Genomic DNA, 71510 nt, shown 5'->3' with positions numbered 1-71510 from the left:
CCTGTATCCATCAACATTGGCACCGTATTTGTCAACAAATTGGTAAACACCTTTCCCCTGTATTCAATTTGAAAAGCTGAAGAGTTAACAGAATATAGATTATACAAAAACACGACAAAGGAAAGATATAAATAAATATTGAAATACATTATAATTTTCATGTCCTTCCCTTTAGAAGCCCCTTTTAATATCATATCAATCTATCAACGATTTGCTCAACCTCGCCTTATCAGTGTAAGCGTATACGAACGTATCTTTTCTTTTTTTTCAATATTTTTGGAATTTGCCTTTTGACTGTGATGGAAGAACTCTTATGCTCTTGGTTCGATGATGAAATATTATTAATTCCTTGATGAGTGCTTGATTTGCATAAAGGTGCAAAACAGTTAGCATTGAATATAACTGTTCACAAAGAAACAGTTAATTACCAAATATATATACAAATAATTCGCCTGAATTCAAAGGTTGTTGATTAAGGAATTTATACTACAATGAAACAAGATGAAATTTGCATTAGTTTCAAAGACAACAAAGAAATTGATACTCAAGTAGAGAACATATGAAAAAATTATAAATATTTTAGCAAAACAATAAACTTAGAGAAATTGAAGTAATGGACTCGAGAGAGAAGCAGCTAGAAGAATTTATCTAAAATGAGTATATAAATAAAATGACAAAATTGCTGGACACAAACCTTAGCCTTCCTGCCGGATGCATCAAGACCTTCCCTCAAATCCATACCACCATTTATTCCTGTAGAATCATGTATGATCATATGATATTAATTCTCAAATCTTATTGACATTGAATTGATAACAATAAATATTAATCAAGCTATAAAATAGCATGCAAGCCTATCTGATAACATTGAATATCAATTAAACTCATAACACAAGCATGCAGTAACATGTATAGGGTGCATTGTATTATGTTGTATTGTAATAACACTGTATTATAATAATGTTGTACAGTATTTGATGTTACGATGAACTGTAGTAATTTTATATTAATATTAAATCAATATTATTTAATTTTATTGTTATTTTATTATTAATTATATTAAATTAATTATTAAATAATTATTTTTATATTATTAATTAATATATAAATATAATATCATATAATAATATAATGAAATATAGCATTATGAAATAAAATAATACTATCATATAATTTATTTTTATATTTCATTTATTATATTATTATTTAATAATAAAATAACTTATTTAAATAAAATAACTTATTTTTGTATTATTAAAATTAAAAAAAAAAATATTGAAATGCTATGTAATACAAGCTGCCAAATTTTGGCACCTTTGCAGCATAAAACCTGAAAGAATATGAAGTCATAGATCACAACTATGGTATTGATGACATTGGGATGAACTGTCATCCACTTCACAATTTTCCCTTTTTCATTCAAAATATTAGATAACTTTAAACCCTATAATTAGTGAGAATTAACTATCACAGAAATGAACACTTGTGAATGTGTGCTAGGTATATCCATCACTAGTAGCTCAGCATACTTATATATGTAGTAAAATCACACGAACATGTTTGTATCAGTATGGGATTTAAATACTGCTGCAATATTACCTACAGTGATCATCGTTACAATCAATCTTGTTAACTTAGCTCCGTTCAGTACTGTTGTTAACTTAATATATATACACATATATTTACCTTTGCTAATTTTATTAAAAATATTATCTAAAAGTTACATGCATTTATTAACCACAATTTATAATAGTCGCGGCTTAAATCCACGCCACCTAAATACTAAACAAACCCTAAATCATAACTCACTGCATGTGTATTCATTTGATATATGCAAGCATGCATATGCACTGCGATATAAGAAGAATATACCATAGGGTTTGTCGGTTTTGATCTTGCCGCCTTTAGCCACAATTTTGAATGAAGTTTTAGCAAGAGAGGGAAGGCCTCTCGCTGCTGATTTCCCCACAGTGAAAGGAGCTGGTTTCAGGCTCAACGAAGAAGCCATCACTGAGGCTGCCATTTGCTTTGCTGTGCTCTCCTGTTTTGTTTTTGTTAATTTTCTGGGTTTCTTCTTGCTTTGAACTTGTGTGGTCGGAGTCCCAAAAATGCTAGATAATAATTCTGAGTAGAGAATAGTGATTGTCGAGTTGACACGTGGCAATTAATATGTGGCTCATATCTGGATATGATATTACAAAAGTACAAAACATTATCAGAAATTCAGAATTGCATGCGGCTACCAAGTTTAACCACTTCTGTTTTGAGATGACACAAATTGATCCATCACACATCCATTACCTACCACGTGGACGGATGCCATGGGTTTTCAGGAGATTTCATTGGTTGATCTCTCAATGGACACAACAGTACAAGCTTGTCTATTTCTCTAGTTTTAAAAATATCCATAAGTTTGATACAATTTGTGAACTACTAGAATCATAAATTAAACTATTTGAAATGCTTCAAGCAATAGCGTTGCTCTTTACAGGCCTAAACAAGATTGGGACTCAGACGCACTGGAATTTTGATGTAGTATACTTCTGAACATAATCAATTTTGTGAATGTTACAATTCGATAAGAAATTGAAAACATGTACAGAAAACACTCTCGCTCTCGGCTTGATCTTTATGGAACAAAAGCAAAACAGCAGAAGCTACCTATGCCCAGCTAGGTGTTTGTCCTCGAAAAATTAAGTCTGCAAATCAGGAACATGAAGCAGCAGCCTTGGCCGTAGGCTTGTAACCAAGGGAGAGATCTCCCTGAAGGCAAGGTTTGAACGCTCAGCCTGTGTCATCAGTTAGAATTCAAAATGCAGAAAAGCAAGGAAACATTTTAATAGGACAGTCGCAATAGGACTATCAAATAAAAATCATGTTTGAGTTTTTCAAAACTTCTATCGATATCTCAATTACTAACATACCTGGTAAATTTCAAAATAAAGAACGTAAGTAGCAAAATTTATCGAATGGATGAATGATGTGGCACAGCTGTTCCATCTAAGACTTTAAAAAAGAACTGCATAAGAATGCAGAAAATCTTACAGGAGGAACATATACCATGCCTAAAAGTCCAAACATTTCAAACAGAGTAACCAAATCTACCAAGTTTCATTTGATCATCATGAATCACTCACAAAACTTCATTTTTGGACAACACATCAACTAGCACTGATTCAAAGCGGATGATGCCTTGACAGCTCCGAGGCAAGTGTATTTTTCGTTTTCTTCTATCTTAATAAATGTTAGATTACAATGAAGATTTCTTCGAGGTTTAAACTGATACCATAAGGAGAGTGACTCATGCAACACTTTCTTAACCTTTTTTTCTTTTTTTCATTTTCGTTGAGGTTTACACTGAGACTTACAGATTTGTGAAGACTTCCTCCACTTTATTGACATTTTAATAACAAGTGTTTGGATGACCATAGCTGATTTTGTCATCCATCACTCATGCAAAACTTGCATCAATGAGGAGAGAAACCAGAGTTAACCGGAATCCAATAAAAAGGTGCAAGGACCAATAAGATTTCACCTGTGCCTGAAGGTGTTTAGTTGATATTGCTCCAGCAAATGCTGCTTCAAATGATGAGACAAACAAAGGGAAGATTCAACAGCTTTTCTTAACCTGTGATTGAAAATAATTATTCAGACCCTGTAAGAAAAAGACAGTTGTTGGGTATAGTTGATGACCTTCCGAAGAACTGCTGCTGCTGGAATCAGGGCATCTGACACTGTGTGATAGCCATATTTCCTGACTGTAGAAGTCGAAGTTTCAAAAAATGCTTTAGCTCCTGAATCGAGAGTCATTAGTATAGGTAGGCTAGTCCAAAACACTTAACTTCACGAGAAAATCATCTACTTTACTTCACAAGAAAATTATCTCACATTGTGTCAATGTGATAACTGACCAAATATAATTCTTTTGTGCAAGTGCTGTCTCGCAGAATATACTGTAAAACAATTTTAAAAGATGGAGCTGTGTCGTCTAAGCATCTATCATATGATTTTGGAGGTAACATGTTTGACCCATGTGAACAGACATGTTAGAGCTGAATACTATTTTTGGACTCTTACCTGTAAGCCTAGGCTTTTGGATTTATGGTAAAATAACACTCGCACTTTTGTTAATCGTGATAGGTGTCACCAGCATCCACATGGATCATACTTAATAACAACAAGCATGATTGCCAGTACTAGTACCACAAGACTTCCCAGATTACATGAATCACTGCCAACTATATTCTGAATCAGCTTTGATGAACATGAAGCCTCTTCATAACAAATAGTTAGATCCATGTTAAAGGGAGACATTAGTCTGCCTAACTGGGACATTGTTTCTTCCTTGATACTTCTCCACCAATTCAGATTTCCTACTAAAGGATTCATGCAATTGGCCAAAATCTATACGCACTAAATAGAGTTGAGTCCATCTCCTAGAGATCTTTTTTGGGTTGTGAGCAAAATTCTCAGACCAAAATCATTTCCTCTATTTCCATGTAACTTATCAAGAATCCTCCAAGTTACAGCATCTGGGTTCAGCCCATTCTTTCTCATTTCTCTCAGAATTTGATAAGCTTCTCTCTTCATGCTTAACTTGCAAGCACCATCAATTACAACATTATAGCACACAATATTTGGAGTGACCCCAGAATCAACCAGTTCATATAAGAAATGAACAGCCTCATGTATTTTTCCAGAGCGACAAAGCCCTTTGATCATGGCCGCATAAACATAATTATCATGAATATTTGAAGGCCAGACAATGTCATCCCAAAACCTCTTAGCTTCATCTAATTGGTTAGACTCACATAAACCATCTATTACTATAGCATAAGTTGTACTGTCGGAAACTACACCAATGCCTAACATGCAATTGAAAACTTCTTTTGCTTCTTCCACACGACGAAGTCTCAACAGACCACGAAGAACTGCATTGTATGTCACAATGCCAGGGCTATATCCTCTTTGTGGCATTACCTGATACAACAAATTGAGAGCTTCTTGGATTCTTCCAACATTTAGTAAACCAAAAATAATAGTAGTGAAGGTCACAGCATCTGGGGTACAAAATTTTCCAGCCACCATATCATTTAGCACCTTTAGAGCTTCTTCAATCCTTCCCATCTTGCAAAATCCATTAATAACTGTATTGAGAGTTATCACATCTGGCTGACATTGTGTCTGAAGCATAAAAACAAGAACATTTAGAAGCTCAGTAGGGTTCTTTATAAGACAAAGTGCTCTTAAATATATATTGAAAATTCTGGTCCTATCCACATCTTTCTTACTCAACATGAATTGGAGAACCTTCCTTGCTTTCTCAAGGTCAGATTCTCCACAAAGACCCTCAACTAGAACCTTGTAAGTATGCTCAGATGGCAAGTATCCAAATTGAATTCCTTCCTCTAACAGCTGGTATGCCCTCATACAACCACCATGTTTGCAGAGCCCATGTACAATAGAATTGTACGATACTAAGCTTGGTGTTAAACCTCGTTTTCTCATTACATAAACAACCCTTGAAGCCCCATGGTTCCTTCCACTTCTACAAAGCGAATCAATCATATGTCCACAAGCAAACTCCTCATTCACACTCTTCCCTTGCGGCATATCCTCCGCAATCCTAAAAACCTCATTGACATATCCTTCTCTACACAAAGAATCAACAAGATTAGCAAATGCCGCATTATTCACAGACAAGTCCTCCTCCTCCTTCATCCTCTCCCAAAGCTTGAACATCAGCACGTTAGCACGCTCTACGTCACGTGTCCTCAGAACACCACGAACCAAGACACTATAAGTAAGAGAATTCGGCAAGACACCGCAGTGACGCATTTCATCAAACACCTTATACGCAACATCCATTTCACCAGTTCTGCAATACCCATGGATCAAAGTAGTGTAAGAAACAACATTAGGCACATGGCCTCTACTCTTCATATCAAAAAACAACTTATGAGCTTCACCAACACGCGACAAACCACACAATTGATCCATCAAACAGTTATAGTTAACCAAAGAAGGCACAAACTCCGGCTTAACATTATACAAACAGCCTATAACACGCAAAGTATCAAGTGGGTTTTTCGAGCCAAGCAAGCAAGCGATAATTACATTGCAAGTGCGCTCGTCAGGGACGCAACGGGAGGAAATGGAGAGTAGAAACCGGTGGTGGGCTTCGGCGAACCGGTTGGCATCGCAGAGAGCGTGGATGATGCTGCTGATGTTGAGGGAATTGGGACGGTAGCCAAAAATGCGAAGGTGATCGAGAAAGCGAAGGGCCTCGTCGACGTTGCGGTGTTTGGTGCAGAGTCTGTGAATCTTTTTGGTTATGTCTTGTTCTGATTCGCGGGTGTTTATGTTTAGAGGTTCTTGTGCTTTTTGTGGGAATGTTGTGAAGAAGAAGAGTGCAAATGTGATGTTTGGTTTTGTAAGAGAGTTGAGTTTTTTTGGGTGATGGAAGAGTTGCGAGAAGCATTTGGAATGCATGTCTCCTGGGCTTTTGTGTTAAGTTTATTTGAGTGCTGAAACTCCGGTCATTAAATATGGGATGCGTATGGATTTAAAAATTGGTCCGGTTCGGGTTTAAATTCTGTTTGATCGGTTCAGATTTAAATTTAGATCGGATTTGAATTATACTTCTAGATCAAAAATTCGATTTGGGTTAAAATTTGAGGAAAATTGGAATTTTTTTTAGATTTAGGTTTTTTATTTTTTTATTTGCATGTAACTTGATTGGGTATGATGTTCGGTTTGATTTTAATTCAAATTGAATCCAAATATAATCGGTTTTTAGAATTAAATAAAAAAAATTTGAAATAAATTTCACATTTAGTTTAGTTTGATTTTATCTAAACTAAACACCCACCCCTGACCCCTACCATTAATATCTAAACTAAAGTATGACAAAAAACTGACAAAAATATATTAAAATAATGTTGTTTACAATTTTTTTTTAAGGAAACAAACTCAAAATTACATCATTTTGAATATATTTTTATCAGATTTTGATTCCCAAATCATTTTTCACCTTATAATGTTGGTGTTAGAATAATGTATAACCCGGCCAAATTATTTAATCTTAAATTAAGTCAATAAACTGGAGCAAATTTAAAGTTAATTTTATTGTTATTTTGCCTAATTTTTTTCCAATATTTGCAATTCAATTAAAATTTTGAAAAAAAAATTGTTTTATCTATAACGGCCCAATAAAACATTGGCCTAGTAGTGGGTTTGGGTTTCTCTTAAAATAAATTATGGAGGTGTGATATTTGACCTCCTCACTATATCTCACCAATCTCACTAATCACTTTTATGCTAATATCTATTTTATCTTTATATGGAATGATTTAAAAAAATAAATGACTTTTAAGTGTACCCATATGATAATTTGTATTAATATTTATTTAATTAATCAAATTTCTTAAACTCTAATTTCTTTTAACTTTTTAAATTAGCATCTCTTCTCAAATATTGTATATTCTACTTTTATAATCATGGAAAAATTTAATTTATAGTACTCAAAAGAGGATGATGAGGAAGTATCAAATCTTTTTTCATGGCTATGACAACAATGGATAAAACCTTTAAAAAGAAAGAGATTATAGTAATTATGAGAGTTTTTCTTTCCTTTTTTAAAATAAATTTTATAAGTTTTATAAGATAGGTGATTGAAAGAAATATAAAAATTAAAATAAGACTACATTCGGAATTTGGTGAGATATGTTAAGAGATAATGATCAGCTAAAAATTTTTAATACAGTTAACAGAAAAATAGAAGCTGGTGAAATATAATAAGGAGATCACGTACCACTCTAAAATATGTTCTCTTCTTCTTCCGTAGATACGTGGATCGACCGGTAAAGAAAGATATCTTCCCACTGCGGGGATTAGATTTCTGAAGTTATTTCAATAGACTTCTCTGCTCTGATCGGCATTTCTCATCTGTACTAAGAAAAAGGTAAAGTGCGGCAGCGAAAAGCAACAATGCCCATGAAGTTTAAAAAGAACAAGGGAAAAGTAACAGACAGGTCTATATTTGTACAAAGATGATTAACGATGAAAAGAATGATTTCCATTACATATCCCATTAATCGAAACGAACAACTCGCTAAAATTAAACAAGAGTATTAAGTGATTATAATTTTCAAAATGGCAAGCAAGCCAAACCGAATTACATCAACAAACAATTACTTAAATGAGGCATGATGGAAGCGTTTTTCACTTGAACAACTGTTGATACCATCGCTATAAGCAACTAAGAATCTCTGTAAGTTTTGAAGCTGCATCCAGGCCACTAAGTATTGCACCTTCAACATTTGGACTAACACAAAAATCTCCACAGATGGCTAGTCTCCTTTTTACATCCCAGAGGCATCTCTCCTCTTTTGCTATGCTTGCAGCTGGAAAGGCGCTTCCCCTGGAAACAAACCATTTGATAGATATATTTAGCTCTAAGAGCGGGAAAGAAGAATCAATTTGCTCAACAACGAATGCATTTTATGCTATATCATGCACGATGTCGATGTCATGATATATCTGCATTACATCAACAATTCAGTGTATAATGCACTGGAATTCCTGACCTTTGAGTGGGGTGATGAGCCATTACTATGTCAAGCTAAATTGTATAGGTGTAAATAAACTTATATTGTAAATGTTTTCCTATAAATTTTTTTGGTATGTGTGCATGTAAAAAGAACAATAATTGACACCCATTTGAAGCATAATTTGAAAAAAAAAAGTTGGAAAACATAATGTAAAACCTATAAGTAATTGATAATTCACACCTTTGAATGAATGTAACTTATGATAAGGAAGCTTGCATGACCAGCTAGCTCCAGTTGTGGGCATATAGTTATGGGCAATTTTATATGCTAACCACCCAACCTACATGTTATATTTGACCTTCTATACCTGAACAATTTCAACAAGAGCCACATCACTCACAGTTGTAAATGAACTTAGTTGCCCACTGTCAAAACCATCATGCACAAATTTCTGTCTCTGTATGTCCTCAAACTTCAAAGTCATGTATCTATTTCTAAGCCAAGGTTGATGTTTAAGTGGATTTTCAGCTGCCCATTTCAATGTTTTTGGTTTCCATGTCAGTTCCAGGGAAAAACCCATCCCCCTAATTAAAAAATTGCATAAAGAAAATTAAGCAATCACCGCAAGATGATAATAAGTTGAAAATGAAAAACATATTTTTCATGCAACCCTCAAGTGTGGTTTTGTACGTGCAACAAATAGTTGACTTCATAGTGCTCATAGTCTTAGCCATGCTGCCAAGAACAAGCCAATATAGGACTTGACAAGCGAGCATTATCACTTTTATGCCAGTTAGGATGTAAAACCAGATGGTGAATTTGAAAAATAGAGCAAACTTCCAGGACAAATTAACCTTGCTCTAAATTAGTGCAGAATGAGATGCACCTGAAATTTTTACATGTCTCTAGCAAGCGAACTTCCAGGTCAAATGAACCTGGTGTAATGTCATGCAGAGTGGGATGAGCCTGAAATTTTTAACATGTCCCTGGCTGATCTAATGATTGGCAGTTATAGTATTTACTTCAGATACTGACCATCTATGAGCTTTTCTGAAAATTGGCAGAGGAATGCTGAGACCCGTGCCTTGAAATTCTTGGAACATTTCTTCAGCCACCTTTTTTAATGTTGCTTCTGAAGGCTTTTGAAGTCCATTTTGTGCAATTACAGTCCTTGCATAGTCTGCAGTTGAATGCAATACCCATCGTTCGCTAACCATAAGGAAGTAAACAGTGAGACAAGATAAAACAAGAAAATGGAATGAAATCTAGATGGAGCAGAAACTAGATCATTTGCTCAATTAAGTCACTAACAATGGAAAATAAAACTACACACCTGTTGGCCGATCGCCCAGGCTTGCTGCTGTCACAGTGAGCCCAACTCAGAACTTCAGAATCTTGAAAAGAGAAACCTTTTACAGGAATCTGAATAGAGATATTAAAGTAGAATCAGAAACCAAAAACTACCATATATAGACCTTTCAAAACATTTAAGTAGCTAATTTGATAGGAAGGGTCCTGCAGCAAAGAAAAGAAAAGGAAAGGTTAATGGAACAAGAAGTTTGAATCATTAAACCATAATAAGAATTGAGAAAACCATTGATTTAAAAATTTATACAGTATCTAATTGATCGATGCATAGTTATTTTCTTACCGAAGATAAAGGCTCCGAAAATGCCAGCATTAGAGCAAAACAAGGGTTGACAGGAATTTCTTCCAACTTCACAGCCAAATCTGGGGCAAAAGTCAAATCTGTACCAAAACAAATAACCACAAAATTATAACTGTTTCTAACAAAATTGATTTGTGTCACAAATTAATTCATACCATTTTTGCAACTTGCAAAAAAGAAGAAAAAGGAAGTCATGGCACTTTTCGGAAGAAATCCAGCCGAAAGATGAGATCAACAAAGAATGGTCGGAACCATCCTTGTGAATGATCACATAGTATTATTGTTAACAAAGTGATGAGGATAAGCAAAATGTAACACTACATTAAGCCAGAGTAAAACCAAAAGAAACAAAGCCATTCCATTTTCTTAATTTCAGGTTGTATAATAGTTTATTTCAGACAATAACAAATTGAACTAATGGTGCAAAATGGAAAAGAAACTCTGTGTGCATTATTTTATGGATTTCAACTCTGTAATAGAGTGATAAAACAAAGAAACAATCTTCACCAACAGTTCTGTTTAAGGAAAGATTGGAATGTGTCGATATACCAAGAGGAGGTGGTCTCCCTGTTACGTCTCTAAATCTTGGAGAAACCACATTTTTGTCTGAAGCTACCGCACCATTAAATTGACCAAGACTTTGTCCATCCAACCCTGACACTGACCACAAATTCTTATCCTCTAACCATTCAAACCTCCCTACACCCACTCCAAACTTACTTTCCACTCCTGAAGAATATTAAAGTGAAATATTAGACACTATTTAGGTTTCTATTTACTTTGCATTAAATATAATTAAAGAAAAACTATAGCATTGCTACATACCAGGCTGACGGCATAATGCTTTACAAATAGAGTTCATACCCGGCACACCCACATACTTTTTGTTCATTCCATCCTAGATTAAATTAATATCTTAGAGAAATTGTTATCTGAAAAAGGAAAGATGAATACATGCACATGTACAATTTTTCTTTTGTGTTACAAAGTTAAAAGTACAGAAAACGTGCCCATGCTACAATAATAACATTTTGGTGAACCAACTAATGATACCAAGCCTATCAAGCTAATTTATCCTTAGTAACTAAAAGAGTTGCTACGAACAGCTGAGGAATTGCAACCCTCAGTTCCAATGAATAAAAATTAATTAAAAAAAACATCTTAAAATTCAAGCACAATGCTGAGGTGCCTGCATTAAAAAGTACAATGATGCACATATATATTTTCACACAGAATTGTTATAAACCTGTTGTATATTAACGAATTTTTTGGAGACACAATCGAAGGAACCGAGGCTCACTTTCCACTCAGCAACAAGACCTCCTGATTCCCACTCGCGAACAAGAGCCAACACATCATTGTTGGTAACAGTAAAAAATGGAGCACCATGATCAAACAACATCTCCTTCCCGTCTTCAGAAGTTTCTCTACAAAGTTTGCACATTTAGAACCTCAAATTAACAATAGCACGTATAACCACAATAGCATTTATAATCGCACACATGTGCAATTCTGCAACATCTCGTGACAGAATCGCTCACCGTAACATTAGCATTTCAGCGTACACTAGATTTAAAAATAAAAATAGTAAAACAAAGGAACCTTCTTTGAGACATGCGGCCACCAGGTCCTCTAGCGGAGTCGAAGAGAGTCACTGAGATACCATTTCTAGCTAGAGTGCAAGCACACACAGCTCCTGATACTGTCCATTATTAACAATTTGATAATTTAATTTCATCAAACTTTAGTTATCCAATCCATTAACTAATTTACCCGCAAAAAAAATTATATAAAAAAAATTAAAACTCACTTCCACTTCCGACGACGGCAACCTTAGAAGCAGCGTTGTTCATGGTGTCCCCGCTCTCTGCTTTTTGTTGATTTGTGAATTTGCAGGTGGCCAACGCGACAGAGCGCCTGGGCAGTTAAAAGTACCGTAGTGTTATTAATTATTTTATTTATTGAGCTGACGTTAAGTAACGATTTTTTCAGGGGAATTTTCATGGATAGGCCTAATCTGTATTTAAATTCGCCTTAAGGTAACATATTTTCATATATTAACATCCTTAAGGGACCGTTGATGACTATTTTCCTGATGTTACAATCACAACATTTTTTTTTTTGGGTGGCCAAAGACCTTCGCAATTTTGCACCAAGCATGACAATAAACCTAAAAATTAGGCTGATCAAGATCAATGGCTATTGGCTATTGTTTAGCAGTGGATGTAGAGATTGATTAATGGTTATTTTTTAGCCGTCCATATAAAGGTTAACAATCTAAATATTATCTTTCTCAAAGTATTAGTTGACGCTATTATTTATGTATGAGAATTTTTTCAAAGAATGCAAGCTAAAAGTAATAATCTATTAAATCATGTGTGAGATGCAAATTTATATTTTTATTTTTTCATGGTTTTCTTCAACTTTACAAATAAACTACCTCGGCTTTTGTTATCATAGAAAGATATAAGAAAAGAGTTGAAAGGAAAGGGGTCCAAAGTCAATAAAGTTACGGTAAAATGAAAAAAAAAAATTAAATTGATAATTTACCTATTTCATGTGAATTTTAAAATTTAACTTCTTAACTTCTACAAAATTCTGTTATAGCTTAATAAAATTATCAGAACCCCACTGCTAATGACTCTTCAAGTTGTACATGTTTTAAGGAATAACCTAAGATGGAACTACATGGTAAAATAAAATTACAAGGAAAGAACAGAAATTTATTTGTGTGATAAAGTGGCGTGCAAAATTAAAGGTGTTCAGAATCTAATTCAATCCACTCAATCCATCTGATCCGTAGAAATTCAATCCGTAAAAATTTAATCTGTGGATTAGTAAATTAGGTTGGATTGAAATTTTGAAAATCCACAGTTAGTGGATTGGATATAGATTTACTTATGTAAATCCGTAAAAATCCGTAAATCCGCAAAAAAAAAAAAAATTATTTAATAAAAAATTAAACTTGTAAATATGGCATTATACTTACTAATAAATAAATAAGTTAAAATATAGTTACATTAACAGTATATTATATCTTATCCAATAATAATATAAATAAAAATAATTAAATAAAAAATAACTTCCTAACCAATTAATTTTCATGTATTAATCTAAACAAATGAGATTTTTTTTCTTTTTAGTGTGTTATATTTTGAAACTTTAGATGTATTTTCTAGCTATATTTAAACAATTAATTTATTTAAATCTTATTTAATTTTAAATTTGATCGGTATTATAATCATTTTTATATTAATTATTTATTTAGTTAGTTCATTGATAAAATATAATTAAAAATTTTTAGCCTGTAAACCAATCCTCAAAAGTCAAAATGGTGGATTGGTTATGAATTAGGTTAAATTCGCATCCGATCCTCAGACGTATAGATTGAATTTGAATTAAATTTTATCAATTCATTGATTAAATTGAATTTAAAATTTATAAACTGTAAAATTATGTATCAGATATGAATTAGTATTCAATCCGCAAAATTTTATCGGTGAACACCCTGTGCAAAACAAAAGTGGAAGTGTGTCCACTACTCAAAACATGGCAAGCATGTGATAACCTTCCATAACACGTGTTAAACGCTCGAGTAAAAAACATGCTTCCTCTGTGGCCACATGTTATTATACAATTTGGCTACATGTGATTGGCGGCAAATAGGGGTGTTTGTTTTCTATTTTAATACACAATTGCAAAAACATAAGGGCGGTGTTGTTTTTCAAATATTGTTTTTATGAAATAACAATGAGAATGGAAATGTTATAATTTATTTTTAAAATTTAAAAATATATTTAGTATTATTTTTAAAAATAATCTTGAAAATGAAAAAAAAGTAAAATATGTTTAGTGGAAATATTTTAAAAAATTATTATTGGAATAATTTTCACCTAATTAATAAATTAGGTGATCCTGTTAATTTTTTTATTTAAATAAAAATGATAAACTCTACATATTTGATTTAATTAATATATAAAAACATAAATATTATAATGTATATAAAAAGAAAAGACTATTGTGAGGGAAATTGAATTTTTGGGTATAATAATAATAATGATGTTGTTGTTGTTGATATTATTATTATTTGTGAAATGGCGGAAGAAAATTGTTCAATTTGAAACTTAATACAGTATTGGAAAACAAGAAAAATAAGAAAAAAACTATTTTCTTAATTTTTTTGTTCAAAAGTGTAGAATGAATTTTACATTTTTAAATATATTTTTAAAAACGATCTACTAAACACGTGTTTATTATTTTTTGAATTCAGAAAATAAAAAAAAATTGAAAATAATACCAAACGCACCCATAACTCTCTGGTGTGTTATCATTTAGCCTATTACGCTTTATATAATCTCTATTACTTACATAACTTAATAGATACTTCCTACATAGACCTATCAATAATATCATAAATTAAAATTTACCTATTTTTCGTACATTTTAAATTTAAATTCCTTAATTTTCAAACAATTTTGTTTTAACCTAATAAATATATGGTTTATTTATTATAGCCCCACTGTGGTTGGCTCTTCAATTTTTACATATTGTATTTGTATGGAATTTAATGGAGTTTAAAATCTCCAATATGCCCCCATTAAATCAAAATCATAGTTCCAACATTAAAGACACGTCCGAGATTCGTTCTAAAAAATAATGGAGAGATCTACTTGCAAATTAGAAGAAAATTATACTACTATAATCATATGCAAAGATTTAAACTTTTGGTCTTAAAAATTAAGATCCACTAGACTAATAATTAATTGATAGAGACCGTTAATGACTTGATAAATAATAAAATGATTATTCGAGGTTTGTAAAATCTCAATTATGATTATATTGTTAAAAATATCTCAATGATGTTTCCTAAAACAGAAGGTGGATAATTTAATGATTTAATTTTTTAATTTTAGTATCTATTCAGATTCTTATACGAAAAATATCTTTACTTTAGAGCAATTGAGTTTCCATTTTCGTAACAGCGTTAGGTATTAGTTTTTAAATGCCAACAAAATATAACACTGAGGGTGTGTTTTGTTCAAGTATAAAATGATGGGATTGGATAAATTTATCTTAAAATTATCCTAATGTAGTGTTTGGTATCCAAAAATAATAATGGAATAAAAATAGTGGATCACTCCATTTAATCCAACACAGTGTCAAAATTTTATCATAAGGGACGGTGTGTGATAAACTAAAACTTAGCCATAAGATAACAAAAAAAAAACCAAAATTTTATCCAACACAGTGACTTTTTTTTATATTTTTGGGCATGTCATCATCCAATGATAGTATATATGTCAAAACACTCTTTTGATGTTAATGATATGTAATATTTTCATATATACAACTAGTGACATTGTTATGTAATTTTTTTTTCATTTATGGATTGATATTCTTATTATATTTGTTGATGATATTCTTGTTATGTTTATGATGATATTATTTAGTAATTTATAAGTTAAAAAACAGGTAAAAACTCAATTAGTCCCTGTATTTTAAGATTAGTGTTCATTTAGTCTCTGTATTTTTAAAAATACCTCGAAACATCCCTGCCGTTAAAGTATTGATACCCCTACCGTTATTTTTTTTTTTGGCTTACTTTTACAATATTACCATTTTATAATAATTTTTTTGTTTGGACATTAATAAAAAGAAAATAATTAAATTACCAATTTAACCCTAAAAATAAAAAAATAAAAATTATATTAATTTTTAATTGTCAAAAATTGTATGCAAACTACCAAGTGTGTAAATGGTGCTTGCAAAAAAATTAATATTTTTTTTATTTTTTTTTATTTTTTAGGGTTAAATTAGTAATTTAATTATTTTCTTTTTATTAATGTCCGAAAAAAATTTATTATAAAAGGGTAGTATTGTAAAAGTAAACCAAAAGAAATAAAAAGTAACGGTAGGGGTATCAATACTTTAACGGCAGGGATATTTCGAGGCATTTTTAAAAATACAAGGACTAAATGGACACATATCTTAAAATATGGGAATTAAATAAGCTTTTACCCGTTAAAAAACTATAACATGTTAAATATAAAAAAAAAAATTGAAGGGAAGATTTTGTATCTTTTAACAAATTTACCAATAATTATTTATTTAAGTTAGATTATATTTCATGTTATTTTAAAATAAATCTAAAATAATTTTGATAAATTAATATATAAGACATTATTAGTTACCAACCAATCCTATGGCGCACCAAACATGAGATATGATTATTTATAGTCCAATCCAACATTACACCAAACGTAATATATTATTATTAGCCCGTTTGGGAGTGTGGTGAGGTAGCTTGGCTGCCAAACCCCAGCTACTAAGGTGTTTGGTAACACTTGTAGTTGGACTTTGATAACTTAGCAAATTTTTTTTCCAACTTCTACTCTACAGTGGCTGCAGTTTAAAAGTTACAGCACCTCACTCCCAAATACATCCTATATAATCTAATGTTATCTAATCCAATCATATCTTATCTAATCTGATCTGATCCAGTTCAATCCAATCCAACATGCCAAACGAACCATGATGGTTTTTTTTTTTTTAAAAAAAAGCGTCGATTTCTTTTAGAAAGTAATTTAATTACCTTTTTTTTTTAAACTCAAAAAGCATTTTTTTAGAATTAGGTAGATGTATTGATTGTTTATTGCTGCTTCCACGTAGGAGTGGGCAATACGAGTGGGCAAAAGAAATTATTGCTCTGGAAAAACCATACCAATACTTATGTTCGGCTTTTACAATTAAAAAGAAAAAAAGAATTGGCATATATAAGAAAAATAAAAAATTGAACAAATTAAAAAATACAAAAGAAATTACAATTTAAAATAAAAAAAATTAAACTAAATTACAAATTGAGCATATTTAGTTCGATTTATTATTTTTTAAAAATGAGACGGTTTAAATTCGATTTAGAACCGAACTAAACTCTTACCCACTCATACTTTCGCGTTCCAACAAATATTATATTTTGCGTGTTCCATAACTTTCAAAAGTTTCTTTTAAATATTATTGTTGTGAGTTGGGACGCTAATAATTAATTATCATGCATGCTAATTGCTAAACGAGGATTGATAATGTTTCTTGTTGTGGGAAAAGGGGATCTTCAAACTCCAATCCAAATCGTTGTTTTTATTTTTTTGTTTTCCCTTTTTGGTATGAGGATATGCATGCCGCTTCAACGACCAAACATATGGTTAAAAGAGTTAATAAAATAATATAAAATTTTTGACTCTGTTTACCCACTTTAAAAAAAAATTCAAAGAAGAAGTTCTTCAACATCGTGTTTCAAAGGCAGCCTTTCTTGGACTCCAAACATCATAGCGAACACAATTCAGTCTCTAAATCACGAGGTAATTGAATAAACCCTAAGCCGACCAAGACGTGGTGGCTGCGTGTGGCTTTTAACCTTCCCTTCTAGTTATGTCAACTTGTCAAATAGATTAAAAAATATAATTAAAAAAAAGAATTTATCAGCTTGCATGAAATCTAGATTTATTGCGAGTCGATTTCCAAATTTAGAGATTTATTTTTTAAAATATTAAAAAGATTATATTTTATTAATATTAAAAGTCGTTTCTTTTTCTACAAAAAGTGACGGCAAACTTATTTTTTAGATGAGAAAGGTTCACACGTAAATTGATAGGATTTTTGTCATTTCAATTTAAGGGTCAGTTTAGTAATCATACTTAAATAAACATAATAATACTGTGGGCGGGCGGGGCTGTTTGTAAATCTTAACTTTCTCTCTTCATCTATTTTAAAAAATAAATTCATTATTAAAATTTAAAATTTCAAGATTACCTTCACTACTCATTTTCTCTCTCTACTTTACAATTGCATATTCTCTCTCCTCTCACATTTTACAAACTAAACACTCAATTTCACCTTTTTAAATTTATTTTTTTTTATCATTTCTTAGTATATCATGATCTATATTTCATACTTTCTATATATAAGATTTCGTTTTTATATATTCATTAACTTTTGCATTTGGTAAAAGTTAATTTCTTTACATTTATTAACTTTTCTTATTGATAAAAATTTGTTGATATTCATTTTTAAATAGTGGATTTTGTTCCTCTTAGTTAGTGATACCAATTATTTGTAGCTGAAATAAACTATTTGAATGAATTGATGAGAATTTATAGAATTGAGAAGAGAAAAAGAAAAAAAAAGTTAATTAAGTAATTTTTTTAAATTATTTAGATTATAAAATTTTTAATTAAAAAGATGGTGTAAAGAGTAAATTAGTGGGTTTAAATAGCCCCACATTAATGTTGAAGTTTAAATCCAAGACCTACACTCCATAAAGAACGCACCATACAGTGGAGCTAGATCCTAACTTCATAATTAAATTTTTTAAGAAATATATAACCATATTTTTTGTTCAAAACAATAATGTTAAGAATCTCAATAGTTAAGTTCTAATTGTTATGTATTGCTCATTTATTAGCTTCTGAATTTTATAAATGGTAAAATTAATATTTTGTCCTTCAATAACTGAATGTCAAATCAATTGAGACACAAATTAAACCTAATAGTTAGGATTGCCAGGATGAGATGATCTTGTTTGAAATAATTTCAAAAAATTACAAAACATCCAAATTTTCTTTTTAATATTTTTTTCTAAGAATACTACAATGATTTTTAAGTCATTTGATTTTCTTTTACTGGCTAGAGTAGTTCAAATCTCAAGAAAATATAGAATAAAAATAAGAGATATTATTATTTTCTCACCTAAGTTTTTCTAACACATCAAATTAGTAATAAATTTTGGTGTTAACTATTTGACTATAACTGTATTTTACCACCAAATATTTATGTTGTTATCACTCTACCACCATTTTGTCAAAAATAATTAATAACCAATAGAATATGAGTTAAAAGTCAATTTTGTCCCTAGAGCATAAAATATGATATTTTCCTTTGAAAAGAAAGAAATTACAAAAGAAAAATTTGTCATTTATCCACTAGAAGTTTTCTAATATATCAATTCAGTATCAGGACTTCTTGTAAACGATATTTTATCATTCAATATTTAAACAATTATCACTTTACCTCTATAAAGTTAAAAATAACTAAATAGCTAACTTAGAGTGTAAAATATGATTTTGTCATTTGAAAAGAAGGAAATTACAAAAGAGAAATTATCCTATAAAAGTAATCGTTGTATTAAAAAAAAGACTACTTTTTTATTATATCATTTAACGTCAGTAATCCTAAGCTATTTTAAACACTACAATAGCAAGCCGAATACCCCACCACACACTCCAAATTTAACACTTCATCATTAAAAAATTATATTAATGTTTAGGTTTCAGCATGAAATTCCTTAAATGTGATTATGACATCAGTAAATTTTTTATTATAAACAGTAGACAAATATCTCTTTCACAGAGGTATTTTGATTTTAACATAAAATTTTTAACATTGTGAATGGAATGATGGTAAAATATTGTCAAATCTTAATATTGACTTAATGTCTTAAGAAAAATTTAGATGCAAGAATGGTAATATCCCTAAAAATTACGCCAACTAATCTTTGCCATTACGGCAGTCGCGCAAGACCACTCCATTGTGGAAGCCGTACAATTTTCCCATATTGAGTAGACTGTCCGTCCCCCGTCCCATCTATGAAGCAGATTTGCTTTGGGTCTCGGCATCCATGTAATTGTTAAAGATCAAGAGAATTAATTAAATGGTAACCAACTCCCATGAAAAGGGCAATAGGCTGCTGATGGTGCCATGGTGGCGCTGCAACAGTACACGTTGCGTATGCCGTGGGCCCACGGCGAATGAAAGACTCGGTCATGTTGTCTGACCAGTTGACATTTTAGTTATTTACGCGCCAGCCTCGACCTTTTTTACACTGATGAAAATTCAAAAAGAGCGTATGCGTTCCTTCGTGGACTTTTGTCAAGTCTCTCTCTCTCTCTCTCTCTCCCCCCTCCCTCTCTCTAGTCATCTTTACCATTACCTTAACATAATTATTATTTATTTGTTTATGTGCTTTCACTAATAAAAAAAAACCCATCTTCTCTCTCTCTCTCTCTCCTCTCCCTCTCTCTCTTAAATAACCTGCGCATCCTTCTCACTCCCTCCGCCGATCTTGGGCTTCTCCTCTTTCTCAGCTTCTCAGGTGAGTTCTGTTCTGCTTCTTGCTTCTTGCTTTCTTTTATTTTTAGTAAAATTGGTAAAAGCTTATGATCCAATAATCATCCAAATCATACGAAACCAGGCCATATCTAGTTATATTTTAATAATTAATTTATTTATTTCTCTCTGCTTGCCGACAGTTTTTTTTTTATAAATTAATTTTGTGTACTAATGTTATTATTATTATTATTTAGAAATAGTGTACTTCTGAGGAATATGAAACTCTGACACGGTCACTGCATTTGACATTGAACAAGGAAGCAATGTGAATCAAGTCTAATCTGTTTCTTGTATTTGATTAATTTTGATATCTTTGAGGTTGACTTTTAATTTTGTTACAAAGTTTATATGTGTTTATATCTATACACGGCATTAATTTGTCCAAATGGTTCACTTTTGCAGGTTCTTGGAATTGGAACTGGTTTCAGTTCAAACAATCAATTGGATGCTGTGTAATTAAGCTGGTCATTGGTAAATTACACAGTTATGCATTGCTTTTCTTTCCTATTTCGTAGGAGGGATTCCCCAAGAAACCGGGTGCCTGAAGTTGATGAAGGTGATTAAATTTCAACTCTTGCTCAAGAACGATTTATGATTTGACTGAAACGAGGTTCGCTTATATTATACTTTCAGCAATTATGTTAATCAGGTTTATCTGTTGACAGAATTTTCAGGCATTCACAATGTTAAACTATACTCTTACAAGGAATTAAGTATCGCCACTGATGATTTTAGTCCTATCAATAAAATTGGGGAGGGTGGTTTTGGTTCTGTGTATAAGGTAAACTCATATTTTACTGTTTCGTTATATCTAGAGTAATGTTAGGGATGCCAATTATTATCCCAACGTTTGAGTCTCAACTGATGTTAAAGCTTATCTGGGCAGTTACGGATAAGTGTCACATTAGTTGGTGCTCAAATGATGGATATAATATTTTAGTTTTTCAACTGAGGTAACATGGTTTTCTAATTTTCTTTTCTCTGTTTTTCAAACAACTGACATGTAAAAATTTGTTGGATGTTCAGGGACGGCTTAAAGATGGAAAGATAGCAGCTATCAAAGTACTTTCAGCTGAATCAAGACAAGGTGTTAAGGAATTCTTGACAGAGATTCAAGTGATTTCGGAAATAGAGCATGAAAACTTAGTAAAGCTCTATGGTTGCTGCGTGGAAGGAAATCACAGAATTTTAGTTTACAACTACCTTGAGAATAATAGCCTTGCACAAACACTTATTGGTAATTTCTTAAACTGGTTTTTGGTATACAAAAACAGTATCATTATTTAGACAAGTATTTCATTTGGTAGACTTCGATACTGGTTGCTGTAGTATCGTTTCTGTGAAGAGGAACTTAAGTGCTCCACACACATTTGAATTTCAGGTGGTGGCCACCATTACAGTAACATCCAGTTCAGTTGGCGGACGAGATCTAGAATTTGCATTGGGATTGCACGTGGGCTGGCATTCCTTCATGAGGAAGTACGACCACACATTATTCACAGAGATATAAAAGCAAGCAATATTCTCCTTGACAAAGACCTCACACCTAAAATTTCAGATTTTGGTCTTGCAAAGCTTATCCCGGCCAACATGACTCATGTTAGCACTAGGGTTGCTGGAACAATGTAAGTTTCGGCTTTGAAGTTTTCTTATTAATTTTTCAGCCCCATCCTCATTACTTTTACTGTTGGTACCAGGACTACCATTGTTAAATGAGGCTGTATCTTGTACAAGTTTATTAGTATCTTCATCTGCAACATCTGACCTGTTTGAAAATTTTTGAAATTAAATTGTGCTGGTATAATAGAAAATTTTTATGTTCATTTTCATTGTCAACAAATGTTACCTTGATTATTAACCATTGCAGTTGTTGTTTCAGAGGTTATCTAGCTCCAGAGTATGCAATAAGAGGGCAAGTGACACGGAAAGCAGATATATACAGTTTTGGTGTACTCCTTGTGGAAATAGTCAGTGGGAGGTGTAACACAAATATGCGATTGCCCGCCGAAGAGCAATATCTTCTAGAACGGGTATGAATTTTACTAATTACAGCTATTGTCTGAATTTTAAACTAAGACATTGATTTGGTGTTTTGAGTAAATGACATGACAGCAACCAGAACATCCTGGTTGTGGGGCATTTTTTCCTACAAATTTTTTTCCTGAAGTTCTGATGGAATCTGTGGTAGAATCCTGGAACAGATGAGAATGGAGAACGTAATTAGTTCACAATTTTAGGCCATGGCATATGCTTATTTTTAACTATCAGAAATCGGTGTTGGTTTTTGAAAATGATGATGTTGTTAATTTTTGAAAATGGAGAAATAATTAGTTCACAATTACAGGCCATGGCATATGCTTATTTTTAACTATCAGAAATAAATGTTGTTTCTTGTGATATTTGGTTGCTCTTACAAGAACTACTACTACTTTCAATTTATTAGTTTTAGTACTTGGTTTGATAACTTAACATCATCTGTTATATTCTCCTTAAGGATGATACGACTGTCTACCGGAGAGAATATTTATGACAAACAAGGATGTATATTTAGCTTTCTTAGGACACTTTTTTTTAACAAACTTTCTTGTTCTTTAAATACACTGTGACGTTTCACGATCAGCGCCTGTAAATTTGTACGTTTAGACGCTGTATGCTAAATGACGATGCATTTTTCGGTGTTTCTGGCTGTGGAATTAATCATGGAACTGTGTCCATTTAAGAAACTGTTTGGCTTTTCTCGCTAGTCTAAAGTTAACCAGGAGTCTTCAGAAAAATTTGAATACTGGGATGGTATTGATCGTGTACATAACAAGGCATATGTTATGGGGTGAATCCCACTCTAGATAAATCCTATAAAATAATGGAAAAGCATATTTGAGAATTATCATGCAAAACTGTGTTCGTATTGAGATGGGTTATTTTTTAAACACTGCAAGCATACAGGATTATGCATTGTTCATGACATGCTGATTCTCCTCCTGCAGACATGGGATTTATATGAGCGAAGGGAGTTGATACTACTGGTAGATACATCATTGAATGGTGATTTTGATGCTGAGGAGGCTTGTAGATTCCTAAAGGTTGGTCTTCTCTGCACTCAAGACACTCCAAAGCTCCGGCCATCCATGTCAACTGTGGTCCAGATGCTGATGGGTGAGAAAGACATAGATGATGATAAAATAACAAAGCCAGGATTAATTTCCGATTTCATGGACCTCAAAGTAAGAGGTCCCCCTAAACCTAAGTTAGAAACAACGACTTCATCAACTTATAATAGCTCGGACAATCCAGACAACTCAAATTTGTCATCGGCAGCCACGAGTGCTGCTACTATGACCTTTACAGTATCATATGATAGGAGCACTTGAACATTAATTCGGTTTAAAAGCAAATCATAGTAATGTATTTCTTCATTTTAGGGTTTTGAGGCTTTGTTGTCCCTTGTAGATTTTGCAATCTTGTATTCATTTGTTATTTCAAAACTTACCAGGTATTTTCTTGTAAATGGAGAAGTTTTCTGGATGTTGGTCGCTCTACAAACACATTAATAACTGTAAGGTAGTGTTTACTTTTTGGAGTAGGAGTGTGGAGTGTAGATTCCTCCCACTCCAGTATTTATTTACCTTAAAAAAGAGAGGAGTGAGAGTGGGAATCTGTGAGTCCCATCCAATTTTGGAGTGGGGAGTGAGATTCCCACTCCCATGGGAGGAGGTGGGAGTGGGAATCTACTCCCCCCTTTTCCTATTTTATCCATATAATTAAATAAATAAATAATATTTAATAAAATAAATAATATCATATTTATTAAAAATAATAATTATATCATATTTATTTTTATTAAATTTAATAAAATAAAAATAAATAAATATTACATTTAAATTAATAATATTAAACATTAATTTTAATAAATATTAATTAATTATTTATTTAATTAATAATAATAAATATTTTATTCAAAAAAAATATTAATTTTGTACTATATTATCAATAATAATATTTCATTTGTGTTGCTATTATTAATAATTTTTATTCACATAATTTAAATTAAAATTAATAAAAAATTATGATTTACATAATTAAGAATATTAGTAATTATTATTAATTTAGAAATATAATAAAATATTTATTTTATTTTCCAAATATTTTTTATTAATTTTTTAATTATAAATTATAATTCTGTACATAAGGATAAAATTATAATTTAAAATAATTTACTCTCAATCTAAGACAAAATAAATAAATAATTAGGATTCTGATTGACAATTCATACTTTCATTTAGTATAAGTAAACACCCAACTCTCACTCCCACTCCACACTCTTAATCCAAGGATTCCCACTCCAATCCAAAAAGTAAACGCAGCATAAAATAATTGACTGTCATGACCAAATATTACACGAAAGAATTATTTCCAAAGTGAAAAAAGATATTTTTATTGTCTGCTGAAATTGGGTGGGTATCCAGTTTGAGAATTTGTCAGATACATAATGGGTACATTTCAATTCTTCCCCTTAGACAGAAATCATAGAATGAGGATTTTTAGCTTATCTTTCAAAAGTGTAAAAATCTCAAATTTACTTTTATTTTTGTTGAGAAGATAAGGACAAATGAGGTTGCGTTTATGAATTTTTTTTTTGAGGCATTCTTGATGATAAATAGGAATAAATTGATGTTTTTATATTTTTGACAATAAATTAAAAATTGCTATTCAGAGTGTCGGTAAATTGAAGTTTACCATTAATTTTAATTGATTAAACGATATCAATTATTGAAAATTTGCGTCAAAAGATGGAGTTAACAATTTAACCTGCGAGCTTGGGTAAATGTTGATTTAATCTTTATAATACTTAAATTAATGTCTTGAAAATTGAATTTTCATTTTTATTTCTCCTTTTTATCTGTAACTACAAAAGCATAAAAAAATTACTTATTTTTAAAATAAGAAAAATATATTTCTTTCTCGCTTTTTTCTTTAATTTTTTCTGTTCTGGTTAGTTTCATCATTTTCTTCGGTTCATTTCTCCTTTTTATTTTTCATTTCCTGCTTTTTTCTCCATCTTCTCGATGCTTCATCTTCTCCAGGCATCATAAAGCCACAACATCCACGGCAGCAACTCGCGGTGAAGTTTGAAGTCGCGCGATGGTGCACCAACACCGCTGTTCCAGATCTTGGACCATCTTCTTGTTTAAACAAACCCTAACCTCTTCCCAAATTAACCATTAAACTCCAAACCAGACTAATCTTTGAAATCATCAACATCCATTTACTCGTATCATTGTATGCTTGGCAAGGCCGCGCGTGGCTATGAGCTTACTTGGAATGGCCGCTGGCTTGCTTGGAATGGTCGTGTGTAGCCATGGGCTTGCTTGGAATGCCGGCACACAGCCATTGGTTTGCTTGGCATGGCGCGCACGGCAATGGTTTTTGATGGACAATAGGCATGGGTTTTCCTGGGCTAGTTTGGATTTAAAAGTGGTTATGGAATTGTTAAGTGTGTGAAAGAGGAAAGAAAAAGAAACGAACGATGAAGAAGATGAATAGGAAATGGAATGAAGAAGATGAAGGAGAAAGAATAAGTGAGAGAAAAAAGATTCCCTTTTATAAATTTTGAGTTTTTTATTTCAAAATTTATAATTTTTGTTTAAATTTGAGAATTTTCATGGATTGGTGGTGAGATTTTCTTTGTAACTTTGTGTAGAAGGAGATTTTTGGGTGGTTTTTGGTTGGGTTAATATGAAATATTCTTGTTTTATATATTGTTGAGATTTTGTTTTATTTTTTAAAAAAGAGATTAAAGATTGATTTTTGTCAATGATGCACATAAAGTTTGAATTAATTTTATTTTAAAAATAGTAAGGGCATGAGAAATATATCTTTCCAATATAGGTATAACAATAAGATAATATATTTTATAATTAATAAGGATATTATCGTATTTTAACAAATTAATATCGATCAAAGGTTAAACTTAACAGATTTTAAGGTGTAAGTTGAAGTTTCGTACTTTTGAAAATTAAATTAAAGTACGTAAATCTAATAAAGATTGGGAAGAAATTTACCCTTTTACAGAATAATGCATTTTAAAATAGTATTTACTTGAGAATATTGGATAACAAAACTACAAGGCCCATTTGTATTTTTGAAATACTTGTGCTAGGCTTTCCTAGTAGGATTGGCAAAATCAAGCCCGGCCTGTAAGGGTTCGATCCAGATAAGGACTTAATAAAAAAGCCTGGATTTACCCCAATTTTTTTAATTTATAAATAAAAAATAAATTTAATTTAAATAAAAAAATTTAAAATATTAAATTAGTTTAATTTTTATATTAGTATTTATTATTTATTAAGTTGTATTATTAATATTTTATGTATTGGACTATTATTCTATTATGCATTAAATAATTATATTTAATTTAAATATTTTTTTAATTAAAAAATATTTTATAATTAATAAAAAAAAGTACAGGTCCAGCCCAAGTTCGTATAAATTTGGATGGATTTTTTAAGGATCTGGACTTTGTTTTAGTAATGTGGGCTTAAGTCTGAACTTCAAAAAGCTCGGCCCAAACCCATAAATTCCAAACCCTATTTCCTAATATTAATGCCATCAGTTGTGAAATCATTAATCATACGGAAAGTGAGGCAATGAATTTGATGCAATGTCAAAACAAGTTATATTTTTTTATAATATTGATGGAGTTAGGCAGAACGTAATTAATAGTTAAAATAAATAATATAAACGATGTAGAGATGAGAAGCCTACCTAAGATATGTGAAAAGATACATGCCAAGCTCAAAGTCTTTTATTGCTTGATTATTCAATATATGTAAATGGCACACAAATACTCTACTTGCATAATCAAGGCATTTGTAATGTGGCTTGTGGTTGCATTGATTTAGGTAATTTAGTGGATAGTCATACACCACAATACTGTATTGAAAATCTATCATTTCATGATAATTATACTTAATCTTTATGAGAGAAAATTTAGTAGGATAAAAACTCAAGCAAAAGAAACAGAATTTGACATATCATAAAGCGCATTGAATGTACTTCAAAACTACCTCATTAAAAACCTTTGTCAATAAAAATTCAGTGGAAAAATCTAATCAAAATAAAAAAGAAAACAATGCACACATGTCTAGTATAGCTATAGATTTTCTTCTCTCGCAAAATAACACTCCCTCTGACAATCAACTCAAGAGTCTAGTAAAATAGCGAATGGTAATGCCATATACTATCTTCTCAAATATCGATTTGCGTAGAGATTTAGTGAATGTATTTGCAAAATTATCCGTAGAGCACATTTGTTTGATATAAATCTTTTCATTTTTGTTGTAGCTCATGAGTGTGGAAAAAATTTGGCGACATATGTTTTATTCTTTCTTCTTTAAAATATCATCTTATGAGTTGAGCTATACGTGCATCATTATCTCATATGTCACTATTGAGATGTCTATACTTGAGGATAATTTGCAAGTATTCTGGATATCATATTTGACAGACAACAACCATATCATTCTCTAGTTGCTTTATTCAGTGCAAAAATTCTCAGAGTGATTGGAGGATGTAGCCACAAAAGTATGTTTTATGGATTTCCAAGAAATCATTATTCTATTATAAGAAAACATATCATGCTACGATCAAGCTTTATGAGGATCACATTAATAACACATAACCAACAAAACTTAGATTTTTCGTTAGTTCATTAGAATAAAATAAACCCAAACTAATAGTTCTACAAAGTTAAGAGAATTATGTAACATCATTCAATTGTCGTCTAATTGGTTTAGAACTAAACCTTGATAATAGGTTTATTGAGAAAGTTATGTTTAACACCATTCTAATGTCGTCTAATACATTAGGCCAAATATTCAAGGCACCAATGACATTAAAATATGATAATTCAAGGCTAAGCAGCTATTCATTATCCTCTTTATGATGAAATAGATACTTCTTGGGATCAAAAGACCTAACACCATTGGGGTACTTAATGGGTAAGGTTTAAAGGTGTTGGAATATTTTAATATCTTTTTAGTATAATTGATTGATGGATAAAGTTACCATTAGACCATTAGATATGTGTCTGGTTTACAGCCGGAGACAATATCTATTTGTTCTCAAATATTTCAATTTAAACTCTCTATTTAAATAATCGGTAGCCTTTTGGAGATATTTGAGAGCATTGGTAAAATTCATATCATCAATATAGATTGATAAAATGACAAATCCATATTCTGACTTCTTTATTAATACATAAGGACAAATAACGTCATTCATATATCATTCTTTGATAAAGTATTCACTGATGCAATTATACCAAATGCGCCTAGATTGTTTCAATTCATACAAAGATTTATATTGCTTTATAGAACAAAAGCCACAATGTAGTGACTGAAATGTTTTAGGCATTTCAATCTTTTAGGAATTCTTATATCACTATAAGAAAAAAGACTTATAATGACAATTCCTTAGTGTGATTGATAGTTTTTGGTCGGAGACCTGCAATGACATACTCGTGATTTCTTTTATTTATATCATGTAATTATGAAACAATTGTGATATAAGTTTCATCTATCAAGAACTTAAGATAGACTTGTGATGCATTTTTTGGCTATCAAGAATCTAGACTGATATTTGACTTTGACTTTAATTGTGTGTTTGATTGTATTTTTTAAAATTGTTTATTATCAAAAATTAATATCAAAAGGACACGTAGTCATTTCTTTCGTGATTGAAACGATGAGTTCTCTTTTTAGATATAAAATTTATAATGTTAAATAAAATTAACACTTTTGAGGAAAAAAAATAAAACGCATAGTTTTGAGTAATGAGAGAACTTAATTGATGTTGAGAAATTCACTTTTACACTCAAAACACACGAAGGACTTAGACTAATAGAGAGAAAACAAAGAAATTCACAATAGACCTACGGTTAACCATCACCATTTGACTATATTCTTATTGATTGCCATTCTTGCCATTATTTTCAATGTTATTCATCTGCCATTTTGTTAGAGAATTTTAATCCCACCCAATATCTTGCAAGCAAAGGTATCAAATAAATAATAAACAAAAAAATAGATGGAAAATAAAATCAATTGCACAACACAATAATTTACGTGGAAAACTCCTATACTAGAGAAAAACCATGGCCGCCAAGGACGACGAGAGAAAAATCCACTATGTAAAAAATTATTACAATTGCTGTAATATTTTTCTCACACCCAAAACCCCAACAACACTCAATCTCTCAAAAAACCTACTATTTCTCTCACACTAGAAACTGTGTACTTGAAAAAAACTGATTGCTATGTTATACTAACAAGTGAACTCAACCTCGCTATATATAGTGATTATTTCTTGAAAGAGAAATATTCATTTTCTTATACTAGTTGTACTCCTCATTAAATAAGTCAAATCCCAAAGGAGAAATCAATTATTCCTTAACTAGGAATCTTACTAAATAAGAAAATATCTTAGAAAATCCTTATTGAAAAATAAGACATATTTCCTAACAATTTCTGCCTTGGCAAGTTTTTCAATTAGGCGACAAAACATGATCCACCGACCATGTCGTCTCTGTTGGTGTATAAATACTAATGCTATTGGTGTCAATGTGCAAGTGTACACAACAAGTAATAAAGTGATGAATATTCAATATCGTCTCCACATGGATTGATGTTATCAGATTTGCTACAGCAATCTTAACAATGCAGATTTTGTTCTAAATTAAGATAAACAATTGATGAAACTAATTTACTAATTAAAATAAAAACGCAATAAATAAAATGCAACAAAGTAAATTATCACGTCCAGCTCAAGGATAAAACTAATGGGAATATATAGTAGTTGAGTGAATAAACTCTCTTAATGGTCTTGACTATTTTCTAATGGTTGGCTCGGTTGCTGCAGTATTTGCTACAGCACTGGGCAGAATCCTTATGTATCCTCAGCCGTCGCATGTTGGATATCTTATATCTATATGTAACCTAACAGTGATCAGTTGTTATGCCAACATAAGATATAACATTACACGCTTAGGTTCTATTTACCCTACAAGGTGAATCCTTATGTCTAGTTCATCACTAATCTTAAATCAAGCATGGCCCTTTTGGGACTCAAGTAAAACTCAATCCGGAAAACTCAATTTAAGATCAAGTATTGTTCTAATATGTTCCACTAAGATAGGCCATTTTGCGGTTCTCTCCTAACTTGTATCATTAAATGGGTGATCAACTGAAATAATGAATAAAAATAAATACTATAAAAACAAACTGCTACAACAAACATTCAGCAACACATATATTCAGTCAATAAACCATCAAGATTGTTTATCACTCAACCACAAATAAATTTAGTTCATGGTTTGCAAAATAAAAATAAAGAACAAAGTTTCAGCCATGAAACACATCCCCATAAATAAATAGAAAACGAGAAAACAAGAGAAGAGTAAGAAGGATTGAGCTCCCAATTGATTTCTGCAAATTCTCCACTTGTGCAGCCCTTAATCTCTCTCTTAAATCTTGTTTTTCTTTTGTTTCTTTGTGTTTTTCTCCTTGGGTGACGACCCTCCATGATCCTTATGATGTGTGCTTCTTTTATAGTTGAAAATTAGGGTAAACGGAAGCCTAGGGCGTGCATAAGTCAGATTAGGAAACTGCAGATCGCAATTCTGCAAGTATCCTGCACGGAATTTTCTATATCGTTGTTCCAGGATTGCTACAGCAACGGCTACAGCAATGGTTGCTACAACAATGGTTGCTACAACAACGGCTACAACAACTGTACTGTTCCAGATTTGTTTCAATTCTTTTATAGCCATGTTCTTCCTCCTTTTTGCCAGCCTATTGCATCAGCATTCTTTCCATGAATTATAAGCTTCTGGAAACCTACAATTATACACACAATTTGAGCTCGAATTACTTTAAATCAAGCAAAATTTATTAAGACTAAACTAAAATGAAAGTTTATGTAAACTGTAACAAAAATGCAATAAAAATACATCATTTACTCTCTAAGTGATCTTGATTTAAGTCTAGAATTACCATAATAACTCTCATTTCATAGAGTTATCAGTCTCCACCTTCTTTACTCCACCCAAAACTACATTTATATGCAGCTTATGAGAATCATCAATTCATTGGCATGAAATTCATCATTGATTTTATTTTTTGTTGATATTTTTCTAATTTTCTGTATTTGTACGTTTGGATAAAAATGAGACCGTGAAAAATATTTTTTCAAATTAGTAGCATTTTTTGGGACATTACTTTTGAGGCATGAAATTCATCATTAAGTTTGAGCATATGGAAGTATTTGTTTAATTAGTTTGAGGTTTGATTTGTGTTGACATCTAGAATAAAGATGAAGGAATTTACGCCATTGGTAAGAAAGGGTTAGATTCTTGATATACTAGATTCAGGTTCTTTCTAGAAGATTATTTTGTGAATTCAATTGATTTTTGAATGAATTTGTTGTTGCTTTTAGTATTAATGATATGTTCTTGGAAAGACTTAAGCAAGAGCTTGAAGAATGCAAGAACCATAAGTAGAAGCGTTTGTGTTTGTTTCTTTTTATGCTAATAGCTAGCCCATCTTTTGTTCATTACATGCTTAGTTGTTGGTTTAGTGATACTTCAGCATTGACTCATTCTTTGGGAAATAATTAAGGAAAATACAAGCATAAGACTTCAATTTTTTTTACTGATATGTGCATTGTTTGAGCTGAAAATTTGAAAACTTGTAAGTGATCAGACAATTGTCTATTAGGTGTTGATCATACCTGTAAGTGCATAATGTTAATGCAAGTTATCCAGATGTTTGGGCTTAGAAATTAAGCTGTTAAATGTTGATGCACAAGTCAGATGATTACACAATCCAGTTAATTTTTTTTTTAAAAAAATTTGAGAATATAGTTATCCATCAGATAGAAGGGAATGATAAGTGAGTCAAGAGGGTACCACTTGTTATTGTCTTGTAGTTTGATGTATAATGTGCATACGTTAACTGTAACAAGTCATATTCCTTTAACTGTTATTATATTATCTCTTAAGTTGCTGAAAAATTGATTATTAAAGTGAAAAGATGATAAATGGTTTATGGATTCTGCAAAAAAATTGAGGATTGCTGAACTATTAATAACAGTTAATAGCCGTGACAATTCACATTACCAGTGAATGCAAGACTAGGACAAGTTGTAAAAATTTGGATTTTCCTAACAAAAGACTGGGTTTCTTTATGCTGAATAAAATTATTGCCAACGATTAGCTATTTAAGATTAAAAAATAAAAATATTAAAAAAGTGGGGTTATTCTACCTTTAAAATTTGATTTAAATTTTGTACCCAAATTCTCATCAATTGATCTTTAGTAATCCAATGGTTGGAAACAGAAACAATAAATGTTACTTTTTGACCTTAAACATCTACTTACTGGATTGTACAAGATCAATAGATGAAAATTTATGTCAAAATTTTCAATCAAAGATTTAACTTAAAATAGCTTGTCTTATAAGAAGGAAAAATATAAATGCATTTAATGTTGGTGTAGTCAGTGATATTTTAAGCCATAATTTTTATTGGATCCAATTCATGTAAGTGAAAAGTTATCACTGATTTGGATACTTTTGCTTTAAAACGATATATTTATATGCTTAAAATGATGCTCGGGTGAATAAAAACTTGTCGCTCAAATTTCACCTATAGAGTTCAAATAATTAAAAAAAAAAATTCACTTATCCTATGTAGGAAAAAAACTAAGATAATAAATGGTTTATATATGATTATTAACGCGTAGTTGGGTAAGAATATAAGTCTAAAGGCTCTAGCAGCCCGATTTAGCTGCTTGACTTCTCTTCTAATTATTAATAGAGATACAATTCCAACCCGATTCAGCTGCTTGACTCCTCTACTAATTAGTAGAAAGACTAACGAAAATGTCATTACGTAGCTCCCGTCTCTGACTCAATTGAATCAACGACCGATCACTTAAAGCGCGGGCCCTTATGATTATGATAGAAACTATTTTTGTCAAAAATGCATCATTGTGGATGAGTTTGAGAGCTTAAGCATGCACCCATCAAAACTTTGAAGATCCTAATCCAAATTGCTTAAATTATTAAATCCACTCCATATCAAATGCAACTAGTCATTGAAATTGCTGTAAGCTAGAGGTTTAAAGTTATTGCTGTATCTAGAAATTGTTGACTTTAATTAGCGTCGGTGTCCCAGCTTATACGTGTAATAATAACACTATTTCAGCGATGGCAATGTGCTGAACATCAAAACTCGCACAATTAACCGCATGGATAAGCTTACACTAGCTTGTCAATTTAGGATTCCACTTGGGATTTTACTTGGGAGGTTTCGATAAGGAATTGAGATAGAATAATATCGATTCGTATAGATATATAAGAAAAAAGTGTGTGGGTTCAAGTCCCAACAGAGACAATAATCCTTTAATCCTTGTATAAAATAAATTTTTTTTCTAATAATTGTCGGAGTAGATTTTTGAATTATTATTTGACAGATTTCTAAAGTACACAACAAATGTATGTATTTAGACTTTCGGTATAATTTTTAAATTATAATGCATCTGTAGATGTAACAACGAAACAATTGGGGGGGGGGGGGAGCAAGTTTAGATTGTGTGTGAGGGTATCCGACCCCCAAATAGCTTAGGATCATCATTCTTGTTCCAAACTTAATTTAATCACATTAATATAATAAAATCTCATATCTAAAGCATGTATAATTAATTGCTAACCACAACAAATACTTGCATTAGCCGAGGGTGTATTAATCTCTTTTTGAGAATTGAGAGTGTGAGGCAGCTAATTTTTCCTTATGCTTATCCTAATAATATTGCTGGTGTGGTGAATTGGGAATCACCTCCTGAGGGGTGGTTCAAACTTAATGTTGATGTAGACGTTGATGCTACTAGGGGTTTGTTTGGTTTTGGCGCTGTGGTGTGTAACCACGATGGTAAAAAAGTGATGGTGTCGGGAGTTCACAAATGCAGTTATGTGGATGATGTTGATTTTTGTGAGGTTGAGGTCTTTCGATTTGGCTTATGATTCATTAGTGAGATTGGTTAATCTCCGCTCTTAGTAGAGTCAGATTCACTACATGTTGTTAAATTAGTTCCGGATCAAACATATACTTGTACGTAGTTATTTTGGTTTATAGTTGACATTCAACACTTGCTTATGCTAAAACAGGATTTTCAAATTTCTCATGTTTAAAGGATTTATAATCGAGCAACAAATGTTTTAGTGAAATTTATTTTTAGTGTTCAAATTCATTTATATGGATAGAAAGAATATCCATTCCATTTAGCTTGTAATATTTGAGATTTCATGATGCATTGATAATAATTTATTTTTTAAAAAAATTTAAAAAGAAATATAATTATTTAATAATTAATTAGTAACAAAGATACATAAAAATAAACTAAAGTCAGAAATATCTCCGTCAGAGTAAATGTCATCAATTGATTTGTGAAATTTCCAAAAAGATCAGCATCAAACATGGAAATTTACATTGATATAAGGATATATTTCGACAATAATTCATTACACAAACCATACAACAAGTAAATCATCAATGAAGTCATTCAAAACGTCATCCTTAATCTAATAAAAATACTAAACTAAATCATCTAAAATATTCATTGTGGATATCTCTCCGTAGATATGATACCTTTAATTGAAGATTTTTAAACATTAGAAATGTTGTAATCTAAGATTTTAAAGTGCGGAAAAGTCTTGATTTATATTTATATTTTTGATTTAATGTGAACATAAATTGATAACAAGAAAATTGATTGAATGTCCTAGACGACACGTGTTGACATAAATGCTTATTCTCTCCGGCAGATTTTGTACGGTGAAAGGGAGGTGGAGTAGGTCAAATAATCTTAATTCTTAAATACACTTGGTTGGAAATTGGAATGTTGCATTTTAAAAACATCCTTCAAGCAGACTGGTACAATTAAAGTGTAAATTATATTACTTTATTATATGCAACTAAACATAAATATATATTTAAGTACATGTCTTTGAATGAAACAAAAATAACAACTAAGAACCTTGTACCTAATTTGTTTTAGAAATAATAATATTTTTTAAACTAAGTAAAATGAATTTTAGACATTATCATATCTTACTGAATATCTTCCTAATATTAAATTAAAGATAATTAAATTAGGAGTTATCCAATGAACAAATCTAAATGTGTGAATCTAAACACCATATTTATTTTTTAATTAAATATCTCAATATAAACATTATAATGTTATTTTTTTAAATAAAAATATTTGAACACTAATATTTTTATATTTACAACTTTATAATTTTTGTTGGAAACAACATCTAGCACAATATAACATTTTAAAGAAAAAAATGACATAAACCATTTGTGAGTCTTGAGCTCTTACTAAAAAAAAAATACCATTAGGCCACAGCCTGGTTGGGATTAGGCAACCACTTAGGCTATTACCTTGAAAATGAATTGAAAGAGAATTTAAAAAAATAAAAAAAAATCAACTTAGGACGTTATTTTATTAATTTATTAAGTAACCAATACCTAGAAAGTAATTGAACCAACTCTTCCAAACTACTCTGAGAACGGCAACACCGCATAACTACAAAAAGAAAGAATTAAAAAAGCCAGCGGGTCCCACTGGGGCAAATCCAATTATCCAAAACCCTAATCAACAAAATTAAAATTAAATGAGTCAAAAAAAAATAAAAAACAAAAACTCACTCGCTCTGTCTCACTCTCTGTCATCTGCAGCAACAGCATTACAACAAGTCGTCACTCCTGTCTCTTTAAGCAAACTTTTTTTTTAACACTTTTTTACTATCTTTTTTCACGGGCTCCTCCTCCTCCTCCTCCTCTCTCTCTCTCTCTCTCCCCCCTTCGTTCCTTCAGAAACATAGCTTAAAAAAAAAAAAGCTAGGGTTTCTTTTACTGTCTCTCTTCCCTTTCCTTTGTCCTTGTAATCAAACAGAATTCAACCAAAATCGATCTGTTTGTTTGTTCTAATTTCTTCACAAATTAAAAATCCATTTGTCTGCTCTAATGGATGGTTTCTAGTTTTAGATTCAGTGGGTCTAAAGAGAAGACATTAGTGTGGGAAAGAAAAGGAGAATATTTTATTTTTATTCTCTTCTCTCTCTTTTTTTTTTTTTTTGGTTGAAAGATTTTTGCTTTTCTGAAAACGTACAAGTGAAGCAATTTCGTGATGAACGTGACTCTATTTAGTGTGCCTTCATTGCTCTCTGCAGTTCAACACATGGGAGCACTTTTACTAGCAAGACGCCTGTGAAAATCCTTGGACATTTTGGTAATTTCCAACTCAGATCAAGCTCAGACTCTCACTTAATCACTCTAATGGGTAGTTCTAGCATTCATGATTTGAAATCGATTTTGCTGAATAATCCTGACTTTTTTCGGATTCATATTGATGGTTATCGATAGAAACTTGTTTCTCGGATTTAACATTTGAAGTTTGTAGCTGGCTAGTAATAGATAGTAGATTTACCGTTGGTGAGAGATGGAGGATATAGGGCTGGTGAAGCAAGGGTGGAAATGGCTGCAGTCCCAGAAGCACGTGTTCTCGCGAGCCCAAACGAGGTTGGGGTGCTTTAGGGACAAAATGGGGGTGTTGATAGAGCGGCATTGGCCTATGGTGTGCTCTGGATGCGCCAAATCAGGGGCGCTCTTGTTGTTGTTGTTGGTTCATTGGAAAGACTGCCTTGTAAGGGGTGTACAATCAATGATCAAACTGGGTTCGTCTTCTTTGTTCATTATAATGTGGAGCTGCTTTCTTAGTCTCACTTCTATGTCTTGCTTGCTTTATGTGCTCCTCTCTATGGTACGTATTCACATTTGTTTTTTCCTTATTTTTCATGAATAGTAATATTTTGAAAAGATGTTTGAATATACTGTTTAGGGGTTTGATAATGGGCTGTGACTGTTATTGGTCCGGTGAAGTAATGTTAATCGGTTAGGTTGATTTGTAAGAAGCATATTTTTAGAGACAGAAAAAGTAAAGAATTCAATGCGATTAGCAATATTTGATCTTACATAAGTAAGAGATGTTTCTGTAATTATTATTATGATGGTTTGATCTCACAAGTTAACAACTATTGTTTAACCTTGAGCGGAAAATAGTGGTAGCAGTTCGTTAAGTGGGTCGTTATAGGGCTTGTAACCCCTTACCATTTCATCTTCTTTCTTTAGTAGTTTCATTTCGTTATGTTTTTCCTTTTGTCTTTATGGATAGTCTTGAGAGTATATATATTGGCTTGTTACATGCGTGCCAATAAATAAGGTTGTGGGTTTTGATATCGTGATGTTATATCAGGAATTCTAGTTTAAAAGTTGGGTACCCAAATTTATATGGGTTGGAAAATCTGGTTAAGCTGTTGAGGTAAAGTTGTTTAAGCCACATATATTCACTTTCAGTTTGGCATTACTGTACCCTTCTTTATTTGTTGAGACATGATAGCCCAATCCAACGAGGTCCTTGACTCTGTTCTAGGAGATTAACTTTCAGATGTGTAGAATTAATAATTTACTCTTATGGACTGTTTTTCATCCTCTAAGCATTTTGCTTGAGAGTATGAAGCTTAAAAATGAAGCAGAAACCTGGGAACTTAAAGCTCATATATATTGTTTTATTTGAATTCTTGATTTGAAAAGCTAAATTCTTTTATTTTTTTTTTGAAGTAGTTTTTAATTCATATTGAACCTTCATATCTTTAGTAGTTTTTAAACAAAACCACCACGTAGGCTCAAAGTCACATTTCTGAGCCTTCTATTGCCACTTTCTTTCTTGAAAACTTCTCATATAAGTCTGCTTTTTTCCTTTCACCTTTACCATGTTCATGCATTTAATTTCTGGACCATTTGTCTATTAGAAAAAAAAAAAAAATTCTGGACCATTTGAATTCATTTCTTTTGATAAAAGGTTGGTTTGAAACTAAAGTGAAATATGCTGATGCTACAACTTGTGGTTACTGATATTTTGATACCACAACTAATGGTTACATCTAATGGCTCAGGGAGCTGCTGGAGCTGCTGTTCGGTACTTGGGATACACTCCTGGGCTTTTCATTGTAGGCCTGTTTGCTATTCTGGTTTTATGGATGTTTGCTAACTTTTGGATAACAGGAACATTGTTTATAGTTGGAGGTATGGCTTGGTATCTGGGCCCTTGGACTTTGTAATTTTAAGATGAACAAGATGTGTCTTGCTTTCATCACTGTCTTTTTGTGCCTAATAATATTGTTTACTTGCATTTCATGATGATGTTTTAACTACTGCATTTTCTATATAGCATGTTAAATAGGTGCGTATTGTGTAAACACTTGGTTTTCTTCAATAATCTTTGCATTTATTTGCAAAATTGGGTAATTCACTAAATTCGCTAGGTGACGAACAATATTTTTCTTACTATCACTTGCTTTATTTCTATCTCTTCTTCCGTAAGCAATATTTTCACAAGATTTTGATTTTAGATTCATAGGTCCTTCCGTGCTGATCAACATAGCTATAACCTTCAGTTTGTGAGAGTGATAAAGAAAATATACGAAGACTCAATAACAAAGTTTGTGCAGAGAAAGCATTATAGTCTGGGCCTTTTGATTTGGGTATGATGTGTCTGCTGTCATGTATGGACATGAGCAGAGGCCTTGTCCCCTAATTAAGATTATGCATTAGTTTGTTTCTATTATAAATGAATAGACTGATATTTGAGAGTAGTAGTTATCATAAATGTTATCTCTGGTGAAAGTAAATTTTCATTTACTTGTATGGAAAATTGAAGTTTATTCATGTGGCTACTCCTTTGTTCTTGTGCGCAATTTCCCTAGATTTTACAAACTTTTCTCTTTCCTACGTAAATGCAGGCTATCTATTTTCCCTAAGTCATGCACGGCTGGTTGTATTAATGGCGACAATTTATTCTATTTATTGCGTCAAAGTTTCGGTTGGATGGTTTGGTGTCTTCCTTTCGATAAACCTTGCATTTTTCTCCAGTGATTTATTGAATTATTTGCTTCAATTGTGTGACAATGTGAGTGAAAACTCACACATTGAAGAGCAGAAAGAATCAGAAACAGTCACTGAAGATGGGTTCTCTGGAGGGTCTGAATACTCTATTCCTACCGACGAACCTGAAAGGGTGCATTCATTCAAATCTTCCACCAAGTCAGCTGCTACATCTTCTGTTATTAATCTCCCAAAGGAGTGTTCTAGTAGCAAAGTTGTTAAGGAAGAAACTAGCTCAAATGATGAGATGAAAAGGATAATAAATTGTATGGATCATTATGAAACATTGGGGTTTCCCCGCCACAAAAAAATTGATGCCGCTGTTTTGAAAAAGGAATACCGTAAGAAGGTATATTTGACAGAGGCATATTCATTTATCTTTCTTTAAAAAAATTGCTTTTTCTGATCTCTGTTTCTTATTTTGAACTTCGATTTAGCTTATAGTTCTTGGAATAGGTTTCTGGGGAAAGCTGTTTCTTTTAAAAGAATTGAAGTAGGCTATGACTATAAGTCTAGCTACCTTTTAAAAGTTTATTTATCTATTTCTAATTATTGTTATGCTTGAAGAGTTGAAATACCTTCTAATGTTTAATATTAAGGATTCAAATCTAAATCATTTTGTTAAACTGGCTCTGATAACATGTTAAGTTATGACTTGACCAAAAAATTTAAGCTTTAACATAATTGAATAACTATTTTCGGTAATTATTTAGAATTTATTTGTTGGCACTAAATCTGTCCTTATTGTGAGAAACCCTCATTTAATGTATTTGCGCATTGATTCCAATCAATTTTACTATTTGCAGGCCATGCTTGTCCATCCTGATAAAAATATGGGAAGTCCTTTAGCTAGTGAATCATTTAAGAAACTCCAATGTGCTTATGAGGTATTCAACTATTGTATTTGCAATTTTTTGGTTGATATCTCATCTGTATTATGTGAAATCTTACTTATGTGGCATGTGGTGCGGTGGTTCTGGTTCTTTCTGCTACTCACAATGGGGTTTAAATTAGCAGGTTCTTTCTGACTTGACAAAGAAGAGAGATTATGATGAGCAATTAAGAAAGGAAGAATCCAGGACCAGGAGTGTCTGTCAGAAGTCTTATGGTGCTTCACGGCAGGTAATCTTTTGCATTTTTTAAATAAAATCCATGTGTTTTTTCAATTATTTTCAAACTCCAGAGTATTTTTGTTTAAATTTATCTCTGCTTGGAATTCATGGAAGAGAAAAATTAAAAGAACATCTGTGTTTAAAATGGACGAGAAATTTGTGCTATATGATAGGACTGAGGGCTAAATAAGGGCTAATTTTATTGATTAAATTAAAAGAAAGAACAATCTTGACCTACAATTCGAGAGGTAAGTCAATCTCTCCCAAACTCCTAATTACTCCTAACACTAGACAAAATTCAGCATAAACCCTAAATGACTCTATAATCTCTTATTTATAGCTGAACCCTAATTCATAAAATTACTAAACTGCCCCTGCCCCTAAAATTACTAAATTGTCCCTGCCCCTAAAATTACTAAATTGTCCCTGCTCCTAAAATTACTAAATTGTCCCTGCCCCTTTATATTTGCGCCTAACATGAGTTTTATTGGTCTAACACTATCCTGTTCTTCAAACCACAGAATTGCTTTGGGTTTCAAAATTTTAGTTTCGGCACTTGTCTTTATCGGAGGTCTGGGTTTTCTGGCAAATCACATATTTTTTTTTGTTTCTGCTCCCTGATTTCACACATTTATCAGGAGAAGATTGATTTATTAAGTGGAGTTTTGTTGATTAGTGGAAATTAATAATGGAAAGGTAGGGCAAGATTGCAATCTGCTTCCTTGTTGCACATGCCGCAGAATGTTTAGTGCCAAATTTACACGTGCAGCATGTATAAATTTTGAGCAATGATGGGTATTCCAACATTTAAGTTCCAATTTAAGTCCCAACTGATGTGGCATTCATCCATTGGATGGTAGTTAAGTAAATTTACCAACTATGAAATCCATCATCCAATAGATGAGGGACACATAGCATTGGGACTCAAATGTTGGGATCCCTAACATTATTGATAATTTTTTTTCTCTTTTGGGCCAATTCACATTGCTGAGTCAATTCTCTGATTATGAATCATAAAAAAATTTAGAAAGATTTCTTAAACTTAATCTTACTTGACGCAGGATAAGACAGATTATTGTCCTGAGGAGTCGAGGCGCATCCAGTGCACCAAGTGTGGCAATTCACATATATGGGTCTGCACCAATCGGAGTAAAGCCAAGGCAAGATGGTGTCAGGTCAGTCTTCCTTGCTTGCTCAATATTTGCTTCCAATTTTTCCTGTCGTGATTTTTTGCATATCTTAGTAGTGCTTTTGGCTTCAGGATTGCTGTCAATATCACCAAGCAAAAGATGGGGATGGATGGGTTGAATACAAAGGCTCATTGATCTTTGATAGGCCGCAAAAGGTACATTTCTTGTAAGAAAATATGAAATTGCTTGATTTGCAATTATTATCTAATTCAAGTAGTGGAAATAAAAGAGGATTTGGTCATACTGGAAGATTAAATTCTGTTAAATGAGCGAAGCCTAATTTTTAAAATTCTGTCTATAAAATATATGATCACACCTAGGTAACGGTGTCTGGGTTTAGCAGCATAATTAGACAGCCATCATTAGCTATTTGTTACCTGTTAGAAAGCATCTTCTTTGCAAGCTGATCCAGGAGCGGGACTTTCTGATTTGGGTAGTGGATTTGTAACTATTGTTTTATTTACTTATGAGATTCTATAAAATGGATGCATGATGCATCAAATTCTTTTATACTATTCCTTGGATCCTGTGAGTGATCCTTAGGAATCCATATGTGAAGCTAGGTTTTTTTATCCACCTACTTTCCTTTATGCTACTTTTTGTGAGCGTGTGAACAACATAACATTTGTCAATTACTTTAAATAGTTTTTCATGATACTTGATGGTGACTTTGCGATGAATTGTAACTTTCTGTCTATGAAGTTTGATTTGCATTGTACTTGTTGTAAGTTTAATGTATTAGATGGAGCAATTTGCTTAGCCACCAGCTCCTTTTGGCAGTATTGAGAACCTGAACTATTAACTTTCAATTTTGCATTATTGAATAGCTTTTGTAGTTCATTATGGTGACTTAAGATGAAATATAGTTTCTAGCTTTCATGGAGTAGGAGTGAAGGTGCAAGAAAATTTTCTTGAAGACAAAGGAGAATTCAAAAGTGAAGCAGAGGTCAACAAAAACCAAAAGCTCTCCTGCTGTCAAGAAGCCCTAAAACTCTACATACCCCCCCCCCCCCCCCCCCCCCCAAAAAAAAAAAAAAGCACTTGCACCTATTTTAATTTCTATATAAAGTATATATGTCAAAACATGACAGAATTAGAAAAGTAAACCTCCAAAACTAAAAACTTAACCATTAGCATATCCCAATCAAGCTGGATGAAAACTGGTTGAGATGGAGTTTTGAAAAAATGAATAAAGAATGAGAGTCTTTTTGTCATGTATTGTTTCCAGTTTACTCATGTCCAGTCTCTTTTGTCTTATTGGAAAGTTGTTTCAGAAATGTGGAAGAAAAAGAATTTATTTTAGTGCGTATTAGGACGATATGTATTATTGTGCAAAGTTTATGCCTTTTGAAACTATTTATCTCCTGTATGTGTGGTTTTGTTTCTTTGTCTTCAAAGTCCAACATTTTGCATGGGATCTCTTCAATTTTGTACTTTAGCTTATATGGGAAACTGTAAGGTTAACTACTTACCGTTCATCAGAAATTAGTACCCTTCCAAGATTATCTAGAGTTTAGTGAGTATTCCTCACTTTTTGTCCATTATGCTTGATATTGTTATTTTCATCTCTTTCTTTATCTTGGTCTGCTTTCTAACAGTAATTATCGCGAATTGTTGTGTAAAATTCTTATTCCATGTTCATATGTTTTGTTTGTAGCATCATCATGTTTAGCTATTTGATATCCTGACTTTCAGGTTGAGATACCTCGGGCTTTTGTTTGTGCTGAAAGCAAAATCTTTGATGTGTCAGAATGGGCTATTTGCCAGGTTAGTGGTTAATTAGAATATATTTAGTAACCTTGTTTTTCCTTTTTGATTTCTAGGCGATAATGCTTAAGTGATGTGTAAGTTCTATTTTACCAACCAAAACGAGGTAAAAAATGAAAAAAAGCAATGAAGTCATGGACATGGCAGGAACTTGAATCTAATTTGGTTGATTCAGGATGCCTGAGGATAGATAGGAATCACACTGGTGCACTAGTTTTCATTCCCATTAAACTCAATTTTAAGCTTTCGTCTTCTATCCTTTCTTTTGGTTGTTTGTGTCCTGATGTGACTTATTTTAATGGCAAAGTGCAGATGCCCCAGAATGGTTTGATAGGAAGACTGGAAGAGTAGAGTAGCATGATGAGTTATTTATTCTCGTGATTTTATGTCAAAGAATCTAATTTTCTATGCATCTGCTAAATGAAAGGATCATAATGCCTGTTGTCTTACTAAATTGTTATTTTGCTAAAAGAGAAAAGAATAGTAAAATATAAGAAAGCTATTGGAAATGCCATATCATGCGACACCACTTCATATGCACTTTGATAATTTGATAAACTTGTTTGAACTTGGAAGTTTGGTCGTTTGTGTCATGGAGATTGGAAACTAAAACCTCAGCATCTTTAAACACGGTTGGCAGCTGTTAGTCCCGTGCAGCATTATATGATGTTCCTGTCTTGAACTTGCTCTTGGACTGAAAATGATGGTTGAAATGAAAAACGTATCTAATTTCATCCGTCAACTCTTGACCTGAAAGTATTCTTTGCAGGGCATGGCTTGTAGGCCTAACACACATCGGCCAAGCTTCCATGTAAACATGGTTGGTTTAGAAAAGACGCAACGACCCTATTCAAGCAGATTTCCTTGGGATTTGGATGCTGAGATGATGGATGACGATGAAGAAGAATTTGAGTTGTGGCTTCAGCAGGCTTTAGCCTCTGGGCTCTTTTGTGAAACATCTAAACGCAGAAAGAGCTGGAGTCCATTCAAGTTGCATCAGAAGAAAGGGAAGAAGCAATGGCGAAGATCTTCAACCTAAGTGATTTGCTTGAAGGGTGTTTGAAAGTTTTGTTGTCCTTCACGAGAGTAAAAAAGGTCTTCTTTTTGAAGAATCCTGGTAATGGAGAAAAATGGGGGATGAGGTTTTTTCCAATTGAAAGAGCTTGTTTCACCAACCAAAATTTTTGGATGAACAAGGCAAAGCCAATGAGAGATGGTAAGGAGTGTTATCAAGCAATTAAGTTTCAACAAGTTATGGCATTTTCATGAGCAATGCTTGCTCCCCTGATTGCACTTCTGACATATTTCCCTTCAATCAATCTGTCTGAGGGGGGAAAAAAGCCCTTCTCTTGACCTGTTATATGAATGCACTCAATATTATGTTGGGTGCAATCTTCAACCATTTCAACCTTCAATCTCTGTACATATTGTAATTTTCTTTGAACATCTTTTCTGTTAAGTAAATATTACTTTGCAATTTCCAAGTGTATGGAATATTCCCAATTTCCAAATGTATTGAATATTCCCAATTTCCAAATGTATTGAATATTCCCTTCTCCCACCGTTATCTTATTTTTGTTATGATTTAGCGAACACTGGATGGAATATAGGTAAGCCCTTTCACTTCTTGAATCACTCTCCAAATTTGCTTAATAATGGCCTTTAAAATGCTTCTGTTGACTACTCTGGTTCAAAGACTCGTATATGACAGCTTCTTGTGAAATCTTTCCTAATTATTTCGTCCTCATTTGATGGTGCATTACTATCCATTTTGATTTGTCAATAGGGTTAGGTTGAAGAAAAGATTTTTCGTTGGGAATGTGTTAGTGATGTGGTGTTGGGAAGTAGATGGCTCACGGGCCATGGTTCAATGCTTATTAATGGAATAGTAGTTAAAAGGTATGGGTCGGTACTATACAGAGGTAGTTAGCAGGCAATTAATGGAATAGTTTCAGCAGGCTGTTCAGGCTCAAGTATCTAAAGGTGTTTTCGCTGGTATTGGGATAAGGGACGGTGGAAAAGGTGAGCGGGTGACTGATCAATGCAGTTTTCGCCTTTTGGACGAGTAGATAAGAAATGTAGGATTCGGTAAATGGTCACAATTTATTATTATTATTTTCATTTATCTTGCCTAAAAAATATTGATGGCGTGAACAAAAAAAAAAATCAATCCAGCGCAGAATCTTTTTCCTCATAATGTGTAGTAATCCAAAATTTTTATTGGTTGAATGTTCTAAAGTAATTGTTTAATTTACACTTTTAAGATTTGGCTGAATGATTTTCAAGCAGTTTTAGTTAACTAATTACTAGATTTTAATCCTGAAAAAAGAGGAGATTAAAAAATTCATTGGGATTTTTTTACCCAACTTGTTATCTTGAAAAAAGCTATTCATTATCAAACTCTTGATTGCATATTTTTCAGGATGAAGCAATATTGCCTAAACTAAAAGCATTTGAAAGTTTTACACTAGTATCATCTTGTCTCGGATAGTTTATAACGTTTTAAGAATTTTTTTTTTTTGTTTTTGACCATGAGATATTCTGGGGAGGGCCCCAACTGTGGGAGGTACCTTTAAGCTCGTACCACAACCCAGACTAGAAGTCCCCGCTTGAACCGAGAGGCACATGTTCTCCTAACAAAAGCAACTTTCCTACGACTTGAACTGGGGAGCAAACCCAGTCAAACCACTTAAGGGGACTCCATTGCCAGTGGAGCCAACAATTTGTTGGTATAATGTTTTAAGAATTTATTGACATTATTGTCAGCTCATCCCAAATTTTAATAATGGACGTGATAATGACTCCATAAAGTTCATGTTATTCCCCGTTTCTGATAGCAAAAAACTAATGGTGGTATAGAGCCAGAAGGTCATTACGCGGTTGCTCTTTCACGGTATCAAAATAAAAAATCAAAACACAAACAAAATTTATGCCAGATCGATTGTTTGATACATTTGTTTCGATTTGTTTTATGTTGGACTTGTTTCCAAGCTTAAATTTTATGTTGGATTGATAAATTTCCATAAAATCTGTAGCGTGTACTGTACAATTTATATCTTTATGTTGTGATCAAATATGTATTATTTTAAAACTTAAAGTTTGAAATTTGGAAACCCGCTCCAAATATGTAGGACTAAAGGATCCATTTAGCGGAAGAGGAAGAAGAGAAATAAAGGTGCTTCCTAAATGCCCTCATCAACATCTCAAGGTGGTGGAATTTATTGGGTTTGTGGGGCTTCCAATTGATCTTGAACTTGGATTCTGCTTACTTGTAAATGCCACTGTCCTTGAGAAAATGATCGTTAATCCTTCTAGCCTAGTTTCAGTGGAATTATCCTATCCGGGGGAAGCGGAAAGCAAGGAAAAAAGAGATGCCAAGCAACTGCAGGCTAAGGTGGCCCAAGGGGTTGAGTATGTAATCTTATAACACTAGCGGTCTTAATTGCAAACATAGTAAATTGATCATATCGGTTTGATGTTAATTTTTTTGTCTGTATTTTATTAGCTCTTTTTCTCTTTAGTGTTTTACTTTCTTTTTTACCTCATTTTTCTTCAATTTCTTTATATAGTTTTTGTTGTCTTGTAATCAATGACACTTGCATTTTTCTCTGTTGTTGCCTTTTCTTTTCATATATTTATATTATCATCTCATAGTTGGAACATGCAGCTCATTAGTCCTCTCGTACGGGAGTTGGCTTCTCGCTGTTCTTTCTTTGACACGAATAATAAATAGGTATCGAGACTGTCTCATGACCCTCTAAATCTAACTCACGTATCACTTGAATCACTCAACAACCGAACCCTTGGGACCTTCTTCAACCCGAGGATGTGATGAGTCGAGATGCCAAGGGAGAACACACGAACTATTACCCAAGAATTAAGATTTTAATTTTTACAAACTTAAATTTGGATTGCATATGATACTGTCGTCGTTGTTGATCATGAGGGTTAAAGATAAATAAATTTAACCTGCTAATTCAACACAAGGACAAAGGTTCTCAATAAATTATAAATTTATTAATATATATATTTCTTCGAATATTAAGGTATTTTAAAAAGGAGTAATGATAAATATTTTAAATTTTTTATTAATTTCATCTAAAAAAATGTGTCATTTATTAAGTGGATGGTAATTCTTTATTATATCCAACTGAATTAATTATATTATCTCACCAACTAATTGATTAATGTTATATCATTTTGAGAAATTTTAAAATATATAGGAGGTATCATGTCAACCATTTAACAAGCAAATGATGCTATGAAATGTATATATTTATTTTAAAAAATCATTATGCAAGTGGTGATTATATTAAATTCAATTACATATGTCATGTATGCATCAATTAGTTGTAATACATCAAATATATTTTAGAATTTCTCATTATTTTGAGATAAAAATTTTAGAATATGTAGCACTACTCTTAAAAAAAATTGATGGATGAACAATCGAGGAAAGTTGATCAACCAATTGAAAGTTTTTTTTTTAAAAATTATTAGGACATTTTCAACTGTCTGATCGCACTTTTGGTCTACTTTTCTTCAATCGGGAAAAAAAATAATTCTATTGACCTTACATGATTTTGTACTTAATATTTATTATATATTATATTGGGTTGGTTCGAATTAATCTTCGACAATATCAACCTTCAAATCTTTGAACATTTCAACCATTCAATAATTTCCTTTGAACATCTTACCTGAGCAGTAAATATTACTCTTGTGTGTGATTCTGAATGTATTCAATTATTCTTCTCGTTTAATTAATTCCTCCATTTTCATTTGTCGGGAAAGTTAGACCGGAGACAAGGTCAAGGAATTGAGTGTGTCAGTCATGTGTTGTTGGAAAGTAACTGATTATTTATGTTTTTCTTTTATGGGACAATTAATGGAATTGTTAAGAAGGCATTGGTTAGTACTATCCAAAGGTAGGTGCATGCAATTAATAGATTAATTTCAGCTTTTGTGGTTCTGGTTCAAGGAAAAAGATATAACACTAACACCTTGGCTCAATCGCGGGTTTGTTTTGTTGATAAATTTGAAGTAACAAATTTAAACTCTTATGAACTAAAAAAAAATATTTGTTTTTTTTTTCTCATAAATATGAGTTGGGATATAGATTTTTTTGAAATATTAATAAAAATAAATTTTTATCCTAACTTTAATAATTTTTTAAAATTTCAATGGTATAAATTTAAATTTTCAATAAACTTCATAGTACAATATATGTACATAAAAAGATATTGTAGATACTATTCAATTGATGTATGGAAATAAAACTAGCACGGCATCAAATATCTTGCAAGTTTTGAAAACAGTGGGTGCAAGGTGCATCATAGGGGATCAAGATTCTCTCATGATCTAATTTTCTCCTGAGCAAACATATATGTGGTGATTAGTAGTTAATGAAATAAAGAAAATAAAGAAATTAAATTATATCCATACACTATCACTTAAAGACACATGTCACAAGATCTTTAAAAACTCACGAAAACTCAGATCGAGAGAGGATATTTTTCCGTATCATACGTTGTCGATCCAGTCCTAACTAATTTCGTCATACATAAAATTTATTTAAAAATTAATTCCTGTTTATGTAACAACATGTGACGTGTTGTGTGTAAGGCACCTCCTTTATAGGAGCCTTTATTTTATTTTCTTTTTCTTATCATCCCATTAGACTATTTTTAGTTAAGTTTTTTTACCGATTGTAATATTCCAAATATATCATATACCGCCAGATATTTGAGAAAATTACAAAATTAACCCAAAAATTTTAGGGTCTTTTAAAATTAGCCAGTTAAACTCTTTTTAACCTTATATAGCCAATTTTAACATTTTTAGACAACAATACCCTTATCACTTTAAAACACAAAAAACTAATAAAAATAATAAAATGTTGGAATGATTTGGGAGAGAAGAGAATGTTCAGTTTTTTAAGTTTTGGAATGATAAGGTATTGTTATTCAAAAATGTTGAAATAGGTTACATAGGGTAGAAAAAATTTAATTGACTAATTCTAATAAACTCTAAAATTTTTGGGCTATTTTTGTAAATTTCCCCATGTATTTAGAAAATTAATAAAAATAATAAAATTTTACCATCCAACGATGTCTATGTAATGACCTGAATATGAAATAATGAAAATTCAAAATTTTTTTCTAATTTTGTTTTCCACTTTTAAGCTTTTTTAAGTTCACAAAACTCTTAAAGGTTTAATAAATTAATTTCACTAAATTCTGAAATCTTATATAAGTTGTGTTCTTGTAGTACATTCGAATATTTGATTTGTATATGTTACATGTATTAAAAGGAGGTTTAGCACAAAAAAATTTCTTAAGTATTTGAATTTTTTAAGATATTACTTGTTATCCATTTTTGAGACAAAACTTTTCACAATTCTGAAGTGTTTAGAAGGGGGTGTGACAATCTAGACGATATAATACTATATCTAAGCGCGTACCATGGAGACAGTAAAAAATAAAAATAATAAAATAATGATGTAAAAATTTAGTAGTTTTATTCTTTAAAATAAAGGAAAATGACATTAGAGGGCAACTACTAAGTTATATATACAGTTAGAAGTAATTTTTTCATAATTCTCTAATTTCGTTTTGGATTATTAAAATTAACAAGCCCGGACTAGAGTTTTATAAAATGGAAATTTATAAAAATAACCTAAAAAAATTTGCTATTTTCACAACTAGCCCCCAAATGTTTTCCTATCAACATTAGCCAAAAATCCTCTCAAGTGCTGAAAATACCCCTTCTATTCCACCAAGCTTCCTCCCTCTCCTTCCTCTTTCTCTCTCTCTCTCTATCTCTCTCTCCCTCACTGACGATTTTCTCTCCCAAGGTGTTCACTTGTCGCCGGCGGCTTCCCGAAGTCCATTCTCGGCAGCCAACATCACTAAATTTTGGTTAAGAGGTGAAATTAAAGGTTAGGTAAAAAACCCTAGATTTTTATTTTCTATTGTTCTACTATGTTGTGGTTTTCTTATTGTGTTGATGATGGTGAGTGAAGATTGAAGGGTTTGTGATGTTGATTGCATGGGTGAAGTAGTTGGTGTGGTGTGTGGTAAATTTCCCGAAGAAGTTGCCGTGGGGAGTGATGGCGCGCGATCTATTACAGTTTTTTTTTACGTGAAGTTAATTTCCCCATTATTTTGTTATAAATGTAATGTAATAATGTTATTATAAATATTATAGATATATGGCGAAATAAGAAGGATCGAGAAATGAATTGGGTAGGATGAAGTTAGCTTATACCGATCATTTCCCGGGGCGAATTTCGAGTATGTGTAACTTTGCTACAGTCGTAAAAGTCATCGAGCAAAAATTAATAAAATGGTAGCTACGTCTGTTCAAGGACGACATATTTGGGCATTTCTTGGAGTGCCGAAGCTTTTCGTTCAATGGTGTATTTTTGCACAATATTTTACTTAGGCAAGTGGCCCATGGAGAATACATGGAGGATGATCAGTTATGGTTTCAAATTGGTAAGCATTTGATACGCTTATCAATTGAAGAATGGTGCCTAGTTACTGGACTTTCTTATGGTGTAGATACCTCACTGACAAATAAAACAAAACGGTGCATAGGCTACTGAATACGTACTTTGATAGGTTGTTTCACAACATCAATCTTAAGCAATTTGATGCATTATTTGAGGAGTTGGACTTCGAGGCTATGGATGACATTGATGCATTAAAGACCGTGCTCTTTTATTTTGCGGACAGAGTTCTAAATGGAAGAAAGGTCATTGTCAAATCAATTTCTCATTGCTTAACAAAGTAGATGATATAGATTACTTCCAAAAGCGTCCATGGGGTCGTTTGTTGTGGGAAACGATATACGAAAGTCTTGACAATGCACTGAACGAGAAAGATGAGAAATTCAAGATGACTCGGTTGGGAAAAGCCAAATCATAAAATTGAAAAGTACAATGTTTACGACTTTACGTCCGAGGTTTAAGTGCGTTGTTTTTTTTTTTTTGGATTAAGTAGTTTTGTAACATTAAAATTTAATGATAGTTTTAATAACTTTCTCACTTTGGTTGTTGCAGGCTTGGATTTACGAAGCAATCGGAGGTGTGCCGTCAGCATGGGTCGTGAAAACGAAGAAGAAGATTCCCCGCATAGTACAATGGAAGCTCATGACTTTTTCTAAAATAAACTTTGCTGAGGTTTATTTGTTCTTGAATGACGAATCTCGTCTTGTAAGTAATATGTATTGGTAGACGTATAGTACTATTTTTGACATTACTAAATTCGAGTTCTGTACATTTACTTAAAATTCTAGGTTGAATTCATGGCAGGGGGACGTTTTACAAACCATTGAGCCGAATGCAAAGGAGAGTCGCAAAAAATATTGGCCGACTGTGAAGGATTACATGCCATGTATTCCAGGCTGGTTCATAAGGTCAGTATCCTATAAGTACTATTATTTATTTAATCGAAAATTTTGACTCTTTATTTACTTATTTTAAATGTTACTTTCTACAGCACCAACCTTCAATTAACGCCGCCGCCCGTTACAAGGCAATCAGACGAGCATGACGACATACCGAGCTCAACACCAGAGCAGTGTCACAACACATCTGAGGATGAAGTGCCTATAGATAACCATCAGGAGTAGACAGACAAGTCTGATGACGCACATGATTCTGAGGTTATAAATAATTTCTTTTCCTCATATATAAATCATTATAACAATATGTTTTTAGAAAGATTTTTTTTGGTAATAGTTGAGGAAAAAGCAGTATAATGATTATATGAGACGACGGATGGACAAGATTGATTGTAATATTTATGAAATTAAGTTAGAATTTAAAGAATTTAAAGAAACCGTGGTGGGATTTATCGATTCATTGTCTAAACGTCAAAAAAAGGATTCTCCGACTGGACACTCGTATGCGGTGAGCAAATTTAAATTTAACAATTGTGTTCGTTTATCTTTAAATTTGATAGTTGTTTAATATGTTCATCTTACTGAATGGACATGGCCCGATTGACTATGGAGTGTATACTGATGTTGGCAATCAAATTTTTTCTACTCCCACGTCATTGTATAGTTTCTACTGGGATGTTAGTGGGGAGAGCGTGCAAGTCTTCACTGAGGTGCCTCCGGGCATTAGTAAATTCGGCCGAGCGTACAAATCGTTGTATGTTTTTAATAGTCCTTACATGATTCCTTCATTCAGGCGAGGAAAGAACGTCAGGCCTCTACCTCCACCCCAAATCATAGACCATGGGATTGACGTGAGTACGAGTGTGGATATAAATCCACTTAGAGGATTAGAGGATTCAAGTCTGTATGATGAGTTTGACCGATGGTCCACTAGCGATATGACAGTGGATCAAAGAGTTCAACACCCGCGGTCTTTCTTTCAAGTAATTTTGGGCCATACTTCGATGAGATGACTATGTGACGAGGTAATTTTTGTTTTCTAATTTCTTTGAGTGTTGTAGATTTGTGTATTGTTTTTTCCTTTTAAATTGACATGTTTATGTTACTCTACATCATATTCACGAGTATTTTCGCTTAATTAACGAAAAGTAACGGCAGTATCCAAATGCCTTAGTTCAGCGGGTCACACATACATACATATTTTTTTTAGGTAACGTGCAAACATAATTTATAATTACCCTTTTTATTTATTTATTATCTCATAACGCCTTGAAGTTTTATTAATTTATGCATTTTTTGATTATCTATGTACTAGGTGTTCTTGAATCAGTTATGGAACAACTGGGATTGTGCAGTCGATTCATTAGTATATAGCAACAACTTGAATAACTATATTGGTGGGTAGCAGCACATCATGTCCAAACCAATGACGGATGTCGATATGATGTGTATTTTATTGTATTTCACAGACACAATCAAATGTGTATTTTTGATGTATATTTTTCAATTTCATATATAACGAACATGATAAATTTACGAGAATTTTTTATATACAGGTATTCATCCATGTTAACCTGGATCGCGAGCATTGGGTACCAGCTCGAGTAGACTTTTGTAAGAATAAAGTATGGATTTATAACTCATTACTGATAGTTCGAGACGACAAAAAATACAAGTTCAAATTCAGGCTGTTTGAAGTTATCTTCTCTCGATTGTTGTAATATGTTGGATTCTACAACATCCGACCTGAGTTGCAGAGTGTCAACCCTTGGAAAATTGTCGTAGTTAAGGGTGTGCAACAACAAGAGCCCGGTACTAGCGATTGCGTTGCTTTTTTTTTTTTATGTTTATGATGTATTTAATGTTCGAGCTTAAATTAAATTTTAATGGTAGTCTGGGGGGGTACTTTAGAAAGAATGTTACAATTGATATATTTAATGATGACATTATATTGTAAGCCGTTATGGTAATTCGAATGTTGAAACATGATATTTTTTTCTAATTTGTGTACTTAAGTTTATATAATTTTAATACTCACATTTTAATATAAAATATAAAATAAAATTTCATGATATATAAGTGTACAATACACAAAAAATAACAACTTTTTTAACATAATTACTTGAAACAATACAACTAACTTCGACTCGACGCAATGAGATTTTTACATCGCTTACGGTTATGTCTCGGTTCATTACACTGCCCACATCTAACAGTCCTCCGGTTAACGTCCTCGCCAGCGAGGGTATTCTGAGCTCTTTACGACGACCAGGTAGTGGTGCCTCAATTGGTGGATAAACGTGCATCTCTTGAATTTCATCTGGAACTTCCTAATCACCCACGTTGCCAACCGGCTCCACTGATTGTGCATAAGCCATCGCCAACGATTCCTTGGTGTAAAAATCCGAACAAAAGTTTATGTAATCCACTCGGACAGTTAGACACGCCACAATTGCATAAGCATAGACAAGCTGATCAAGCTGAAATACTCTACTGGAGCAAGTTTTTTTTTTTTATGTCAATTAAGCCTTCCTTAATCCCACCACCTACAACTTGAAATCGATGCGGAGACACTGAGTGAACGATCATTTTTTCAGCCATAGTTCTCATTTCAGTGACTATTTCATCCACCCATGTTGTTAGGCAAATATTCATTGATTCGACCACAATTTTTCTATCATAAACCATTGCTGCAATGTTTTTCTAAAGTGATCAACAAGATGCGTAACATGAAATTTTGTGGTTCTCTCATGAAAGAATTAACAGTCTCTGCGATGTTGGTGGTAAGTATATTGTACCTCCTACCTTCAAATTGAGACATTGCCTAATTACACGTACCTATATTATTTTCTAAATAATCAGCCACACCCGAGTGGAGCTTCCACAACCCTTCAAGTTGTTTTTTAAATTACTCGTGTCCATATGCTTTTGTTGCATTAATAAAGGCAGGCTCAAATTTATCCCAAAGAGCTTTGGACATCCTGAACTTTGACTTAATGTTACCTTTCACATGGTAAAAATAAATTCCATGAGCTGCATTGTGAAATACTTTCAGAACGGCTCTCTTTATGGCAGTGCATCGATAAGAGATAATTACCAACTCCGGCCTATTGCCAATCACTCCATGTAACTTCATTATAAACCATTCCCAAACATTATTGTTTTCTGAATTCATAACCCCAATGACTAATGCATACAGTTGATTGTTACCATCTAGACATGTTGTAACGAACATGCTTCCATGATATAGCCCCTTCAGATGAGTACCATCTGCAAAACTGACAGGCCGAATGTACTGCATTAAGACCCTTGATGGAAGATCCAAGTGCTACAAAGTAGTACAAGAAATTACCATTTCTATCCGCTCAAAGTGAGTGACTGTACCTTCATTCGCTTTAGTCAATGCGTGAGAGTATTTAGGGAGCAAGTTGTATGACTTTGTAGGGTTCCCTCGAACTATTTCAAGATCAACTTCTTTGGCCCGATATACCTACTGGTATGTTAACTGCATATCGTATTCCTGCTGCATATCTGCTATGATGTCATTCAGAGTGTATATCATTTTTTCTTGAATATATTTATCTGCGATAATATGACCGAAAACTCAGCTCCTTACCTAACGACAACCATCAACCAATACCTCATTATGACAAGTATGTACATTGTCAATTCACCTCACCACCCAAGGACCATTATGCTCGTTTGAATTTCTAATTGCTCGAATACACCATTTACATGATTCCGAATAACAGTGAGTCTCGAAATGTGTCGTTGTAGACCGTGCAATCTTAAAATCAAACTTATCCATAAAGGTAACCTTGCGCAGCAGTAATATTAACTCATTCTTATCAGCGAATAGCTTACCGACACTGATATCATCTGAGTCACAACTGCTAAGAAAGCTTGGAGCAACCATGTTCAAAGGCAAAATTGGAGCAAGACTTGTGAGGGGGTCAATCATCTTTCTCGAACCGGCCATTGGAGGAATAGATCGATTGTCTCTGTTATTCACAGGAATATCGTCTTCATACGCCTTGTCATGCTGAAACGACGGAATATTGGAAGGACGAACACCTCCATCATCACCTGCATTATTGAAATGAGAGCCCCTTATACTATTAGCAGGTTCTGCAAAAACATTATCTGCCTCTATGTTGCTAATGTCATCAACAAGATCATCATTGTCGCAGAAATTATTGTTGTGATACGGAGAATACAGTTGCTCCAACGACGTCGTTAGAGGTAATACCTCTTCTCCAACATCCGTAATCCTGTTGTCATCAATGTTGTCATTATTGTCGTGGAGTGGAGAGTAATATTGCTGCAATGACATTGTCTTTGCCAGCGCTTCCTCTTCAATATCGAGGCCAGACATATTTGCTCTAAAGAAAGTTTCTGTTTCAACGGGTGGCTCAAGATCTTCGCTCGGAACTCGAGGAGATGTGGTAACAAATATATGAATGCATCCATAATTGGCCACATCAGATGCCATATGCAACACAACCCTCACCATTTCATCATTAAATATGTCCATGGACAGTGCACATGTACGATAGAATGTGTTACTAGACCTCAAAGTTATCTTCATTGTGATACTATATTAATTATGATTTATTTGTAAGACCTCATGTACTCTTGCCAAAAACTAATCAAACATACAATTTTTCCCAATAAAAAAAGTTGTATTTGTACCATTCACATACTCCATACGACCATCCTCTAACGTCTCCCACCAACCATCATAATACAATTGAAGCACAACTTAATCCATTAAGCTTGAAATTATTAAAAAAAAAGAGAAAAGGACACAGAAACCCCAACGTTTGAATAAGGGACACAAAACTCCCCAATGTTTCAAAAAAGACACTCAGACCTCCATTAGTTAACAGAAACCGTTTCTTTTAACAGAAATTATAATTTTAAAGTGTAATTACCATTATACCCTTATAGCATATTAAAAAATAATTGTTCATTGTCCAATTTATCCCTATATTATTAATAAAATTACGAATATACCTTCATTACCCAATTTTTTCATTTAATTTTTTGTCAAATTTTCTCTTCAAACTAAATAAATTTAATCCATTGCTCAAGAATAAAAATAAATAATTACAAAATCTTAATTGTACTAAATAACATATCCAATAGACATAAAAACCATAAATCCAGTAAACATAACAAAAAATCCTTGTATTATAATATTGTATCAAATTAGTACTGGTAAACATTACAACAATAACCATAATATTTTTTGAAAAAAAAACATAATCTGTTCACAAATTGGTATAACAACTCTGATTACTAGCTTGTGAGCTTCCTCTCATATCTTGTGTGGTTGTTCCTGCACGATTAATGTATAAATATTAGTATATAAACTTTATTTTTATATAAAAACGTAAAAAAAAAAAATTTAGGCTTACCTGAGGGGTGTTGAGTGGAATCAATTGGTCTTTTACATGATCTTTTATTATGGCCGAAAATTGCACAACTGCTACATTTTGCTTTGTCTTTCTTTTCCCTTGTTCTTCCCCTGGCTCTCTTTTCCTCACTATTTTAGGCCTACCAGCTCTTATTTTGACATATGGAGGTAAGATTTTTAGACCTTCAACAACAGCCCATGTACTTTGATATGGAAGTGGATGTATGATATTTGCATATGTGGCCAAATATGCTTCCACTGTCAGTTTTTTATCCACATAATCAGCAGCATCCTCATGTCTTAAAGTAATACATGGGATGATATGTTTACATGGTATCCCACAAATTTGATAAACACCACAATCACAAGTTTTATTCTGCATATTAACTATAAATATTTTATTATTCTCATCCATCACCTCAAATTCATACTCACTAGCCATAAGCACCCTTACATATCTTCCTTCTTGTCTGGAAACAATCAACTTTCTCCTCACAGTCGGAGGCAGCTTCCCAATCCATTTTCTTGCATCAGAATGCCTTTTATACAGTCTTTTCATAACTTTCTTCTGAATGAATTCCATAAGTGTCAACACAGGCTTGTCTCTGTATTCATTTAACCAGCTGTTCCATGACTCAGTTAAGTTGTTAGTTACATGATCAACTTTTACATCATCAGGAAATGCATGTCTGGCCCACTGTTTCTTATTAATTTTAATCAAATAATCATAAGCAGCTTGCGTGTCTTTTTTAGCTGTTTTTATTTTCTTCATGTTGTCTTCCCATTCTTTTTCACTAGTGGCTCTTGCTGCTGTCTAAAATAGGTTTCTGTAGATGATATCAGGATGATTACTGTTGAGTGTTAGAAAATGTATATTTATAAAGGAGAAAATCATCATTTTATACTTCAAGTTTTACTAACACCCTTACTTTTATGTATTTAACATTCTTTTGATTTAATTATGTGTGTTTTATTTTAATTAAATATTTTATGTATTTTAGGGGCATCATAGTCATTTCACAATAAAGAAGAGATCAGACGGTAAAACGGACATCACTTTTAAACTCAGGACAATCGAAAACCTTAGGAAGAGCATAAAAGGAAAAATGACACTGTTCACGTGTACGGTACTATTCACGTGTACGGTACTGTCTACGTTACTGTTCACGACATTGTTCACATAGATGGATCGATGACGTGGCATTGACCGATGATGTGGCATTGACTGATGAGGTGTCACGATCCTGTTGGACTAAAATTCTTATGTACTGTTGATGGTGACGTGGCAGCACATCAGTAGACCAAAAATCTCGCGTACGGTACAGCATCACACATGATTATTTTCAATCAAACCGCGTCACTGTTCAACCCGGGTCAAACCATGTTACTGTTCATCCACGTGGTCAAACCGCGTACTGTTGACTGATGACGTGGCGCAATCCTAAGCGTCCAAACTGATTTTAATCCGATGACCATGATTTACTCCATGTATCTATAAAAAAGAGGCCTCCCCCCTTAATTGGATATCTCTGAATCCATTTTTTGGATCCATTTTCTGTAATTCCTTCTCCATCTTGTATTTTCTACGTATTTTAATAAATTACCATTTTACCCCTAGTTCAATTATGAGTAGTTAATTTTCTTTCAAGTTTGGGTTAAAGGTGAAGTCTCAACATGTGTCATAGGCTTTATTTGGTAAATTTATTTTCTTTTCCCCTCTAATTTTTGTGGATGATTTGACTTTTCGTCAACAAATAATAATAATCTTGTCTAAATATCGGCCTGGTTACACCGGCTCCTTATTACAAGGTTATTATTATTTGGCACGATAAGCCTTTAGCACCATATTGATTAGAGTGTGGTTCATGAGGTGTGGATTCCCCCCTCATGATTTAATTGGTATTAATAAAGAATATTTAGCCCATGATGCATGTTGATACGGATCCAGATACCCAAGTACGTCATTTTAATAGATTTCTATTCAATTTATTCTCGCCATTTAAATTCCAATTTTAGGATAATCCAAATCATTTTCACCACAAATCCAACCACCCTCATACAAAATTAATTCTACATATAATTAAAATCCACCTTCTCGTGGGATTGACACTCGTCTCCATTAATCTATTCTACAATAGATTTGTGCACTTGCGAGTTCAATAAAATTTGCACAACAATTACTTCTTAAGTTAGCAAATATATGTCTAGCACAATGCCTCACTGTTGCACCATGTCAATATGCTTCCAAACCTAGCAATATTCCTTTTTGCCTATCTGTCATAAACGTTACTCGACTTTGATTCTCTATGTTCAACCACTCACTCAATATTGCCAAAAACCATTTCCAACTATCAGCACATTCTGATTCACAAATACAAACGGCAATCGGAAAAATTCCATTGTTTGCATCTAATGCCACTGCTAATAATAGCATACCTCCGAAAAGCCCATTTAAATGACAACCATCCAATCCAATAAACCGTCTACATCCATTAATGAATCCATTCTTCAAAGCAGCAAAGCTAAGCATAAATCTCTGAAACTTCAAAGCTAGTCTTCTATCTTTATCAAAACTAGACACAAATTTCATCTTTACTAACGTATTGGGATTTCTTTGTTTGAGTAATTGAGCATAATCCCTTAGCCTCTGATAAGAATTTGCATAGTTCCCATTTAATTTATCCATTGCTCTTTTCTTGGCCCTATACATTTTCTTCATGCTTGCCTTAATCCCTAAATTAGAAACCAATTCATCTTTCATTGCCTTTACAGGCATTTTCGAGTTATTCTTAAGAGTTCCCTCAAACTGAGAGGCAATCCATTTATATGATGCCTCTTTGCTCTCTAACACTCCATTACATTCATGTACATTATTCAGCTTCTGAATTCTGAATTTTGTCCCAGATTCTACTAGTGCTGCATAAATAAACCATGGGCAACCCTCATTGGAACACTTTGCTCTGAACCTTATCTTCTCATTCTTGATTCTATTAAGATCAAACCCATTCTTAATAACGTAGTTTTCAAGTACTCTTCTGAAATGTTGGACATTGTCGAACTCCTGCCCAACAGTGATTTCAATCATTTCATTAGGGTTAGATTTTGAACAATGAAATGATTGCTCATCTTCAGAATCAGAAAGCAGGCCATGCTCTCTATCATTTGACTCACAATTAGAAAGACTTCTATCTTCTTCTTCACTATTTTCATAATCCACTTCTTCACAACCTTCAATATGCCCAACATCCACTCCCTCATCATCCCAATTTAATCCCATTTCATCATCAACAGGTGTTATGTCTTCATTGTCATCATTTGACCAATATGCTTCATCATCTTCTTGTTCAAAAGAATAAAGTGAGTGAGTATTTAGGTTTGGGAAAGCATGCCATTATTTGTTACCATCTGCAAACCAGTACATTCTTTTCATTAATAAATTAAGCACAAAATTCACATGCTCCAGGACCATTCAAAAAAATGCATAATATCTCAATAACAAAATAAAATTGATTCATTTATTTCATGCACATCTAAAAATTGATAAAGAAAAGAAATAACAAAAGTAATTAGCAAGAAATCTCCAATAAACCAGACAAATTAAGAACTCTGTTCATCAAACAACCATAAACAAAAAAAAAAAAATCTCGTAATCATTTATTTATATTCTTGCACATACATCAAATATGCATCAAACATGCTAGAGAAATTAATTTAGTAAAAAAAATGAAAACTAAAGAGAAAAAATAAGTTTTAAGAGAATTAAACCCTGGATTCCACAAGCAAGAGCAGCAACCAAACGCGAGCACAAGCAGCAGCCAAACGCAAGCAATTCCAGCAACCAAACATGAGATTCCACAAGCAAGAGCAGCAACCAAACGCGAGCACAAGCAGCAGCCAAATGCGAGCACAAGCAGCAGCTAAACGCTAGCAGTTCCAGCAGCCAAACGCGAGCAGAAGCAGCAGCCAAACGCGAGCAGTTCCAGCAGCTTCCTCGATCGTGAGCAGTTCCGGCAGCCAGACACAGTCTCGATTGATGCACGAGTAGGAGTTCTAGCAATTTCCTTGATCGCGAGCAATTCCGGCAACCTGACGCGGTCTCGATCTACGCACGAGCAGAAGTTCCAGCAGCTTCTGATAGCGCGAGCAGTTCCAGCAACTTCTGGCAGCCCCAGCAGTTTTCGGCAAGGCAAACCGTGAGTGTGTGTGTTAAAGGATTTGTTTGGAAGCAGTGTGTGTGTGGGGTTTGTTTGTGCGTGTCGTGTGTGTGGGGTTTGTTTGTGCGTGTCGTGTGTGTGTGGGTTTTTAGTCAATTCACTTGTTATTAATCTGCAATTACGATATTAACCTTGTAATGATTTAACGAAACAGTTTCTGTTAACCAATGGGGGTCTGAGTGTCTTTTTTGAAATATTAGAGAATTTTGTGTCCCTTATTCAAAGGTTTGGGATCTCTGTGTCCTTTTCCCTAAAAAAAATTAATTACGCACTATGAAACTAATAAAGAGAATAAAATTTTATATATAATATTAAAAGAATAATTGTATGTTGGTGCGACAGGTTGCTTGTTGCACTATCGTACCAAGATTGAGTTGCAATGAATCTGGCTCTTGGTCCAACAGGTTGCTTGATGCGCACGAAGAGGTAGATTGCCTCACCTGTAGCACCATATTCATGCGACAGGCTGCCAGCTTGTCGTACTAAGACACAGTTTCGGTGCAAATCACTCTTGGTGCGATGGGCAACCTGTCGTACAAATTTAGTGCGACAGGTGCCTGTCGCACCAAGATGCAATAGCACTGAAACTCTCGCAAGTTGAGAAAATAACTCTTATCACTTGGTAATGCAGATTAGTATTGGATCCGGATGGATTATGCTGTATTTGTTGGAGTTCACTTTTGTTGTTCACCGTCGGCATTTGTCGTTGCCGTTTGCCGTCGCCGGTGATGATTCAAGAGTTTAAGGCTGCGTTTGATTTGATAAAGGGGGAGAAGAAAAGTTGCTTTTGGTTTGTAAACAATGGTAATTTGGGGAGAAAAACTTATGTTTGACTAATGTTGAGGAAAAGTTTAGAGGACTAATTGTGAAAATAACAAAAATTTGTGGGTTATTTTTATAAATTTCCCATAAAAAATGTGGCAAAACCAAATTTGACCAACTCGAGCTCCCATTGGCCGAAGCACGTCACTTACGACAAACTAGATCTTACATTAATGTCTATTTGCCACTTATCTACTCTGCCACTCGCGCCAGAGAGCACATTTTTGCCACTCGCGGTCAAAATATAACACGTGTTGAAGAGCTCCAATCTCATTGGTAGATAGAGTGTCCACATGTTCACTGCGAGTAGTAATAGCCAAAATATCATATTTATTTCCTTAACCGTTAACGAAATAACATTCAAGGCGCGTAGGTTCTGAATCTGTCTGCTTTGTCTACAATTCTGACCACCATTTCAGAAGCCAAAAATCAAAACCCCATTGCAGCGTCTGTATAAATTTTGAGGGTTTTGAAACTTGAAAAATCCTTTGCACATCAAAAACCCTATTTGTTAAAATTTTTCAAAAATCTGAGAGAATGGCGAAGGATAAGAAGAGGAATGGTCAAATCAGTAAAGAAAAGAAGAAGAAGGGGTTGGGAAGGGGATTATGGTCAGTGTGGGCTGTGATCGTGGTGTTATTTGCGACGGCGGCGGTGATGACGAGGACCGGGTCAAAGATAGCTCTGTTCGCCAACAATCAAACGTCGTGTCACTGTTCCTCTTCTTCTCAGGTACCCCTTTTCATTCTCAATTCACTTTAAGTGGTCAAGTACCTTTGTCATTGAGTCAGTTAAACGCTTTAGCTGATGCGCTTTTGTAGTTATAAAGACGAAGTGGACTGGTCATTGCACTTTAATCGGTGCTTTAGTTTGTGCAAATTCAAGAGAAATTATTGGGTTGGGATTTTGGTGATTTTGTATTGGTTATTTGAAATTCAATTGTGATTGGGTTTTTTGTGTGCAGGATTCTGTAAAGTATACGGGCATGGTTGAGGACTGTTGTTGTGATTACGAGACAGTAGACAGTGTTAATGGGGAGGTTTTACATCCTCTGTTACAACAACTTGTTACAACCCCATTTTTCCGATACTTCAAGGTCTGATTAGTGTGCTTAATTAAGCTTATTTTATATGTTTTCCCGTATGTTAAATGCACAAAGTGATTATCGTTGAAGCTTGTTTTTATATTATTGTAGAACCATGTTTAGTTGGGAGAGGGCGTTAAGGCCTTTCATTTATGCCGGCATTCTCTCTGTTTAAACCATTCTGAAAATGTAGCTAGTTCAAGTTTGATAGTAGCATTTTTCTGCAACTGCACAAAACAACTAACGCTTGTGCTCTAAAATATGAAGTTTGTACCATGCATTGTTCGCCATGTTCACTGTTATTTGACTTTGTTTTTAAACACCATTTTCAAGATATAGTATATGAGGCACTTTATTAAGTTATTATTTTAAAGGATTAATAAAAAATAAATGCCTTATGAGATGAGTTTAGCTTCGACCAGGAAAGTAAGATATTCGCTATCGTTCACCAATATTGCTAGTCATAAGCCAGTCTAGCAATTGTTTCCTTTATGGTGCTGTTGTCATTTTATGTTTTCTGATGATATAATTTTTTTTTTTTTGTTTGGGGGATCCTTTTGTACTTGGGAAGGCCATAGCTTCAGTGTGATGTTCTCTTTGTCTGTGTACAAGAATTACACAATGATTCTTCAAAATGTGACAATTGTGTTTTTTGCATCCTGGTTTGAAAACAAAATTGCTCTTTGGGATCAATATGGTCATGTTTTTACTGTTTAGTTCTTTCAGGCCCTGATGTACCTTTTTCCTTTGTAGGCTAAGCTGTGGTGTGACTGCCCCTTCTGGCCAGATGATGGTATGTGCCGGTTGCGTGATTGTAGTGTCTGTGAATGTCCAGAAAATGAATTCCCAGAGCCCTTTAAAAAGCCATTCCATATCCTTCCATCAGATGATCTAATGTGTCAAGAGGGAAAGCCAGAGGCAACTGTTGACCGCACATTGGACAAGAGAGCTTTTAGAGGCTGGATAGAGACAGATAACCCATGGACAAATGATGATGAGACTGATAATGGTACTGCTACTTTTTATTTCATATTTCGTATTTTTCTTGTATCTAGTTTAAAGATTGGATATGTTGCATCCTGGAGTTCACAATTGGTTCAGGTGCTTTTTCTCTGCAGCAGGTAGAGGTGAGCAAAGAAACCATCGCCCCGAGAACTGAACTGAACTGACGGTTTATAATTTTTGAAATATTAATTCAGTTCAGCTCGATTTGACAAAAACCTGAACCCTAGTGGTCGGAGACCATTGCTAATCAGGGATAGAAAGGAAACTTTTAGGATTATCTAGAAACTGTGGATACAGTTACCTTATGTTTGGTATCTTCATGGGATCTATCATGGATGTGGTTTGGGTAAAAATTGAATTCATGATTTTTGCACATATCAAAAGAACTTGATATTCAGTATGGCCACAATTCACCACTTCTATTTTAGAGATGCACACTGCCTGTGTTGACAATGAGGTGATATTTGCAGAGAACTGTGTGGGGATTGATGAAAAACTGTTGAATTTGCAGGCGAGATGACATATGTAAATCTTTTACTAAATCCTGAGCGTTACACTGGCTATACTGGTCCATCGGCAAGGAGGATATGGGATGCTGTTTATACAGAAAATTGTCCAAAATGTGAGTTGATCTCTGTTTTCTGGATCATTGTGGACAATGGACTTTCTTGAACATTATAACCATGAAATAAATTTCTGACACAGTGAATTAGAGACTGTTGTGAGTTGTGATTAATTTTTACTGTTTATTAGTATAACTTCTGTGTTATTTGTTACTTCTGTGTTATTTGTTAACTTCCATATATATATTTGTCTGAGTATACTTATTACTCGATAATACACCGCAACGTTGTTATCCCTCATACCATCCTATGCCACCAGTTTCATCATATTTTTCAATTTTATCTCCATTATTGTCACCCCGTGCATGGTGCTATTCTTCTTGATTCCATTCCATTGCTTATACCACTTGTTTGCTGCTGTAGTTGCCATCTTCATGATCTTGTACATGGTTGTGTATCTGAGAAATTGTGGATGTGATCTTGTAAACATATTTCACAGTTTTTTGTTTTTGGGCCTTTCTTCTGGTGGTAGATAAAAGGAGGAAAGAGTGAAGGAAAAAATGAGGGCTGTGATTGCCTGTTACCTCTTTATGTTCTAGAGAAGAAAAATATGCTTTCAACTTTTTGAAGGCTCAGGCAAACCTTATATTTGTGAACTATGCTTTCAACTTTTTGAAGGCTCAGGCAAACCTTATATTTGCGAACTACTTATTTTGCTAAAACTTTATGATTTAAAACATCAACTAGAATAAATGTCTACCAGCAAGCTGAAATTCTTGGTTTTTTTTAACAAAGTGTGGCTTCTCGCTGGAGTTTGGTCAAAGCTTAAAACCTTATATGTTAAAAAAGCTGCAATTTTGTTTTCTTAAAGTGTATTCTTTCTTGTTTCCTTTGAGGAAAGAAAAATAAAAAGAAAAAAAAGGAGAAAAACTTTTCGTTCCCACTGCTTATATTGATGCGGTATGTTGACATGAGTGTGAAGCAATTCGATGGTTTGAGGTCTCATTATCAATATCCTAATTCATATTGTTAAAATACTTTGGTGAAAACAATTTTGACTGTAATCATGTCCTAGCCTAATATATTTCACATTAGTCAAGTGTTTAAATCTTTGCACACAGGAGTATATATATTCTTTGGTCATTGTGGTGATCTTAATGTAGGCTTCTGTTAATTACTGCTTAGAGTTAATGCTGTTCTTTGTCTTTGTTTTCTTTTCTTCTATAAATGTGTCCTGGTCATATCACGGGATTTAATCTTTCATGCAGATTCATCAGGGGAAATATGTCAGGAGAAAAAGGTTTTGTACAAGCTAATATCTGGTCTTCACTCGTCAATCTCCATTCACATAGCTGCTGATTATCTTCTTGATGAAAGTACAAATCTGGTAAGCTTTACCATTTTACTCTTGATTATAATCTCTGGTTTCAATATTTATTTTAATATGCTGTGAGAGATTTAGAGGTCATCGCTCAAGAGTAAAAAGACTATTATTTTCAGGTGTTTGCCAGCATCATACATTCATTTAATATATGAAGGCAGAAAAATGATCTATGTTTGAAAAAATTGAAATAAAGAAAAAAAAAAGAAGATAGATAGCCTGCTTGTGTCTTATTAGATGGTTTAGTATTGATAACTGGATGAAATATTTATCATTGGCAAAATAGAAACTGTAAAGTTTTTCCATCCCCCCCCCCCCCCCCCCCCCCCCCCCCGCCCCCCCACAACAAATTGATTTGAATCTGACACCCTTTTTTTTTTGGGGAAATTTCAGTGGGGTAAAAATCCAGAATTGATGTATGATCGTGTTTTAAGATATCAGGATCGTGTAAGAAACTTGTACTTCACATTCCTCTTCGTTCTGCGTGCAGTGACTAAAGTGAGTATCTCTTCGTGTTCATTTGTTCTGAATATTTGGGTCTTCTATGTTGGCTTATCTTAAGACTGTTTTCTATTTTTCCTGAATTGCTTAATAGGCTACAGATTACTTGGAGCAGGCTGAATATGATACTGGTAATCATGAAGATGACCTGAAAACAGTGTCTTTAATTAAGCAGCTACTTTACAATCCCAAACTCCAAGCTGCATGCCCTCTGCCATTTGATGAAGCTAAGTTGTGGCAAGGTCAAAGTGGGCCTGAACTGAAGCAGCAGATTCAAAAGCAATTCAGGAATATCAGGTTTCGCTCAGAGCCTGAACTAATAGTGTTTTAAATTAACAAGCCCCTTCATTAAAATTTGAAATGCCTTAGCTTATCTCCATCTGTTTTCGTGATGCCAGAAATTGAATTTTCATACATTTTATAATTCAGAAAAATTATACACTTGGTAAAACATTTATCCTTCTACTTCATATAGCAGCCATGCTTATATTCAGTATTGAAGCTGAAAGAGTGTTTTTCATTACCTAGTTCCTTGTGAATTTTCTACCTTTTGACTTGGTTTATTCCCCTATCATGTTTATTGCAGTGCATTGATGGATTGTGTCGGCTGTGAAAAATGTAGACTTTGGGGAAAACTTCAGGTTCTTGGCCTTGGTACTGCATTGAAGATCCTGTTTTCTGTCGAGGGTCAAAATCACGCAGCACAATCTGTGAGTTGTTTTACCTTATAAAAAGAACTAAGTACATCAGCTTGCAATTGCAAATCATAAAGTTTACCTTTGTGCCTGAACACTGAAATTGAATTCATATCTCTCTTTTTCTCCTTCTGTCTAATCTGTTCCTGATTTAGCAGCTGCAGTTGCAACGCAATGAAGTAATTGCTCTTGTAAATCTGCTCAATCGACTCTCAGAATCGGTCAAAATTGTGCATGAAATCGGCCCTTCAATCGAGAAGATCATGGAAAAGAAGATATCTGATCCTTCTGCACTTGAATTTAGCAAATGGAGAAGAATGTGGAAGTCGGTGCTTGCACTTTGGTAAACATATTTGCGGACCCTGCATATTGAAATTATCCTTTTAGTTGTATACCTTTTGGGTTCATTATAGAGAGATGAAGCTGATAAAATATGTATGCTGAAATGGTGTTAGCATGTCAGGAGAGTTAAAATTGTAACAATGCTTCATCAAGGGCCGTATTACCAATTTTGGAAGGTAATTTAAGATCAGATACATACTGAGTGTTAAAGAGCTGCGGATTAGGGTATTGGAAAAATACAGTTTTTGGATATAGGTGGTCAAGTATACAGAGTTAAGATTCTTAAGTGTAATATTCAAAATCCAATTGTATTTCTGGATCCAGAGGTAAAATTTCCATGTGAAAGGCGCCGAGTATATTACTAGGATTTTCGTGTTGAATGACACGTGCTTATCTTGCGCGTGAGCTAGTTTCACATGGATTTTGAGGTTTTTTGCCATAGATTGAGAATGTTAAATTTGTATATTTCAAATTCAATGATGTATCTATAGACCAAAAGGCTCACATTTCAGAGTAAATTTCTTTCATCAAGGTAATAGTGGAATGAGTACAGTCGGCCAGTGATTGTATCCGTATTCTTATTTTGTAACGAAATAAATGTAATAATCAACGAAAATTAAAATTAAAATAGGAGAAATGGAGAGGGGGATGGGGATTATACCTAATCCCGTACTAACTCCCCATATTAATTTTTTGTATTTTTCTTTCTCGATCCCCAGCCAAATAATGGGGAGAGCCCCAAAGGACGCCCGACCTTATGGGGATTTCCATCATCCCTATTTTCCTTTCATTTTTTTTTCTTATACAGACACCACCCGTCTTCTTTTCTTATACAGACGCTGACAAATAAGATTTTGAGAGATGATGGAGAAAAATCTTTCCTACACCAGGTGTATATAAAAAGTACAATATACAATGAATAAGTAATGATATATAAGTAGACTTTTGTCTATATGTATTAGAGGGTCCTATGTTCCACATTCATAATCATCTAAATGTGAATACAAGCTCATGAAAACCCTTAGTTTTGGAGTTCAGTTCTACCCTTGGGTCCCTAGTTTCAGCATTCAACAGGTAATGGGGAGTTTTAGTTTTACTCCTATGTTCTTCACAAAATGCGAATAAAAGAAGTAATAATTTGTAATTTTCTGTCATTCTTCCATGTATAGAGGTGAACTTTGTCATATATCATCAACTGACCGGCAATCAATCTCCAAGGTGGATGCTGTGTGAAACGGGGTCATAACATCTTCCTTATTGCCTACTTGCGGCGGGGGTGTGCGCACACATGGATTCAATATAAGTGACAATAATATAAGCTAGTTTTCTGCATATTGATAAACTTCATTGGCATGCATGGTTCTGTGCAGAGTATGTGAACCAAGATAGATACATGGATTGCAAAATTGCAAAATCAGACTCTTTTAACGTCATTTAATATGTAGATATTTCAGTTGCCGGAGATTTCGAGCTATGTTGACACGAATCAGACTCTTTAGCTTGTGGCAACCCCTTAACAACAATTTTAATGAGATTTGCAAAGCATGAAGATTGGAAATAATCCTGGCTTCAATGATGTTTGATCCTCTTCATCACCATAAACAAAGATATGCTCCAAATTTAAACAATATCCAACGGTCAGTTCCTTCAATTGCAACAGACTTGGAGCTACAGTAGCATGAAAAGACCCTAATTTGCTGCAATATCGATAGAAATTTGCGAGAGATTTGGAAAGCATGCCGGTTGGAGATGATGATACAGTGAGTTTTGATATTGATGACGATGATTTGCTCCAAATTTTCACACATTTTAATGCTTAGATGTCTCAATTCCAACAGATTTCGAGCTATTTGACACAACTCCACACAGTAACAGTAGATAGATTGGATTTAAATTCAATGGTGTGCTGACTTTTTTACTAATCTTTTATAAAGATACAATTGATAGTTATTAAATTAGACTATAAAATTAATTGAATCTTAACCATAGATTACTGTACATACAAGTGTGGTTGAAAGATTATGAAGAGTTCAGCAGCTCAACACTGAATCCAAATCTATAAAAAATTGAGATTTATGATATGAGACAACTAAAACTGAGAAAATTATTGAAGAAATATGTATCTCATTTTCTTATATTTTACAATAGGATTTCATAATACATATATGGATTATAAACTACATAACGTGCAAGAGTAGGAAAGTAAACAACTAACTACAGACCAAGAAACTAGGAAACAAACTCTATTTAAAAGCTGAAATTCTATCCCTATCTTTTTTCCCTTAAAAATAGGATAGAAAACAAGGGACTTTTCCACACTCCCCCTCAAGTTGGTTCGAAGATATCAATCATTCCCAGCTTGCTAGTTAGTGACTCAAAGCTTGATTTATGAAGTCCTTTAGTAAGAATATCGGCTAGCTGCTTTGTTGTTGGAACAAAGGTCATGCATATCAAACCACTTTCTATTTTCTCCTTGATAAAATGATGATCCACTTCAACATGTTTAGTTCTGTCATGATGAACAGGGTTATGAGCAATGTTTATTGCTGCCTTGTTGTCACAATACAACTTCATAGGAACATCAATAATAATCTTCAATTCTTCAAGTAGCTTCTTTAACCACAAAAGTTCACAAATACCATGTGCTACTGCTCTAAATTCAGCTTCGGCACTGCTTCTTGCAACCACTGATTGCTTCTTACTCCTCCAAGTTACCAAGTTTCCTCCCACAAATGTGTAATACCTTGAAGTTGACCTTCTATTAATAACAGACCCAGCCCAATCTGTATCAGTATATACTTCAACTTACAGATTGTTATTTTTCTCGAATAGCAAGCCTTTTCTTGGAGTTTTTTTTTAAATACTTGAGAACCTTGTAAACAACTTCCAAGTGCTCTTTACATGGAGAATGCATAAATTGACTAACAACACTTACTGCAAAGGCTATGTCTGGCCTAGTATGAGACAAGTATATCAACTTACCAACCAACCTTTGGTAACTTTCTCTATCCACTGATTTTCCTTCAGTTGCATATCCTAATTTGTGATAAGGATTAATAAGAGTGTCTCCAGGTTTGCATCCCAACATGCCAGTTTCCTTGAGCAAGTCTAACGTATATTTCCTCTGAGAAACAAAAATGCCTTTATTGGATTTTGCAATTTCCATGCCCTAAAAATATCTTAAGTGTCCAAGATCTTTCATCTCAAATTCTCTAGTAAGAACCTTCTTGAGATTTTCCATTTCTATTAAATTGCTTCCAGTCAAGATGATATCGTCTACATATACAATAACGATCACAACACTACCATCAGTGAAGTGTTTAAAAAACATTGTATTATCTGCTTGACTCTGTAAATATCCAAAGCTACGAACAAATTTGGTAAATCTGTCAAACCATGCTCGAGGAGATTGTTTTAAGCCGTAAAGTGATCTCTTCGGCTTGCACACTTTTTCAATATCATATTCATTCTCAAAACCTGGTGGTAGATCCATATATATCTCCTCTTCAAGCTCTCCATTAAGAAACGCATTCTTAACATCTAACTGTTGTAGTTGTCATCCTAA

At 33.2% G+C, this 71510-nt stretch overlaps 7 protein-coding genes across 12 annotated transcripts in view; 3 read left to right on the top strand and 4 right to left on the bottom strand.

Annotated features, from left to right (window-relative positions):
* LOC18046168 (photosystem II 10 kDa polypeptide, chloroplastic) overlaps positions 1 to 2106 on the bottom strand; it is a 2839-nt gene extending 733 nt beyond the window's left edge. The window contains exons 1-3 of the mRNA XM_006440958.2: positions 1873 to 2106; positions 695 to 753; positions 2 to 57 (exon numbers count right to left, since the gene is read on the bottom strand). Of these exons, the coding sequence (XP_006441021.1) occupies positions 2 to 57; positions 695 to 753; positions 1873 to 2023 (266 nt within the window). The 5' untranslated portion in view covers positions 2024 to 2106. The remainder of the gene's footprint in view (position 1; positions 58 to 694; positions 754 to 1872) is intronic.
* Positions 2107 to 2340: 234 nt separating this feature from the next.
* LOC18046167 (pentatricopeptide repeat-containing protein At3g18020) lies at positions 2341 to 6502 on the bottom strand. Of its 5 annotated transcripts, none has more exons than XM_024187704.1 (3): positions 3694 to 6502; positions 3536 to 3628; positions 2341 to 2789 (listed from the first exon to the last, which is right to left on the bottom strand). In XM_024187704.1, the coding sequence occupies exon 1, from the start codon at positions 6490 to 6492 to the stop codon at positions 4414 to 4416; it is 2079 nt and encodes a 692-aa protein (XP_024043472.1). In that variant the 5' UTR covers positions 6493 to 6502; the 3' UTR covers positions 2341 to 2789; positions 3536 to 3628; positions 3694 to 4413. The 5 variants fall into 5 exon arrangements, with proteins under 5 accessions (XP_024043472.1, XP_024043473.1, XP_024043471.1 ...); XM_024187705.1 differs by having other exon boundaries at positions 3536 to 3576; XM_024187703.1 differs by having other exon boundaries at positions 3536 to 3794; positions 4078 to 6502.
* Positions 6503 to 8125: 1623 nt separating this feature from the next.
* Positions 8126 to 12400, bottom strand: LOC18049602 (renalase). The gene is made up of 9 exons (XM_006440956.2): positions 12032 to 12400; positions 11824 to 11923; positions 11468 to 11648; positions 11047 to 11119; positions 10771 to 10950; positions 10204 to 10301; positions 9886 to 9974; positions 9588 to 9761; positions 8126 to 8422 (listed from the first exon to the last, which is right to left on the bottom strand). Exons 1-9 carry the CDS (start codon positions 12072 to 12074, stop codon positions 8251 to 8253), a joined length of 1110 nt encoding a protein of 369 aa, XP_006441019.1. The 5' UTR covers positions 12075 to 12400; the 3' UTR covers positions 8126 to 8250.
* Positions 12401 to 20253: 7853 nt separating this feature from the next.
* On the top strand, positions 20254 to 23904 carry LOC18049601 (cold-responsive protein kinase 1). Its single transcript, XM_006440952.2, has 7 exons — positions 20254 to 20365; positions 20785 to 20938; positions 21048 to 21163; positions 21409 to 21619; positions 21764 to 22007; positions 22262 to 22412; positions 23367 to 23904. Exons 2-7 carry the CDS (start codon positions 20869 to 20871, stop codon positions 23748 to 23750), a joined length of 1176 nt encoding a protein of 391 aa, XP_006441015.1. The 5' UTR covers positions 20254 to 20365; positions 20785 to 20868; the 3' UTR covers positions 23751 to 23904.
* A 12229-nt stretch (positions 23905 to 36133) lies between these two features.
* LOC18049600 lies at positions 36134 to 45158 on the top strand. The gene is made up of 9 exons (XM_006440951.2): positions 36134 to 37261; positions 38454 to 38583; positions 39300 to 39790; positions 40248 to 40328; positions 40459 to 40563; positions 41615 to 41728; positions 41815 to 41898; positions 43439 to 43510; positions 44280 to 45158. The coding sequence occupies exons 1-9, from the start codon at positions 36941 to 36943 to the stop codon at positions 44547 to 44549; spliced, it is 1668 nt and encodes a 555-aa protein (XP_006441014.1). The 5' UTR covers positions 36134 to 36940; the 3' UTR covers positions 44550 to 45158.
* Positions 45159 to 59571: 14413 nt separating this feature from the next.
* On the bottom strand, positions 59572 to 60615 carry LOC18049599. The gene has a single exon (XM_024186974.1). It carries the CDS (start codon positions 60613 to 60615, stop codon positions 59572 to 59574), a length of 1044 nt encoding a protein of 347 aa, XP_024042742.1.
* A 2127-nt stretch (positions 60616 to 62742) lies between these two features.
* On the top strand, positions 62743 to 68498 carry LOC18049598 (endoplasmic reticulum oxidoreductin-1). Of its 2 annotated transcripts, none has more exons than XM_006440949.2 (9): positions 62743 to 63106; positions 63339 to 63470; positions 64212 to 64467; positions 64975 to 65085; positions 66295 to 66413; positions 66801 to 66905; positions 67003 to 67205; positions 67495 to 67618; positions 67762 to 68498. In XM_006440949.2, exons 1-9 carry the CDS (start codon positions 62912 to 62914, stop codon positions 67948 to 67950), a joined length of 1434 nt encoding a protein of 477 aa, XP_006441012.1. In that variant the 5' UTR covers positions 62743 to 62911; the 3' UTR covers positions 67951 to 68498. The 2 variants fall into 2 exon arrangements, with proteins under 2 accessions (XP_006441012.1, XP_006441011.1); XM_006440948.2 differs by having other exon boundaries at positions 67759 to 68498.
* Positions 68499 to 71510: the final 3012 nt, after the last annotated feature.

Source organism: Citrus clementina, unplaced genomic scaffold (assembly GCF_000493195.1).
Source record: "Citrus clementina cultivar Clemenules unplaced genomic scaffold, Citrus_clementina_v1.0 scaffold_3, whole genome shotgun sequence".
Lineage (NCBI taxonomy): Eukaryota > Viridiplantae > Streptophyta > Magnoliopsida > Sapindales > Rutaceae > Citrus > Citrus x clementina.
The sequence above is the reverse complement of the archived record's forward strand: the minus strand, read 5'-3'. Positions and strand labels throughout refer to the sequence as shown.

Coding starts and splice junctions, on each gene's coding strand:
- LOC18046167 (XM_024187701.1), bottom strand. CDS start 6,492: ATGCATTCCAAATGCTTCTCGCAACTCTTCCATCACCCAAAAAAACTC.
- LOC18049602 (XM_006440956.2), bottom strand. CDS start 12,074: ATGAACAACGCTGCTTCTAAGGTTGCCGTCGTCGGAAGTGGAA. Junction 10,302..10,770: donor AGGGAGACCACCTCCTCTTG/GTATATCGACAC, acceptor GTTTTGGTACAG/ATTTGACTTTTGCCCCAGAT. Junction 9,762..9,885: donor CCTGGGCGATCGGCCAACAG/GTGTGTAGTTTT, acceptor CCTTATGGTTAG/CGAACGATGGGTATTGCATT.
- LOC18049601 (XM_006440952.2), top strand. CDS start 20,869: ATGCATTGCTTTTCTTTCCTATTTCGTAGGAGGGATTCCCCAAGAAAC. Junction 21,620..21,763: donor CCTTGCACAAACACTTATTG/GTAATTTCTTAA, acceptor TTTGAATTTCAG/GTGGTGGCCACCATTACAGT. Junction 22,413..23,366: donor AGCAATATCTTCTAGAACGG/GTATGAATTTTA, acceptor CTCCTCCTGCAG/ACATGGGATTTATATGAGCG.
- LOC18049600 (XM_006440951.2), top strand. CDS start 36,941: ATGGAGGATATAGGGCTGGTGAAGCAAGGGTGGAAATGGCTGCAGTCC. Junction 41,729..41,814: donor CCAAGGCAAGATGGTGTCAG/GTCAGTCTTCCT, acceptor TTTTGGCTTCAG/GATTGCTGTCAATATCACCA. Junction 41,899..43,438: donor TCTTTGATAGGCCGCAAAAG/GTACATTTCTTG, acceptor CCTGACTTTCAG/GTTGAGATACCTCGGGCTTT.
- LOC18049599 (XM_024186974.1), bottom strand. CDS start 60,615: ATGGGATTAAATTGGGATGATGAGGGAGTGGATGTTGGGCATATTGAA.
- LOC18049598 (XM_006440948.2), top strand. CDS start 62,912: ATGGCGAAGGATAAGAAGAGGAATGGTCAAATCAGTAAAGAAAAGAAG. Junction 63,471..64,211: donor CATTTTTCCGATACTTCAAG/GTCTGATTAGTG, acceptor TTTCCTTTGTAG/GCTAAGCTGTGGTGTGACTG. Junction 65,086..66,294: donor TACAGAAAATTGTCCAAAAT/GTGAGTTGATCT, acceptor TCTTTCATGCAG/ATTCATCAGGGGAAATATGT.